At 36.2% G+C, this 56,560-nt stretch overlaps 2 protein-coding genes across 5 annotated transcripts; one reads left to right on the top strand and one right to left on the bottom strand.

The window, feature by feature from the left end:
- The first annotated feature begins 22,408 nt into the window (after positions 1-22,408).
- LOC119065727 (C-type lectin domain family 2 member A-like) lies at positions 22,409-32,488 on the top strand. 4 transcript variants are annotated; one of them, XM_053661994.1, is made up of 8 exons: positions 22,429-22,455; positions 22,892-22,997; positions 23,362-23,456; positions 26,077-26,220; positions 26,634-26,711; positions 28,729-28,922; positions 30,246-30,349; positions 31,798-32,488. In XM_053661994.1, the coding sequence occupies exons 3-8, from the start codon at positions 23,453-23,455 to the stop codon at positions 31,904-31,906; spliced, it is 633 nt and encodes a 210-aa protein (XP_053517969.1). In that variant the 5' UTR covers positions 22,429-22,455; positions 22,892-22,997; positions 23,362-23,452; the 3' UTR covers positions 31,907-32,488. The 4 variants fall into 4 exon arrangements, with proteins under 4 accessions (XP_037023758.2, XP_053517968.1, XP_053517969.1 ...); XM_037167863.2 differs by lacking the exon at positions 22,892-22,997 and having other exon boundaries at positions 22,409-22,455; XM_053661993.1 differs by lacking the exon at positions 22,892-22,997 and having other exon boundaries at positions 22,420-22,469.
- Positions 32,489-35,673: 3,185 nt separating this feature from the next.
- On the bottom strand, positions 35,674-55,490 carry KLRF2 (killer cell lectin like receptor F2). Its single transcript, XM_037167800.2, has 6 exons — positions 55,418-55,490; positions 51,846-51,944; positions 48,958-49,005; positions 46,243-46,391; positions 45,877-45,992; positions 35,674-35,791 (listed from the first exon to the last, which is right to left on the bottom strand). Exons 1-6 carry the CDS (start codon positions 55,485-55,487, stop codon positions 35,674-35,676), a joined length of 600 nt encoding a protein of 199 aa, XP_037023695.2. The 5' UTR covers positions 55,488-55,490.
- Between the last annotated feature and the right edge of the window lie 1,070 nt (positions 55,491-56,560).

Genomic DNA, 56,560 nt, shown 5'->3' with positions numbered 1-56,560 from the left:
CAGGGTTTGCCATAGCCGGGAAGCTGCACTACACAGAGAGCACTCCTAGAGAAAGGAAGAGTTTAAGTTCAACCTTACCACCTTGTTACAAAGGCACGGGCTAGCCAAAAGGAGATAGGGAATACCTAGTTTCTTAGCATCAAGAAATATACTAAGGGACCTCGAGTCCCTGGAACCATGCTAGGGAGTGTGCATACCGAGGTTGGTATGCCAAAGGTCCTAGAAATAGCTGTGCAAGGCAGGAAAGCTGAGATCAACATTGCTGTCTTTCTGCAGCCTGGCTCAGTCATTTTGAGACAGCTCTCAGCTAAGCTACCAAAAGGAGGAAGGAAATGAGTCTCCATCCAGGGTTACGCAGGCAGGTGTTGGGTAAGTATCATGCAAAATCTCAAGGGGCAGAGGTTCATTGATTTCTTGATCAAGTATGCAAGGTGGAGGTTGGGGTTGTGGGATGATTGTGTTTGAGTACAGTAATTTCTTTCTAATTTGCATTAGTAACTCTGACCTTAAAATTCTTGTTGGTATTACCACACATAAATACCATAAAATAGATAGGCAGTTTTATTTTACTAAATAGAATGTATACAGATTTTTAAAGTATTTAATAAAAATTGACTTTTGTTATATATTAGAATAGACAGTAAAAATAAAATTAAAAATGTCTCTTTCACAAGAGCTACTAAAGAAGAAAAAATGCAGATTCAAAATAATTAAGAATACATACAACCAAAATGAAGAAAACTTTAAAACTATTGAACAAAAGAAAAAATTAAAAATAGGAAAACATGCTTCTGTATTGCAAGCATCAATATGATAAGAAAAAGTCGCTTCCCCTAAATGTATCTAAACATCCAATGTCAACTAAATTAAAATGCTAGTACATTTTCCCCTGGAGCACAACCCAGACACATGATCTGCCTGGGAATAGAACCAGTGACCATTTGGTGTGCAGGCTGGCACTCAATCCACTGAGCCACACCAGCCAGGGCCCAATTATTTTTTAAAACCCAATTTCCTCCTGTTTTTCAAATACCACACACACACATGCACACGCATATGCACAAGCAAACACACACCCAGGCTCCCTCTAGCTAGGTAGGGTCTCATCATCAATCCAGTCCAATCTTAATTCTTCTCTTTCATTGAACAAAACAAGTCTAACCAAATTCAACAAAGACTATATTTTTACTATATCCATTGAATATTTCTTGTCTTTTAACTTACAGGTAAGTAGTTTTTCTGGAATATTTACTTCCAAACAAGTACCACAGATACAGAAGCAACAATATTTGCTTAGCTGTTCTCTCTTAGAAATATTTGATGCCAACGGCTACCCCTGTCTTCTTAAACATATTTATCTCTTGGATTCCATCTTGCTGTCGCTTAATCCTCAATGAAATTATTTTAACTTCAGTTATGATTTATCTCAGTTCTAGAACTTTTATTTGACTCTTGAATTATTTCCATGTTGTTGAAATTCTTTATACTTTTCTCTCATTATTTGACACATGAATCACTTTTATTTTAAAACTCCTATCTGATATTATCTGTGCCTGAAACATTTGGCTTATCAACCAGTGTTTTGCCTTTTGTTCTCTTCCATTTTTAAGGCTTTCTCATACTTTTTTATTAAATGACAGATATTTTATACAAAACTTATCTTTCTACAAAGAAGCTATTTTTTTCTTGCAGGCAGGTAAAATATATACAATAAATCATGAGCAATTGGAGTCCCTCAATTTCTGTCTCCTTAGTTGTTTTAAATTTTTGTCCAGCTTTTATAATAATATTTTTGTAGGAGGCTTCATGTGATATATGTCACAGGTCAATGGCTAAAATGAGGTCTCCCTATTGCTCATTTTATAAAACCTACTGAGCATATAGGAGCTAGTGGTCAAACAATGCATTCACATCAGTTTTTCTAGAACAACATTTGGTAGGGGACAATATCATAGATGCAGAAGCAATCGCAGCTGTCTAGCTGTCTCTCACCTATCCCACTCTGGGGCAATGCCCAGCCATCTGGCGGGTCTGAACGTCACATGCCAGGGAGGAATTCTAATGTTGCACATGGGTGTTTTAGATGCCTGGCTGGGGGAATCAGCTGCTTCTCTGCTGGAAGGATTACATTAAGGATTACATTCTAAGCATTTTGGTGATGGCAGTATAGCATGGAAAAATCTTGCCTCTCCCTTATTCTGCTGCCTCACCATTTTCACCACAAAAACCACTAGCTTTACTTCTTACATCTATAACTCTAATAAGTGTCTGAACCTGTCAGCTGAGACCTCAGTGAAGCACACTATCCACGCTGACTGTCTTAGGCCCTCAGCTGTAGCCAGTTACTTTGGAAACTCACAGGAGCTAACCCTGCTGCAAATCTGTTTTCATGAATTAGTTCTTTCCTTTCTTTTTAGACTTGACTCCAAAATGTGGCTGACATTTATTCCTCTCCAGCTGGACCCCTGCTTCAGTGTGTAAGGGCTGCATGTCTGCATCTCTGGAGCACACAGCACCAAGAGGGGAAGACTCAAGTTCACTCAGTGTATAGAAAATTGGAAAGAGCATCATTCCTGTTTTCGTGATGACTAATTGTTAGGTCTTTCAAAACTTAAAACTTCTCTTACACTCAGAAATCTGAGGTCACAGAGCAGTTAACTAAACTGAAAACTAAGGAAAGAAAGGCACATTCAAGGAGAGACAAGGCATGAAAATTTGTTTACCTGGGATGATAAATAACAACTGGTATAAACTGTTATAAAAAATTCAGCCAGAGTTTTTAACCAGTTGCTAAAGGCAGAGTGTGGATTTGCATGAGAGCACAGAACTCTGAGCTGCAGATCCAACAGCAAATCTCACCTACTTGAAGGGACTTTACAGACCTCACCGGATATGAAAGTTTGAGAGCAAGTTAGGAGACTTTAGAAAGTTTCCCTTCTGTTGCAGGCCTGGGGGAGGGGAAGAGCAGTCTTTGCACAAACGACACAGTGCCCAGCCTGGAAATTTCTCCCCCGTGGAACAAAAGCCTGAAACCACTGGGAGCGAAGCAGCAAACTCACCCTCTCAGGCCACAGGTGAAGGACATGTCAGCTAAAAATGAAATAGGAACTTCACAGTCCTGGGGGAAAGGCAGAAAAACACCTTGATAGCATTTACACTGGTTTCTAGAAGACCTCTGCTAAGTTCCGCTCTAGCTATTCTCAGTGGTTACATGCTTGATGTTGCACTCTGTCCAATTCCAGTCCTTTTGGTGTTTTTCACCTTCCAAATAAACTGCTCTCTCTGGATTCCTCAGGGCCTGCTTCCAAGCATATCATGCTGTCCTTTGCTCCTTCCCTTTTCCAGGATCTTTGCACCCTTGCAGGGCCAACGATCTATGTGTCCTTTGCTGGTTGTTCCTGTCCTTGGAACAACCTGTCCCTGGTCTACATCACTAACTTGGGGTTCACACAGAGGTGTAAACAGAAAATTGAAAAAAAAATCACACCAAGCCATGGAACACCTAACAACTTAAAAGATAAAAGAATTTCTTATGACCTAAGCAGAGTTGTCACATAAAACAAAAAATATCCAGTTAAGTTTAAATTTCAGAAAAAATGGTTAAATTTTAGTGTATTTCTCATGCAAAGTTTGTGTTTATTATATTTGCAGTGTTTTCAGTTGACCTGAAATTCAAATTCAACTGGAAATTCCGTATTTTAATTTGCTAAATTTCACCACCCTATGTGTACATGAGTGAACTGGCTAAGAAAAATGAAGACAAATTCGTATAGGCAGCAAAAATTCCTTTAGTGGAAAGAAAGGTTTGTTCTGACTAGTGCCTCAAAAGCATACTTTCCATATACATGTCAGCAAATCTATCCATTACCCAATTTCATGCTTTTCATCGAATTTATCAAGTATTAAGGTCCAGTTAATGTTTTGCAAATGACTGAACGAAATCAGAAATTCACTGTGGTTGTTATTTATTTATTTATTTATTTATTTATTTATTTATGTCAGGCTCTGGCCTTTACAAGTCACAGAAAGCTTACTAATTAAAACAGGGACATAGCTACTAAGATTTCTGCAGTCAGTTAACTAGTAAAGGAAACTGCATAGCACAACCTTCTAAACCCAGGCTGCCACAATAAATGGAAAGAAATAGTGAGAAACTGAGGCCTATGTACTTACACAACAGAATATTTGCTCCAGTACTGACCAGCTCTACCTTTGCTTATTTCTAAATGCCACTGGCGATACAGTGGAGAACAGCACCCCACATACTCCATGCAGCAGTCGTGGGGGTGAGATGAATGAAGAGAATGTTGCCAGGCAACCAACTCAACCCCAGCCCATCAGATCGCTGCATCCTTGACAGTGCAGGCTGTGGTGGTTTTCTTCCATTTTCTGGGTTATTGCACCTCAAGGCAGTTGGATTCCAAATTTCACAAAATGTAGCTACCAATAATACAATATCAATAATAATTCTTTTCATTTTCTACTTTGTGTCTAAAACATTCAAAACTGTTTCTGCAATAGCTCATCTCAAGATCCAATCCTGGAACACCTGAGCAAAATGTGGGGAAAAAGACTAGGTCTGCATAGTGATTTGAAGGTTTAAAAGGAGCAATACATTCTGAGAGATCAGAGGAAACATTTCCTTATGAAACAGTTAATGAAATAAGTAGGGGGAAACTTCAACACAACCGTGAGATTCCAGAACATATTGTAATGATTTTAAAAGTAATTTGTATGATTGGGATATTTCTTAAGGTTCTGACTCCCTTCCCACCCACCTAATAGGAACAGACATCACCAAACTTATGGTCAAGGAAGGACCATTAACCCACAACACTCAGCCACATTAGAAGGGAAGAATGGGTTAGACAGGCATCAAAGGATAGGGGGATAGAAATGAATGATCAAATGTTTTGAAAGAACTGTAGCTCTGCATGTGCACACGAAAATTAACCTGATTTTTTTGTTGCATTAAACTCACTCTGAGACATTTTCACACATCTGGATAGTTTGGAGCCACTACCATCATTTTTGTGGTCCCTTAGAGTAACAAGAACAGTATCAGTTCAGAAATTTTATGTCTAGCATAATATCAAAACTGCAAGCTCTTCTATGCAAACTGACATTTCCATTTAAAACCTCTTCCTCCTCTGACCAGAATTATTTCAGACCTGGAGGCATTCAGAGGACAGGATGTTCTGCTCACCTCCTCTTTTCTCCTTACGTCAGAGCCCCTACTTAATAGCTGCTGTTTCTGACCCCACTCGAGGAAGAGAAATCTGTACGAAGAAAATCGCAGATGTGTTACTGTTGATGGCTTCCTTACTGAGTCATTGTGTGGGTTTTTCAGAAATCACCTGGTCTGACTGCCACTTAGCTCCTGTCGGCAGCACTTCTCTTGGGCTGATTCCTCCTCAGCTTTGAGGATTGTATCAACACTTACTGTATTACAGTTTCACTGCCTAGAGTCCTCTAGGTCACATTTCCTTTTTTTAAATTGTGGTAAAGTATACATAACAAACTTTACCATCTTAATCATTTTTAGAGGAGCAATTCAGTGGTGTTATATACTTTCACATTGTACATCCAATCTCCAGAACTCTTTTCATGTTTTAAAATTTTGGCTTCAAAATTCTATACATATTAAATAGTTCCCCCACCCCCAAACCTTCCTAACCACCATTCGACTTTCTGCCTTTATTATACCACTAGTCCTGGTACCTCATGAAAGTGAGATCTTACAGCATTTGTCCTTTTGTGACTCGCTTATTTCACTTAGCATAATGTCCCCAAGGTTCATCTATGTTGTAACCTATGTCAGAATTTTCTTCCTTCTTAAGTCTGAATGATATTCTACTGTATGTATCTACCACATTTTGTTTATCCATTCATCAATCAATGGATACTTGGGTTGCTTCCATTGCTTCACTACTGTGAACAGAGTTGTTATGAACATAGGTTTACGAATATTTCTTCAAAACTTGCTTTTAATTCTTTGAGGGTATATCCTTACAAGTAGATTTGGTAGTTCATACAATAATTCCACGTTTAATTGTTTGAGGAAACACAATACTATTTTCCGTGTAGCTGTACCATTTTACATTCCCACCAACAGTGCACGAGGTTTGCATTTTATCCACATCCTTATAACACTTCTTATTTTCTGTATTTTGAAAGAAGCCATCCTAATGCTTATGCTAGTGAAGTTTAACCTCATTGTGGCTTTGATTTGTGTTTCCCTAAAGATTACTGATACTGAGTACATTTTCATATAGTTTTTGGTTACTTATATGTCTTCTTTGGAGAGATGTCTGTTCAAGTCCTTTCACATTTTTTTAAATTGGGTTGTTTAATTTTTTCTTTTTTTTGCTGTGGACATGTAGGAGTTCTTTATATATTCTGAATTCTAATCCCATATCAGATACATAATTTTCAAATATTCTCTCCCGTTCTGTACAGTGCCTTTGGAGCTCTTCTCCCTTGTTTGGAGATGAGTGTCAAATGGTTTCCCTCCCTCACTGTGTGTCATTGAAGTGATACACAGCATAATGAAACTCTTACAAATACATTTCTCTTTTGTACTTTTGCAATTAAATATCTTTGTACTCATAGGAGAATCAAGATTTCATGTAAGTCAACTTGACTTTACACTATCTTAGCGACTCCTGTATAGGTGATAGAGCACCTGTCTGCAAAGGTGCTTAGTACTTATGAATCATTAACCTTTGATACCTCAGCTGAAACTGAACAGGATGGACTTCTCTGTATGACTTTGTTATAGTGTATATAAGGAGAATTGGTACTACCTCTTTCTTTTTGTCTTGCAAATAGTAAATAACCACTGACACGCACACATATTTTTTAAAGCTTTTGGCAGTAATAGCACATCAAACACTATTGGTTACATATCCCAATACATTCTTCTTTTCCATATTTAAATGGAGTCCTGTCTTGGGTTGGGGTGTGTGTGTTGTACATTCTTCCTTCTATGAATTAATATAATGATTGATTTGATTCAATAATGGATATCTATTTAATTTGAATTACAAACAGACTCTACACTTCTATTCCTCTGCTACTACTTTGCATTCTTGCATTCAAAGTTGCTGCTTTTCATATTGTGTATCCACTTACACAAAAACAGGTACTGTGTGATCTCATTTATACATGTAATATATAGAAGCAGAAAGCAGAATGGAGCTTTGTAGGCCTAAGGAGAGGAGGAAATGGGGAGGTATCAAAGGGTACAAAGTTTCAGTTATTCAAGATAAGTTCTGGAGATCTAATGGACGATAATGTGTTGACAAAACCATACTGTATACTTAAAATTTGCTAAAGGGTAAATCTTAAGTGTTATTACCACAAAAATACAAAATTAGATAAAATAGAATGGTAACTATGTAAGGTGGTGGATATATTATTAATTGGTATAGTGAGTAGTCCCCATATATCAACACATCAGGTTGTATTCTTTAAGTGTATACAATTTTTATTTGTCAGTTGTATCTCAATAAATCTAGAAGAAAATCTATGGCAGGCAAGTCTTTTTTATACAGAATTATCTGCTTGACTGACTTCAAATGTCCCCTAGTCTACTCTAATCCACACATTAATTCTTATTATAGCAAACGAAAGAAAATACTCCAGCAATAGTCTGGCATCCTACTTGAACATTTATCTGTATTTAAGTCCTGCTTTTTCCTTTCTTTCTATTGTAGATGATCCTACTAGTGAGGTTGTATGGGTGTTTCTGAAAACACACCCACTCAGATCTCTGAATAATCAGCATAGTGCATGCATTATAATAATGTCTTAATTTGTCCCAATTACCAGACTGAGTAGAAAAAAATAAACATAGGAACAATGCACACACCTATTATGGAGGCTCTACCTTCATCACTTCATTTACCGTAATTACCACTCAAAGTCCTCATTTTCTAAAACCATCACATCGGAAGGAAGGCTTTCAACCATGAATTTTGGGGTAGACAAACACTTAGTAGATAATATGTGTGTACAATAAGACATATATATTGAATGTATGTTTATACGTGTATAAATTTCTTAGGTACATTACCAAGGGAATGTGTATATGTTGGGGGTGATTGTGAGTTATTTTGTATGATTCTGGTAATGAACAAATTTTATTTACCATGATTAAATTAAATAACAGTACTCTTCAACTACATTTTTACATGTACATTTACATTTCAGCTTACAGTATGCTTATGTATATTTACAATATTTTTATAGTAAATTTATTATAATTACATAACTTTAAATTTTCACTTAGTTTTTATTTATAATTTTTTTACATTTAGACTACAAATCAGTGTATATATATATATACATATATGTGTGTGTATAATATATATGAGGCATGTCCAGAAAGTATACAGCCACACGGTATGAATAATAGAGACATTTAAATTGAAGAAGATATAAGATACGAGAAACATTGTACATAAGACAATGATACCTCAGTCCCCTCCAAAGTGGGTACCTTAGGGCCTCACACAGTTCTCCCAGTCACCATCAGCTGCCCCGTTGTATTTTTGTGAATCTCATCAACAGTCTGAAATCTCTTCTGTTTCAAAGATAATTTTAGTTTGGGGAAGACCCAGAAGTCACAGGGCACCAGATTTGGGCTGTAGATGGGCTGAGTCACCTGGGTATTTTGATTATTCACCAAAATACTTTGCACAAGATGTGGTGCGTGAGTGGGCACATTGTCATGATGAAGCTGCCAAGCACCATTTGCCCAGAGCTGTGGCCTTCTACATCATCCAAACAGTTTCTGCAGAGGAACGTTCAAGTTTAATGCAAAACTCGATACATGTTCATTGCTCTACTGGCTCAGTCATTTGGAATGCGATGGCCACACAGTACACATGTTCACTCAGTGATATCTGCCACCCCCACTGACTAGTACTAGCCAGTACTAGCCAGTACTAGTCAGTACTAGTGACTCACTACTAGTGAGTAGTCATTGATCATGCAATACATGCACATTCTAATTCACTCTCCTTGGCTGCCAGGTTACATCACTATTGCGCAAACCATTCTTGTTATATTAACAATGGTTGGACTTTTTCCAGACAGACTATATATATGTATATATATATATTCAAATATACATGGTGATAAATCATCCACAATGTCGTTTCTTTCTAAGTCTGTCAATGAATGATTAATGTGCACCCGTTGTCAGTTAACACATAGACAGTCAAGTGCAGCATGTTACCACTTTGTCTTGCAGTGATAGATTCATGTAATTCTTTACGAAAATAGATAACAAAAAGGAGGAATTCCTCAAAAATAATTAAAATGCAGCACAGAAACAGAAAGTGATCATGCAAAAAGTGAAAATCAAATAGAAGGTAAACAGACTTATAAAAGAAATAGCTCATCCAGAGGATATTAACACTTCTACTTTTGGATAGACTATATATGCAGCCAGAGGAATTTAGTGAAATTCTGACAAAAAATAAGGAAAGTGTCTGCAATGAAAAAAGCATGGGATATCCCAGAAAAGTTACAACCCACAATAAATATCTACATCAAATGAATTCTCGAATATATTTCATAACATTTCAAAAGCAAAAAATCCAGTGTTGGAGGCCATTTCAAACTCAGAAGTACGAAAGTTCAAGAGAGCAGAGGGAAGATGTAGCCCAGTACTGTAAGTTATATATCAAGAAGTCAACTTAGTCAAAGTACCCTTGATAAGATTTTTATTTTACAAAATAAAAACAAATATTTGAATTATCAATATTTCTAATGTTTTAAATTACAGTGTTCTAAAAAAATATTAGTTGCGCTGGTTTTCTATTCCCTATACGTTTTTGAGGGAGACTAAGAGAGTTTTCAATGTTTCAACAAAAATTTTTAAAGGCTAAGGAACAATCATAGTTTTTCCTTTTGATTATTAAAATAACATGGCATGGTTTTAATTGTCGTCATTTTTATCATCCTGCTTTACTTTGCGAGGTGAGAGCTCCCTGTATATGAAATGAACCCTCTTCATTCAAGTACTGTGGAAACATGCAAGAACAATGAGTTTGATTCCCCCAAATGCCAGTAAGCAAGTCCACAGGTAAAATTAGAACTCAAAAGTCAACAACAGAAAAACTTATTTTAAAAAGTGGGGGGATAGGCAGGGCCATTGGGTGGTGCTGGAGAGTCTATATGGGCACAGCACACAAGCCAATGTCCATATGTTGTCAAATTGTCTCCGCGTGAGATTTTAAGGAGACTACATACAGACATCAACAAGGAGAGTGTGGGCCTCTCCGTTGTCTGCTTTGAGTAGTTTGCAGGTGGGAGGCTAGCCAATCAGAGGTTGAATTCTCAGAGATTGGCTCCAGCCAATCTCAGACCACAGAGCCATAAACCACTGGGACAAGGGGACAACTGTTGCTTGCTCGGTAGCCGTTACTGCCCCAGACTGTTAAAAATGTCGGAGGAAATGACAGTTGACATGTGCTGTGGGCGGGGGCTCCTGGCCCAAGTCCAGTCTCTGGCCTGAGTGGAGGGTGCTAGATTCATGCGCCATTTCCACTTCAGTCTTGCGAACACTGCCTCCTGAAAAACTGCTGTCTCTGTTTCCTGCAGTGCGTACGGAGTGCAATTAGCGATTTGCGATTCAGCCCTAGGATTATCTCAGTGGCTGTGACCATAGATGAACTTCTCTGTGAGCGCAAAGGAGATGGAGAAAACAGGGACTAAAAACCCAGATGGGACAGAGGCTGTGGAGCAGGAGGCCAAGAGGCCAGGTAAAGGAGGAACAGAGCTTGACCATGAAGACAGGAACTAAGCCTCCTATTACCATCCTAGCATCCTTTCTTGATCCCAGTTTGCACCTCGACATTATTTTAAAATATAGATCATTCATAATATAGCCCTTAAATACACCTCCACCCCTCCCCCCGTTTGGATAAGGCAGTCTTTTATTTAAAAATCCCAGGGCGACATTGGTGTCTGTTCTGAAACCAGAGCAGAAGACTGAGTAAGTTAGTTCTCAGGAGTGGCCCCCAAAAGCGAAGCCAATGGAATCTGAGGCTGTTGCTACTGAAAATGTAGCCCTTCATACCCTTTCTTACTTTCCTAATATATTAATTACTGGGTTGTGAACAGAACATGGAAAAGACAGAGGAAAATATGAACATTACTTGGGTTTGGGGTTTGTGTGCTTTTCCATAGAAGGTAAACAACGACGTGTCTTTTCCCTAGGTATAGTGTCAAAGAAAATGCTAGTCATATCAAGTATGGTATGCGGAGGCATTGCCTTTCTTCTCTGGGCAATGTTAGGATTTCCTAGAAAATGTAAGTAAACAATTTCTGCTACAAGTATTAATGATATTATTACTGATTCGGTCTTATATACCAGCTAGACTTTCCATCCCTTGCACTGAACATTGGAACAGAAAATATTCTCTCATCCAGAGCGTCAATGTCTCTTCAAATTTTGTCACTTGCTTTATCTTCTAGAATGATTATTCTTTCAATAAATATCTATTGAACTTGAGGCAAAGCATTATACCTGGTGCTGATGATGCCAAAACAAAAAAAAAATGGGGTTTCTGGCCTCAAGGTTATTCATCTATATCTAAGAAGCAAACATATCAGCAAACAGGAGTAACATAATCAAATAAGTACAAATAGAAATATGTCCAAATTGAAGCAAAAGAGGAGATTATAAGTTTACTTTTGGTAGTCAGATAATGCTTTACAAAGAGAAAAGTACTTTTGTTGAATCTTAATGTCAAGTAGGCATTTTTCAGAGATGAGAGAAAGGACTTTAGATGAGAGGAAGAACATGAGTGTCAGAGGATCGCACCAGGTGTAGTTACAATAATTATGATAGGGTTAAAAAGACGTGGAGTGGAGACTTACAATTGCATCATATTTCCCTGGTGCATTAACACTCTCACCCTCATAGATAATTATTTTACACTTTCTCTTTTCTTTCCAAACCTTTAATGCCTCTCTCCTCATCTTCACTCTCAAATCCATACCATTGCTTCCAACTTTACTTCAGAAATTGTAGCAATTAGTAGAAAACTTTTAAATACTTTCATTATCACATCTACTTACTTACCTTCATCTCTGTCTGTTTAGAGTCCTCATACTATTGATGAAGTGTTCATGTTCTACACTAAATCCTATAGCCTTTCACCTGGACAGGAATGTTACTTTAGTAATTCTCTTTTCTTTGTCCTACAGAATCAGTGTGTGTGTGTGTGTGTGTGTGTGTGTGTGTGTGTGTGTGTGTGTGTGTGTTTAATGAAAACATCCTATCAGCCATACACTATGGTAGTATATGTCTTACCTAAAAATAATTAGAGCTCCTTTAGTTCCAATATATTTATTTTCTACTCTACAGCAACTACCTTGAAATTTTTTCTTTACTTTTTTTCCTCATTTTTATCTTTCCATTTTTTATGTCTACTCTGATCAAGCTGTCACTTCTTTTTTTTTCACCCAATTTGTCTTTCAAGTTCATTAGTAACTTCCATGTTGCTAAATGCAGTGATCCTCTCTCAATCTTCATTTTACTTGACCTATTTGTATCAACCAATCCTCTTTTCCTGGAAATAATTTGTTCATTCGGATTCCAAAACACCAGTCTCTCATGGCTTGCTTCCTACTTGTCCCTCTTCCCGGGTTTCCTTTGCTTGCTCTTTCTTTTCTCCCTGATCTTTTAATGTTGGTGTCCTCCAAGGGCCAATCCCTGAAAAAGTTCCCTCTTTTTCTACCCTTGCATTCTTGGCCCTCTGAACCAATGTCATATAAACACTGATGTCCTCCACATACACATAGACGCTGATGACCTCCAAATACACATCTCCAAACACAGATCTCCAATCCGGGTCTCACCCATGAATTCCAAATTTCTACTCAATTGTCAAATATCTCAAACTTAATCGTCCATGCTGAAATCCTAATATACCTCTTTCCAATAACCTCCTTTATCAGTGGCTCACCTCATCTCAGGATATAGCAGCTTTATGTTTCCAATTTTTAGGCTCAAAACCTCATAGTCATGTTTTGATTTTTTTCATCCCCATCAAACCCAAATATAATCAGCAAATTCTGCCTAGTCTTTCCAAATATAACCAGAATCTGAGTACTTCTCACCACCTCTACTACCGCTCTGTTCCTAGCCAACATCCTCTCCTTACTAAATGTTTCTCCCTTTTCCACCCTTGACCTTTTTGAGCAACATTTTCCAGCAAAAATATAACGTTAGCCATAAATGTCATTTATATTTTAGAAACCACATTTAAAAGTAAAAAGAAACTGATGAAAATTGTTTTTATTGTATTTTTAATTAACCTAGTATAGTCAATATAGTATTTTGCCATAAACAAATATAAAATTATTATTGAGATTTTTACATTCATTTTTGGCACTAAGTTTTGACATTTAGCATATACTTTATACTTATAGGACATCTAGATTTGAACTAGCTATATTTCAAGTGCTCAACAGCTACAGGTGGCTAGTGGTTACCATACTGGACAATAGAGTTCTAGAATATATTCCTTAAAAAAATGTTTAAACAAATTACATCAGTTAAAAATGCTGCCATTTTTTTATTTACTTGGAATATTGTCAAAAGCCTGCAAATAGCCTACATGTAGGCTGTTTTGGATCCGGTCACCCAGTTATCTTTGTGATGCCATCTTCTACTACTACTTCTACTACTTCTACTACTTCTTCAGCCATATAGGCATCCTCACTATTTTGCTAATAAGCCAGACACATTCGCCTTGGTCCTTATCTCTTCTCTTTGCTTTCAAAGAGCTTCCCCAGGCATGCTAATACCTCACTAGCTCACTAACTTGAAGACCTTAATGTATTTCACCTTCTCATTGCACCCTACCCTGACTATAGCCTTAAAATTGCAACAGTCTTCACAAACAATCCCAATCCTCTTTACTCTCATATATATTATGACCAACTAATAATTTCTTAGACACATAAGTCCCTGTAGAGCAAAGATTTTTTGTTATGTACACTGTTATATTCCTAGAGTTACAAAAGTATCTGGCACATAATAAAAGCTCATCTAGTAGTTGACAAATGAATGAATGAAAGAACTTGGCTTTCTGGTAACTCAAGTTCTAAACCAAATACTTGATTTTTGTGTTAGCTATTTATTTACACTTGATATTTTTTAATCATTTTGAACTTGGTACTTTTAATTAATTTTGTTGGCCTGATTGTTTCACATGGTTTTTATACCAGTCCCAAACTGCTGATACACTGTCCATCTGAAGGTCGTCCCATTCATAGGATTAACTATGAACCAGTAATTTATTTCATCTGTGGGTAGGAGGTATTGTTTTGGTAAACCGTGTTTTTCTCAAGGTTGTACCTTAGCAAGTAAGTAACTTCATTTATGTAGTTGCAGGAGCAGGAGAGTAAAAAGTAGAGAGTAAAAGCTAGTAAAATTTCAACATTTTTGTTCCATTTTTTTGTGTTTAAAGACAAAAAAAAACCCTTCAATTTCTGGGGAAATGCAGTTCTAGAAACACAGTCTAGTCTCAGTTTAGTCAGAGGAAGGGAGTCAGCCCCTGAAGTTATGGATGTAGAATATCGGTTTCTTTACAGTGAGACATGTCCCAGATGCCATACTAAGTTACAAGGAAAGAAGTAAATAAATAGAGAAAATGACAGTAGTAAGAAGAAACTGGGAAGGAAAGTGGCTAGAAAAGTTTGTGTTTTTGGAAACTTGTTCATTTGTTTATTAATGCTATATTAAATTATGCAAAGATATGAAGCTTTTAATTAGAATTGCTAATGCTTTATTCATAATCTTTAATTATTTTGAGTGATATTTAAAGTTAAACCATTTGAATTGAAAATGGAAAAATACTTTTTTTTCTATCTGAAACATATGATAATCTTTTTTCCCTGAAGGTTAACCTCTGTGTTTTCTCTTACACTTCATTCATTTTTTTCTCTATCACTGTGTTAATTTTAGTTAAAAATGCAAGGAACTTGAAAGAAAACACATGCTCTTGGGATAAGATTGTATGTCCAAAAGGCTGGTACCGAATCTATAATAGATGCTTCTATGAATCTGAACACGAAACAACTTGGAGAAATAGCCAAGCAAACTGTATGGCCTATCATGGATCTCTGCTCATATTCCACTCCCAGAGTGAAGTGGTTAGATTTTTTTCTTTGCAATATAAGTTTAATTTAATTTATTGAGCTTCTGTATATCAGGTATACTTCAAGGGCATGATGCATCATTCAGCAAAACAAAGGTCTTTGCTTGTATGGAGCTTGCATCCCAAGGGAAGGACAAGGAATAAAAAAAATAATCACAATAGATCAGTAAATTATATAGTAGATTAGAAGTTAGTAAATTTTATGCAAAAATATGTATTTATAGTTTAAGTGGTATGGTGAATGTTCTGCATGGGTAGACTGCAAGAAATAGTCTTTTCTAATTGGGATGATGACACCTGAGCAAGAATGTGAAGCCTTATGAGATAGTTAGTCAAGGGAGTCAAGGGGATAAATTTCTCAAGAAGATTTCCTCTTCTAAGGAAATCTGTCTGTCTTTAGCTCTGTCTGAGCTAAAACACAGACACTTAGATAAGTATCTGCCTTCAAGGAACAGAAAAGAGGCAGCCAGTCAGTGTGCCTAAAATACGGGAGTGAGTGAGGGATATGGATCATTAAGATTTTGTAGACAATTATAAAGACTGGATTTTACTCCTAGTAAAGTAGGGAGATATTGCAGAATTTTGAACAAAAGTATGATCTGATCTGACTTAAGTTTTAAACAGTCATTTTCTTTGCTCTGGTGGACTTAATGGCAAATATAAAAGCACAGTGTTGTTACAAGACTGTTGCAATACCATAACAAGAGAATAATGTGCTCAAAGACCATTATAGCATTGGAAATAGTGAGAGTGAGAAAATGAGGAGACATCCATTACAGCACTCTGTATTTTGTAAAAGGACTTTCTGAGATACTATCTGGGGACCTCTTCATATTGGATTGGATTGAAAAAGCACAATGTAAGTGATCGCTGGATGTGGGTGAATGGAGATGCATTAAGTGAAAGGTAAGCCTTAAAACATTTATTTATTATTAAACGTGTTAAGCATGGTAAAGATTCTGACTCTATAATCAGCTACTTCCACAGTTCCCTCCAGACCTTGTCCCAAAAAGGCCCTCAACAAATAGATGCCAGAGAGAACCTTCAAACAAATATATGGTCTTTAGAGAGGGTTTAGCATCAGATACCAATAGTTACTTCCATATGGTAAATTGGACTTATACCATGTGTGAGCCACGGGCATTCCTTTCATCCTAGACCACATGAAAGTCTGAGTAGTTTGATCCTTGCCCCTTTTTCATTTGTACTTTGGCATTTGTTTTTGTTGCTTTGCCAATTGCTCTCATTGATAGGGGAGTCTTAGGAAATATATTCAAGCCTACACTTACTCCACCCATTGGCAGCCTGAAATGGAAGAGACTAAGTAAGAAATAGAAAATGATTGTTCCTCTTGATTTTTATTTAAAATTTGAGAACTTCTCTATGTTTCTTAGCTTGAGGAACTGATTGTATTTGTAGACTGAATTTTTGTTCTTGAGACTTAAAACATTCCTCGACTTCAGGGAGGAGAAAGAAACAAGAAGGATATTGTAAATTCCCTGCAGGGGGGCCACTAGCTACCCTTTACGGAACACCTACTACAGAGAGGCACTGTCCTAGTTCTGTGGCAATCTGTGCTAAGTATTATATGAAGCATAGATGACAAAAAGAGCAGCAAGCTGTTTGATGATACCTACTAGGTTAAAAATACAGCATACATTTAGATAAATTTCTGTCACCATTGTGTTTATGATGTTGGGAGTGAAAATACATGATGATTTGAGGGTAAAAATATGGTTGGTAATTAAATTTTCAAATTTGAAAATGTAAGAAAAAGTACAACAACTTTCTGACTACAAAATCTAACACTTATGGTATTTTCTTGAAAGAAAATGTTGGCAGCTTAACATATTATATATTACATGTAGTTCACTTAAAATTGAGAGAGAAGTCAAAGAGCTTTCAGTGGTTTAAAGTTGGTGTGTTAGTTTACTTGGGCTACTGGAATACCACAGACTACGTATTTTAGGCAACAGTTCTGGAGACTAGAAGTCCCAGACCAAGGTGTCAGTTGGATAGATTTATTCTAACGCCTCTCTCCTTGGCTTGTAAATGGCCATGTTTTCTCTTTGTGTCTTCACATGGTCTTCCTTTTAGATATGCCTATTCGTGCTGTATTTTTTTACAAGGACACCAGTCATATTGAATTGACATCATTTAACTTAATCACCTTTGCAAACACTCAATCTTCTAATAGAGTTACATTCTGAGCTACTGGGGCTTAACTTAGGTCTATAACATAAATTTGGGGGGTCATAAATCAGTCAATAAGAGCTAGTGAGCTCTCAGTTGGCACTAAAGAATGCATAGGCACAGAAATACACATACAATTTTAAAACAGGAAGCATAAAATTTTGAAGTGAAAAAACTGTATCAAGTGGTACAAATTTCCCCAAAAAAGAAGCACTGAAAACATTTTAATTACCATACAACCAGAAATTCATGATTCACCATTCTATTTTTCTTTTTCTCATTTTGAATATTTAATTTCTAATGTTTATATGTGACTTGAAATATGAGCGTAGGAATTCTTTCTAGATATTTCATTTATAAGTATTTATGTGCATCATGGGCACTCAAGCACAAAATACGTATTTTACTAAGGTGATGGTTGCAAAGAGTGGATGGGTGGACACCTGTTTCAGCCTTAACATAGACTGATATCGTTAGTGTGTGATGGGTGGTCAATGAAATGTCAGTTATACTCTCCCTCTATATAACCTTTGAACAGCAAAATTAATTTATTACTTTTATTTGAAAGTATAAAGAGAAGAATATAGTCAACAAGATGATTTACAAAGTTTAAAACAGCACAGAGTTCCAACACTGTCTCAGGTGTGGAGGCAGTCAAGTTCCCCAGTGCTCATTCCTTCCCAGCGCCGCAGTCCGAGTTAGAGTTCGAAGACTGATGAGAGAAGCAACTCATTCCACTCCCTCTATTCTCTCCACTTTGCTCATTTAGAAACATGGTCACCAGAGTTTACACTATGTATTTTAGGCTGCGCCTAGTTATTTTTCATGAGGTTCAGTAAAAAAATCTCTTTGTTTTGTTCCAGGTTCACCATTGAAGGAAGTGGAGAGTGTGCCTTCATTTTTAAGAAAGGCATAAGTAGTGCCGATTGTGGTGATGCAAAAGAGTACATATGCAGCATAAAAGGCCCTTGTCCTTAATAAAGAGTTTCCCCATAGAAGAAATAAAGTGATTCAAGAAAATTTACCTTTTTATGTATTATAAATTCATATACATTGTCCCTCCTTTCAAACATATGTTTTGAGTTCACCAATAAAATTTTGAATGATTTTTATCTTCATTTAAATAACTGACAAACCAAGAAACTAACCTGAGGTTCGAATCTTTCTAGAATGAGGACAAGGACTTCTGTTTTGTCAATGAGTATCTCTCAGGCACCCAGAACAATGTCCAGCACACGTTAGACACTCTATATATGGTAAAGAACCAAGAGATGAATGTGTGCATATGTTTTTACGACTTACACTAGACCACATCAGTTGGTGCACCAAGCCTATGGGTTAATGGTGCTCTTGATCATGACTGATAATAAATTAGCATGCCTCAGTGGAACAGATTGGAGGGTAAAAAGATGGAGGGAAAGATACCTCTACTTATCCAAAATTCAGTTAAGTCTGCCTAAAGGAGATAAAAAAAAAAAGATGAAGCATGAAGTGAGCATTAATGGTCTACTCAGCCTCGAGTAGGTATGTAACTCATTTAGGATTTGAAAAGGAGGCCTTGGGAGAAATAGTCAGAGATTAATTAGGGCTTTTTTTTTTACTTTGCATTATGATCAAACTGGCCAATTTGGCTTTGTTAAAATAAAATATTTTTATCATTCTACATGAGCTGTGAGAAAAATTAGAAGTTAAGCCACAGGCTGAAAGACAATATTTGTAAAAACATATATAGGATGAGGTATTTGTATCTAAAATACATAATAACCTCATACAACTAAATAAGAGATTCATAACCCAGTTAAAAAACAGGCAAAGTATTAAAGATTTTGTCAAAGGAGATATCTAAATGGCAAATAAGAACATAAAAGACACATAACACAATTAGTCATTAGAGAAATGTAAACTAAAACTGTATGAGAGATCAGCATACTTCTATTGAAATAGCTAAAGAAGAGTCTAACAAAGTGCTGTAGAGTTGTGGCACATCTGAACCTCTGCCACATTGCTGATGGGAACTGGAAATCATATGCCCATTTGGGAATCCAGTTTGACAATATGAATAGACACTTGCCTCATGATGCAGAAATCCCATTTCTGAGAATTTATCCAAGAGAAATAAAACATATGGCCATGGAAAGACTTGTTATCAAATGTGCAAAGCAGATTCATAATAGTCAAACACAGAAAATAGAAGTATCATCAGATTGGTAGATAATATGAGATATAAATAAAAAATGAAAATACTACTCAGTAAGAAAATAGAGTGCACTTGTACTTATATGCACAACTTGGATGAATTTCAAAACCATTGTTAAAAGTGAAATAAGCCAGACACAAACACTATGTATTATCCCATTAATATGAAATTTTAGGAAAGGTAAAACTATATTGGCATAAAGCAAGTGAATTCTTGCTAACAGGCAGGTAAAATATTTTACACATACAGAAGAACTTGTAACTCTTAGATATGTGTTATATGAGAAATCTTTAAGGTACATTGTTAAATATGTGGTACAAAATGATGTGCATATGCTAACATTTTAATAATGAAAATGTATACACCTCTATGTGAGCATATATATAATTTCATTTTTATTTATTTATTTTATTTATTGTCCTGATATATATATATGATTATATATTTTTTCTTTAAAATTTACAGGGCCTGAACCCAAAATACAAATTGAGGTCACATCTTCTGTGTTTAAATATTCATGTTAATAATTAAAACTATCATAATTTTATACTCTGTTCCACACAGATAAATATAACTCCATAACTATGACATTAAAAATATGTAAAAAGAGTTTAGGAATATTGAAGGGAAATGTCTTAACGTCTTTTTTTTTTAACTAAGCAGGAACTCAAGATATGCTTTCTGTATAAAACAAGAATTAGACTTTCAGTGTACCGTTTAAAATTATAGAGGTGACCATTTGGAAAATATATATATGCATATATATGAATTGTACAGAATTTGATAAGAAGACGAAGGATTGGTGCTTCCACTCATCTTCAGTTATCAATAAGGAATTTTAACAGTCAATATATGAAGACTAACATAAGTGTATTGTTACTTTATTAATTACTAGAAAAACTAAGAAGAATATCATGACTTCAGTCTTCATTCTATTTTTGCTTGTTTATTTTATTTTAAACACATTTTATTTCACAGACAATTTTTTTAAACAAAATTTTCCAAGAAATAAAGCAAAACAAATTTCCAGTTTTTTATATACACTACCAGTTAATGAAATATGGTTTTTCTGTTGACGTATTTTGTGATAAAAGGTTGGTAGACTTCTGTTCCAGTATAAGCCCAACCCACATAGCATTGCATCAGATTACCACTAACCAATAATAAAGCACAGAGCAAAATACCTACAAAGTCAGCCAAGAAAAACCACAGGTAGGCTAAACATATTTAAATTCAACAGATAGGAGTATAAGCAAAATTGTATGTATGGATTACTGAAGAAAAATAGTGTTTTATAAAGAAGTTTTGATATATATATTAAATCAATGCTTATTGAGAAACTGAAATGTAGAAAATATCCTAAACATCTTTGTTTCTGGACATGCTATGACTATTCTTCCCTGAAGTTAGAGTGGGGAGTCTGATTTGATGTTATTTCAGAAACTGAAGTGCCAAATAATCCATATTTTTGAAGTGTAACCAAGTAATTCACAGCATTCTGACAAGCCACCAGGTCCTAGGAACACACAATGTTAGTATTCAATTGCCTCTGTCAGGCTTGGGGGGAAAACAAACAACAACAAAAACAGTAATTGCAATGCAAAATGCAAGGTGCTTTAATATATGCATATGAAAGATTATCAGGGAGCCTGTTGGAAAGAAAAGTTTCTAAAGTTTACTGAAGACCTACAAAGCCCTTTCTATTTCCAATGTACATTTTATGTCATCTAAGAGCCTTCCAAATAGAATGGGAAAGTTATGCATTTTTACAAGAGCAACAAACAATATTCAATAAAAAGAATTCATGACTTTCCAGAAGTCAAAAAAAAAAAAAAACCTAGCAGATTGAGCAGATTGTAGACCCAAAATTAGTATCAGGTCATCTGATTCCAAAAGTGTCTCTTTCCAACAGTCCACAAGGCATGTACCAACCACACTGGAAGTATCCAGGTCTCTACCGTTATTGAGCAAAACTTAGGGGATGTTCATGATTCCTTGTACATAATTTTACAAAAATAAATGGATGGATGGCTCTGTACATGTGTGTGAGAACAAAGCACACAGTCTGCACAGAGTTTTGGCTGTCAGATTTGGGCATATTTATCTATATTCAAATGCAGAGAGAAATGCTGACTCTCATCAGGAAGGTGAGTCAGTGATCTAATTAATTTCTGAATTGAAAATATAAAATGTTTAAAACATAATACAGCTTCATACACAAAATTATCTGTGAGGGATGTGTAGTTCTATTTTAGTTCACATATATGCTGTAATTCATAAGTGTATTTTAAAGTGTCACTTTATAGTGTCCCTGATTATGTGGATAGATAGACAGACAGGCAAGCAGATGGAGCTACATTTGACATAAACACCAGGCATCATCATTCTAAGCATTTTCCATGTAGTATCTTATTTGATCATTAACATTCCTACAAGGGAAGGACAGTTTTGCTCTCAATATTACAGGAAAAAAAACTGAGCTGCAGAGAGTTCAGGCAACTTTCTGAAAGCCACACAATAAATTCATCTGGACCTGTACAAAGTGAATATATGTGTGTATAATTATTATTTAGGATTTGTGCATACACTTTCTATAGAAATGAGAAATGAGAGGATTCCAAGAAATAGTAGCATGAATTCTACACTCCACGTGTTAGCACTCGATATGCAATGTAACATGTTTTTTCTTGTCTGAGGATAAAAATATTTTGCTAATTTCTTGACACTCCTTTTATGGATGAGTCAGTTTTTCTTTTCTTTCCCTAAACAAGTCTGTCTAGTATTACCTCTTACCAAAACAAGTATGAATTTGTTCATACTCTCTATGGTTTATCACATTTGCCACAGTCGTCCCAGAACTACATGGCAGCAGGCATGACAGTAAGTTTCACTGGGTGAGTGAGAATAAGGGAGAAGAAATTTTAAAAACCACAGGGCATATTAAGAATGCTGACTTATTTACTTACAGAGGAAAACTACTAAAGTAAGTGAGGCAGGGGAAGCATTTCTGTAAAGTAGTAAAAGATTTAGGAGAAATGTAGAGTATTGTATCTGCAAAGCCAGGGCATGAGCTGTGCATATGAATACATTTGCTGTAAATTTTATGGTATGTGTATTCTATCCCAATATGAGTGTTTTTTCATGTACTTTTATAGAAAAGAAAGAAGCTGGTGGCCACGGTTTTGTACCGTCCTGTAATGAAGAATGTTTTCCCCGTCTCGGCCTGCCCAGCCCAAGGATGGGTAGAAATAGCTAACACCTGGCAGACACGAATAAAGATACATCTAAATAATCGAGCACATGCCCTCTCTTGCAGAATTTTTGGAGCAAGATGGAGAGTACAAGCATTAGCTGTTGCCGGAGGCTGTGGTGATTCTGTGGTGTCACAGGAAAAGTAGTTTAGAGACACTGGCAAAGAGGAGGTCAGCGATAGTGGCAAGATTCGAGTGAAAAGTGGCAAGAGATACTACACTCTCGCAGAGGCAGAGAGCAGGCCAGCTACGGGTCCTTGCTAAGACTGCATATATTTCCTTGGGTTTGGGGGAAGGAGAAGGCTTTCTTTCCAACTATCCAATCTCCTTCTTGGCCTGTCCTGGGTCTGTGCTGGTGCCCTCCCTCTCTCCGATCTGTTTCCCCGACTTTCCCAGGTTAGTGTCCACTTCCTTTTCATGGTCTGGTTTTGGCTCCTACTGCTCTTGCCTCGTAGTTCTGAGTCATCTTTCTGGGCTTCTACCGTGCATGCGCTCAGCGGGAAGTATTTTAGGTAACTTTTTCTCTCTCTCCCAGATAATCCAGAGCAGCAATTTGCGTTGCCCCCTGGGTGGCTGTAAGGTTGTCTTTCCTGGCAAGTTGGCGAAGTAGGATGTAGTCCGGAGCGATGGGTGAGTCTGAAACTGCTGCTTCTCAACGTTATCAGGCCTTGTCTGCTCCCTTCTCCGTGTGAATAACTGACTGCCTGCTCTGACATTACCGCTTCATTATCTGTGATATTTATTTTCCTTATTTCGTTGTTCTTATTAGATACATGGCATCGTATATCTTTGAAAAATCTATTTTCTTTCATCTTAGTTTGTAAATGCTCTGGTGTATTAGTTTACTGGAACTGCCACAAGAAAGCATGATAAACCGGGGAGCTTAAACATTGATTATTTGTTGTGTCACAGTTCTGGAAGCCAGTTGTCTGAAACCGAGGTGTTGGTAAGACTGGCTCCTTGTGAGGGCTGTTAGGAAAGGAAGGGTCGGGTCCAGCCGCTCTCCTTGGCTTGCAGGTGGTTGTCATCCTGTCCATGTGACATTTCGGCCTGCATGCGAGTCTGTCATCAAAGTTTTCCCTTTTTAACCATCATTTAAACATTTTTAAAGTGATAGTTAATATACAATATACAATATTATGTTACTTTCAGGTATACAACATACGGATTCAACATTTATATGCCTTATGAAGTGATCACCGCAACAAGTCTAGTAGCCATCTGTCACCATACATAGTTATTATGATGTTATCGATGCTATTCTCTGTGCTATACTTTATTATTTTATAACTGGAGGTTTGTACTTCTTAATCTCCCTCCTTTTTGACACCCAACCCCCACCCTTTGAGAAACCATTAGAAATATGTAAAAATCAGGGTGATCACTTCCTGAGATACATAAATGCCTAATTACCATGTTGTTGAAAGGAACACAATTCTGCTCTGCCGATGATGCTTTTGGGGATATTGATTTTAAGCTGTTTATTAAGAAACAAAAGACTCAGAAAGAGCCTTTGACCCTCTTTACTTTCTTGCTGAAGAGATTCAGGCACAGAAAACTACTTCAGCAAGGAGAATTTAGAGTGTCGTTTTAGTTTAATCTTAATTAATTGTAATAAACAAGAGGGTTTCAGGCAAATTACCTAGTTACCCACCGTGTCTCATTGTTTCTGCGTTTCCCAGGAAGCACTTTCCTGCGTGTGCTTTCTGCTCTCTCTCGACTGTCTGTAAACGTCTATTCTCGTTTCTCATACCTAACACCCTGTTCCTTTCTCCTTCCTCCAAAATGTCTTACATACCCAGTGTTGCCCCACCATCTAGTGCTACGTCATTAATAGACTTAAAAAGTAAACCACATGATTATTCAATAAATACATATAAAGAATTTGGTGACATTCAGTGTCTAAGATAAACCCTCTTAGGAAACTAAGAATAAAATAATACTTCCTTAAATGGGTAATGTCTTATGTTAAATGTGTACAGCATTTCATGTTGTTTAGTAGTGAAATTTTATGCAGATTTTTTAAAGATTAAGAGCAAACAATAGACCACTGCTCACTGGTACTATTTAACATAGCATAGCATTAATGGTTGTGAGGAGTTGATGCAAGAAAAGTAAAGGGAATAAAAGTTGCTTCTGTTGTTACCTTCCTTTATATAATCAAATTGTCTGACAATATTGCAGATATATTTCTTCTATAAGAATCCTTTTCCCTTTTAGTGTGATCATAAAATGGAAGGAAACCAGAATATATCACCCCGATGTATGCTTTTTGACATAGCAATTATTTTGAGCTGAAGGTTATTAGCAAACAGTAAATGCAGGAGAAACTCGCCCTACCCCTCCCCTGCCCCTTTTCTGCCTCGAGACAAAATATAAATCCTCCCTTTATTGGAGACATACTTTTATCAGCCCAGAGACAGTTTACTTTACTCTGTTTAGTTCCCTCCTGGAAATTTACATTCCTGGAGTTGCCACCTTTGGAAGCCTGAAACTGCTTTTTCTTTGTCCTGTCATTTCTCCACAGATTTATGTGTTTATTTTTGTTGAAAATGCTATATAAGCCAGAGTTCTAAGCCACCACTTTGAAGTCCTCTTCCTTTAGGTTTCTCTCTTGTAATGTGTCCCACCACACCAGTTAATGGCCTGTTTTACTCTTGTCAATCTGTTTTTTGTTCATACCAGCTTGAAATCTAAGAAGATGGGTAAAAGTAAAGACTTGCCTCCCCTACGAAGCCTAGTAAATTTTCTCAGCTTTCACTCACTAGGTCTGCTCTGCTCTTTTTTATTTTTTCTTCAAATCTTCTGACATTTAAATATGTTTGTGTGTGTACACATTATACACACACATTCTTCCTAGATTGCTTCTACATCTGTTAATAATGTATCAGAAAAAATTATCTTAACCAGTAGTAAAATTATTACTGTTTTTTCCTAATCTCCTAACAGTTGCATGAGTACCAAATTCCATCGCCTTTCTAATTCATTCTCCTCACCACAAAATACTGCTTTTATTGACATCCTCTTGCTTGAACGCATTAAATTTCTTCCCCTTATTGCCTACAGTATGAAGAAAACAATTTACCCTACACTTACACTCTTCTGTCATATGATCTTATGACTTTCCCTTTTCCCCTATCTCTCGTTTTTATAAATTGATGTATCTGTTATAACCATTTCTCTGATTATAATCCTTTTTTAAACAAAACTTTTTATCCCCACCGGAGAACATTTTTTTTATTGTTTGTAGAGAGAGAGGAAGGGAGAGAGATAAACATCAATGTGAGAGAGAAACATCAATCGGTTGCTTCCCCTATGCTCCTGGAACAGAGATTGGATGCGCTTGGACCAGAGATTGGACATGCCTGGACCCAGGACCAGACCCAGAACCCAGGTATGTGCCCTGACCGGGAGTGGAACCTACAATGCTTAGGTTACAGGATGATACTCCAACCAACTGAGCCACACTAGCCAGAGCCAATCATAGACCTTTTGATGACCCTTATACTTTCTTGAGTATAATCCCCACTCCTACTGTTTCCACCTTTTGAAATAACTTTGCCTTTCCTCCAGCCTTCCACTAAGTCTAAGTGATCCCCCATCCCATACCACCCTTCTGAACAGCTATACCAATCATTGCCACTTACCTTCTTTGCACTTTGTAAGGCCATTGTATCTTTTATTACTTTAAGAGATAGATGCTTTTAATGAGAGTTTCTTGAGTGATTATTATGGAAAAATAAATGAATAATAAATATCCAGTCTGAGTTCCTCTGGCAATTTTATTATAAATGTTTTATTTTGCAGCTCGCAAGCCAAAAAGCAAATGGATGACTTTTACACTCATCATTTGTATTATTATTCCAGTGGCCTTTATAATAATAGGTGAGTAAATTAATTCATAAACTTTCTGTGGTTATTTATGGTTAGCAGGCCCAAACATTTATATCTCAAGGTCTATCTGGAGTCACTCAGTTCTGGAGCAGTAAATAGGTTTGTAGAGATTTTTCCTCGGGTTCCTATCAGTTCAACAGGTTTTATAGTCATCTTCTCAACTTTATAGAAGTTCTTGATCTTGGAGTAAAATAATCATACATTCTCGGGTGATAATAAGATAATATAAATAACTACTTTTTTAATTGAGAGTACTTTGTGTGAGTTAAAGAGCCTAATGTCAAAAACATTACATTTAATACTTATATTTAATTCTTACAAGACTATGGAATAGGTATAATTATGAAATCCATTTACAGACAGAGAAATAGAGGTCAGAGTGAAAAAGTTACCTCTCACAAATAAATTTCAGAACCAGCATTGTGACTCTTTTGTAATTCCTGGTATTTTAACCATCATGCAACACTCTCTCTATAATTACAGTATGTCTTTACTCTCATTTTTTGGAGCTAGAGTAAGTAATATTACTAATAGTGGTTATATGAAATGTTCATTTATTTCTATCCTATTTTGATGAAAGAAAAAAAATAATAACGTAAGTGATATTTTACAAGATTTTCTCTGTTGGAGTAGATTTGTAAAAAAGAAGATGTTTATTTTCTTCTGGGTGTTCTGGATTCATTTTGTGGAAAGAATTCAAAGCTCAAATTTAATTCCTGAGCTAGGGCCTAATAGTTTTCAGTATATGGACTTGATTGTCCATATATGTGCTTTGCTTAACTTAGCACTTAAGTTAGCACTTAAAGTAACACTTTATATTCTTGATTCTTGTTTCCTTTGTCATTTGCAAGAGTACTAGATATACTTTTTGCTCACAGTTTCCTCTGTCACTGTAGAATCCTAGGAGCTCAGTGTTATCAATATTTAAACATTTATAGAGAAGGGTCTGTATAAGAAGTCTTTATATACACTGATTAATTTAATTTTTTAAAGTGTTGAAACAATATATTTTATTACCTATGGGTAGTAGCCTGGATCCACTATGAGTATTATAAAAACAAACAAACAAACATTGCAGAGTGAGGCAAGAAGGCTTTGGAGTTAGCCCTACATTTGAACATTTACTTGGCTCTTTTTTGAAGATTGTATTTATTTATTTTTGGAGAGGGGGCAGGGAGGTAAAAAGAGAAGGAGAGAAACATCAATGTGAGAGAGAAACATCAATTGATTGCCTCTCACATGCCCTTATCCGGGGACCTGGCCCACAAACCAGGCATGTGCCCTGACCAGGAATTGAACCAGTGACCTTTTGGTTCACAGGATGATACTCAACACGCTGAGCCACACCACTCAGAGCTACTTTGATCTTTCTTTGTCACATTAACTTATTCAAACATTTGGAGGGCAGACACCTTATCTTATTCTCATTACTCGACACCTAACTAAAAACCTAATTAAAGAGTAAATTCTCAAAACGGTGTACATATATTCATTATTATCCCAGTTTCTTTGGCACCGAATATTGTTGAAGTAGGACAAATGTTTCACTAACTCATATTTCAATGACTTGTTATAACTTGTGGTGAGTTTCACTTCTATAACTTTTATAACCTCCTTTGTCTATGACCTCTCATTTCTTCGAGGTAAAATGAAGCCATCATTTGTTACCTAAGTCCTTGAGGTTTAAATTATATTCAGGTCTCTAGGTCCATTCCTTGATTGCTAACTTTTATGAATTCTTTTTGGTAGGATGCCAATAGAGACCATGAGTGGCTAGTGGTTCCATTTCTAAAATAGAAGCCAGGAAAAGAGGCTAAAGTATAGACTACTTGGCCACTAAATGTCTTCCTTGCAGACAGAGGAATTGAATTCATTCACCATTGCATGAATAAAGTTAATTTTATAGGACTCAAACCATGGGAGTAGAAAGTCAAACTGATTCACCAGAATAAGTAGGAACACATTTTAACTTTTTAAAAATGTGATCATTTCTTTCTTTTTTTTCTAGTAATCATGGTATTGCCTTCAAGAAACTCCAAAACTATAATAAATCCCCAAAATATAAAATGTCCGGTAAAATGGATTGAAGTAAGATATAAGTGCTTCTATTTTTCTGATGATACCAGAAACTGGACAGCCAGTAAAACATTTTGCAAGTCACAAAGATCAGAACTTGCTCAGATTGACACACATCAAGACCTGGTAAGAAAAAGGAAAGTTTTCAATCATTTCAGAGCTTAATCTTGTACAAAAAGAGAATAAAAATGGCAAAAGTTAGTATTCAATTATGTAAGTCAGACAATGTTTTAAGCACTGAAACTATAAAAACTCGTGTAATCTTCAACCAATGCCTATGAAGCAAGTATTCAAATATCCCTCTTTTAAAGGCGAGGAAAGTGAAGCACAGAGATGTTATGTAACCTAGTCATTGTCACACAGCCACAGCTTGTTGAACAAGCATTTGAACGCAAGGAAGTTAGCTTGTGATGGTATGTCCTTAATCACAATGCATATTGTTCATATGGCTGAAAGTCTTTGTTCAATGTTCTTAAATTATTAAATAGATTTTTTAAATACTTTCATAGTTGTATTCACTTAAGGATAGTCTGGGAAAATTGAAACATACAAAAGATATGGCTCTTGGAATTTAGAAATGAGAATGCAAACAAAATTCATGAAGAAGATCTATATTTGAAGAAAATGAGAAAATGAATGGAATAAGTGAGAGACAGCAAAGAAAGAGGACTTGGACTCCAAGCGTCAAGATAACTGAGAAAGTTTGTTTGTTTGTAAAGAAAAGCTGGCCGACAGGCCTGTGGTCCAATAGTAAGGATTCCACAGAGAAGAGACTATACTCATCACTCAGTATCTTGTGTTGCAATAAATGATATTCAGAAATTAGCTTCATTTCTGATTCTATGAGAAAACACAACAGTGATGGCATTTTTATTCTAATATCTAGTCAAAGTAGTTTATCACTGACTTTTGCTGTTTTAACACTTACACTTTCAATCAAGTCCTCCAGCCAACAAACCCCACTTCCACGATTTTAAGAGCAAAGCCATGCACAAAACCAAATATGAGCATTAGTTCTCTGTCACCTTTAAAAATCATGCTGTACTAGTTCCTATAAAAACTGCTTAGCTCCTGATTTTGCCACCCAGAGGGATATATTATAATCATTTATTGTCTTTGTCATTAACTCTGTGACTAAAACATACTTATAGTTTATATGTTACAACTAGAAGGATAAGATGTCCAATGTTCTCATCAATTTCCCAGTGGAGACATTGGGGCTACCTTTAAAGATGATTCAAATCAGGGCAGCTCAGAGAGTGTAAGAAGTAAGAGAGCAAAGAAAAAGTCCTCCAGGTAAAACTAAGCTGAGCATTTGTGCTGTTTGTTGCCGTAGAAGCATCGGGGCATGCAAATTAATATATAAATCCTAAAGTCTGACTGGGATGAGAAGCCTGTTTAGCAATGTGCTCTGAACTATTAAATAGAACATGCTGTGATTTTTTAAAGGAATTTTTGAAAAAGCACACAGGAACATTTATGCACTGGATTGGGTTGAGCAGAAAACAAGGAGAGCCTTGGAAATGGACAAATGGCAAAACATTCAGTTCCTGGTGAGTTTCAAATGTGGTAAGGAAGATTTAATCTGGTTGTGAAAAAAAATTAAACCATTTTGTACCATGACATGTGCCCTTACACACTGAAACATACTTTAGAACAACCCATCTTCCTCCTATCTTGCTAAATAACACAGTGAAAATTTCCATTTTATTTTTATTTGCTTCCTGTTTTATTTTTTCACTGTCAAATTTTTGCTAATCAGCACTCATATTACTAATTCAAATTCAACTATTTTGCCAATTTCAAGCCAAAGCACAAACATTTCTTATACCTTTTCTAACTACCTAAATTTATACAAGATCTCTCTGACTTAAATAGAGAACATATAGTTGTTTTTAACTTCCCAAATGTCCATCAAAATCAGTATTATTCACTTAGTTACGAGTCTCTTGAGTGAATGTGGTTTCCTCACTTACTTACCATTTACTTACAAGAACCACACCACTTTCCTTCTGCACACATACAGTCCTGCCTTAATAGTTCATTAAGTGCTAGATAAACATTAAATAAATATTGAAATATGTACCACAGAAAAAATTATGTCTGTTGGAAAAGAGGGAAGTTTCAGTTATCCACACAGCAAATTAATAAAAACAATATTATAGGTAGTCTTTTTAGTTTTTACCTGACTAGGCCGCAAAAGCACCAAATAAATGTAAATCTTATTACTTTCAAAAAGGAACACTGGCCAAAAATAGACCAGGGAACTGCTTTTATTTATTATTTGTTTATTTATTTATTCATGCTCTCAACTACAGTTTATTTTTAATGGTATTCTATATTAGTTTTAGATGTACAGCCTAGTGGATAGACAACCGTGTTTTTACTAAGTGGGCCCGCCGTGTTTCCAGTACCCACGGGGCCCCATACATAGTTATTACAATAGTACTTACTATGTTCCCTACGCTAGAATTTACAGCTCTGTGACTATTGTGTAGCTAGCAGTTCCTATTTTAACCCTTTAACCTTTTTTACCCACACCTCGGGCCCTTGCCCCTTGTCAACCATCAGTCTATGCTCTGTATCTATGAGTTTAAGAAAACTGTTTTTTAAAAGAATTCCAGAGATCTATGGATTTAACAACTCTAGACAGATAGATACATAGATACGTAGGTACATAGATAGGTAAATAGATAAAAGTGGATGTAGGTAAATGTATATAGATGTGAAGATATAATTATATCACTGATTATCAGTGCCCCCCAAATCAATCTTTCTTCCTGTTGTTCTGAATGAGGTTACACATTACACTAATAATAAATAGCTACATTCAGTCTCACAGTCCTTTAAGGTACCAGATATTTTTGTGTGGCATATGGCGATGGGTGAGTATAAAGCTCACTGTTTTGTATGAAAGATTTTAAATCACTCTATTTTTTATTTTATTTTTTATTACAGTTGAAAATGGTTTCCAAACTCATTTTGCTTATTCCTTTTTCAGGTTTGAAATTACTGGGAATGGATATTATGCTTTTCTGAATGCTGATGGAGTGAATAGTTCCAGGGGATTTGAGGACATGAAGTGGATTTGCAGCAAACCTCAATTTTAATAGAGGAAAACATTGGGAAATTGTTAATGAACCCAGCCAGCGGAAGTCCCACCATTTGCCACCATACAGGCAAAACTTTGGAAACAAAGTTTGATAGAAAGGAAAAAAAAGTTTTATTTAATTACCATACAATTTGAAATAAAGGCAGGTTTCTGCCCCAAAACCCATTCCTTTGTTAAAAAATATCCAAGGAAAAATAACACTGCCACCCGCTGCCAGGCCAGACCGGTCCTAGTCTACACCTAGAGTTACCTTTCCCTTTGACAGTGCCATCCTTGGGAAAATACAGGTGGCTGAAACATGCTTCTGGTCGTGGTCTGCTCCAGGTGTCCCTGGGAGCCTGTGCGAGCTGCTCCTTCTTTGGCCGTTGGTCCAGCCCTTGCTCCTGTCTCTTTTGTGTCATCTCACCAGAGCAGCTGTGCTCCTAGCCAGGCAGCTTCCAGACCCCACTGGGCCAGCTGCTGACCAATGCAGCAAATGTGCAGTTGCACTGTCTTGCAGGCCCTGTGCCAGCCACCTAGCCACATGGCTTCCAGAGCCGGCTAGGGCACAAAGCACCAACTGGCTAAGCACCTTCCCACATGTCTGTGCGGTAGGTCCAAGGCCCCACCCAGGCTGTAGCAGGTGGAGCAACAATGGCAGCTCCGCTGCTCACTGGGTCTGTGCTGGAGGAGCGCCTGTGGGCAGCACGCCAGAGGCTGCCGGGACAGCGGGGCTTACTGCCCAGCTGCACAGTACTCAGAGCCCACTGACCTGGGCCTCTTCCCTTCTCTAGTGCCCACTGCACTCCCGGCAGGCTCTGTAGTGCTGGTGAAGGGGTGCTGAGAATGTCCCTGGACCACATAATCTCCTTCTCCTGCCAGCCTGGACACCTGAGCCTCTGCTGGATGACTGGGCCATCAGGGGAGGGGACTGCCAATTGGGTGGTGTTTCCACACACTCTGCTTTTAAAGACTGCCCTCAGAATCCCCCGGGTAGTGGAAGTAGTCATATATGCTTTGCTCTGGTTGCCAGGGCAACATACACTCACATACACTGGTGCTGTCCTCGGCACTTCCCAGCCCCTCCCCCATTTCTGGCAGATGCCCTTCCCCTTACAAAATGACTATGGCGATTTGGAAGATAAAGTGAAAGACTAATGTTGTTTCTTACTGCTTGGTCTGTGAAAGTGAGGCAAGATGAAAAGAATTTGGGAAAACGAACAAGCAGAATGAGGAAGTTGGTGGGACACCAGAGGCACGTAAGCCCTCAGGTTCTCTTATCAGAGCCCCCTACTCCAGGTATGATGAAAAGGCAACAGTTAGGGCAGGAAAAACTCCTTTGGTGGTCACCGAAGTCAACCACAACAAGGACGAGCTATGAACAGATGCAAGAGGAAGGAAACATTGACCAGCAAGAAGGTAAAGCGGAGAGAAATGGTGATGTAGGAGACCTGACTTGGGGTGGTGAACACACAGTACAGTACATAGATGATGGACTGCAGAATTGCACACCTGAAACCTATAAAATTTCATTAACTAACATTACCCAATTTAAGAAAATAAAAATAAAAAATGGCATCATTATAACAAAAACTCGTACCACAAGTAGGAGAGGAATGGGGTGGGTGAATGCCATGGCCCTTCCAGAGCAAACCATTTTAGGAACAAGACCCTCCTCCCAACTAGAAGAGAGAATCAGAATTTGTTGCCGCCAAGTTCAGAAACAACTCACTCTTGTAAACACAAAATCCCAAGAACTGACCCCATCTGGTGCATTTACCCCCCACTCTGGGGGTTCCCAGTCCCAGGCTCAACCTTTGACCCTGTCCCAGAAACGTAAGTTCTACCTAAATAAAAATTGCTTTTCTTCCAACTCAAGCTAGTTTTTTAATTCTTTCTGCCTGAGTCAAGTGCCTTGAGGTCCCAGATGTTGCCAAGGCAGGGCCACATCAGCTCAGAACCAATTTAGTGACAAGAGGAACTGAAAATTGTTGAATAGATGAATGAATGATTATACGCAAAGTCTCATCAATTCAAGACACATAATTGCCCATTATAAGCACAAGTCAGGAAACTTCTGTTAAACAGGACCAAACGAAGTAACAATAAATAATTAGATGCTCTGTGCCTGCAATGATTTTTATAAAAACTAATTTAAAATGGATCTATATTGATAGGTCAGCCAAAATTTAGGGCTTAAAAAATTAGAGAAATATAAGTGGTCTATATGTGTAAATATGTTTGTGACTTTACCCTAAAAACAAGGGAAAACCCACCAGGAAAGATCCTAACTCTACAAATAATAATCGCTAATACATAATTAGAATTATACATTAAAATTACAAAGCTTAGACTGTAGAATATAAACTAGAATAACATCAAAAGTGGCCAAACAATAGTTTTTGTAAACATTTCATTTTACACATAAGGACAAGGAAGGATGGGCTTATGACACATGCCTGAGTGTGTCATAAAATTCAAATTTTGCACAGCATTTGAAAAATTAAAACTGTATTTGTTACATTAGCTTGAGTTTACTTTCCTTCCTAACTAATTGTAATCATGAATACAAGAAGGAATCTGAGTGTAAGCGAAGAGAGAGACATTAATCAGGATGGAGAATCTGGAGGGAAAGGGTGTACCTTCTCTACAGGGCCACACACACACACACAAGTACTTCTTTTATATCTTTAATGAAGACTTAATCCCTTAACTGCAGGTGAAATGTGTGGTAAATGATAAAAAGAGAATTTTATGAGCCCCATCCATCATTGCTTTTCTTGGCATTTTGTGTGACTGCAAATGACTTAGTAATCCTGGCAAATGTCAGCATGTAATCAAGTACAGACATTCTGCATCTGTGCATCATGTTGTAACTGAGAAAACTTGAAAATGATCATTTTTAGACACCATTGTATATTACAAGTCAATGTATTAGATTTTGATTCATAATATAGGTTTTATTTTTATTGGCTTGGGATTACAAGTTAATTCATGTTAATTGCTTAGAAATGTAGAATAACTCATCCCTCTTTTAAAACTTTGCTTCACAGTTACTAGGGTATAAATTCCTGATGATTTAGAAGGAACTACATTAAACTTCTTAAAATTAAATAACTACCCCACTTACATAGTAGAAGCAAACTGCTGCATTTATTTTAAAATACGAGTGTGTTTTAAATAAATGAAAGGAAAAATAAGAAGCTTTACTTTTATAAAATTTCAGTTAGAAAACTAAGGAAGCAGTAAAGTTCTCAATATAATATTTAAAACAAATTTTATTAAAGGAGAATAAATTGTGAAAGCCCATGAAAAACAAGATTAGATGTTACCTGAAATAGACATCTTATGCTTACAGCATCTAAACACATTAACATTTGAAATTTGATTTGTTTTTGATTGAAAATAATCAACTTGGGGTAAAGGGCCATGGTAAAGAAGAGATGGCATATCTGTGTGTGTGTGCCTGGTTTATTACCTCTCTCAATGCTCAGAAAGAGTTAGAACTCAAGGAATAGAGCACACATGGGGAATAGATAGGATTAGGAGAAGATTAAATTTATTTTTTAGACATTGAAACAATATGAAATTATGTGTTCTTGTTTTTAAAAATTATATTTTTCATTTGAGTCTTCTTTCTGTATAAAATATTTAAAATTTTTATATTCAAATTAAAAAACATAAATTTGCATTTCTCTAAAAAATGAACAACCATTTATATCATCCATCCATACATACGGATTTCTTCCACTTTCTTATTTAAATGCACAGATTTTCTTTTATTGTTCAGACAATGTCTCTCTGGCAAATGCCATAAAATTTGGAGTCACAGTCTTCAGAATTCACTTGGTTTCTTGTTGTGACAGCACAGCTCATGCTATCAGTTGGTCCAATAATTGAAAAGCTAGGAGATAAAGGGCAGACTTTAGAGAATTTATCTTTTTTAAAGATTTTATTTATTCATTTTTAGAGGGAAAGGGAAGGAGAGAGGGAGAGAAACATCAATGTATGTTGCCGCTTGTGCATCCCCTGCTGGAAACTGGCCTGCAGCCCAGGCATGTGCCCTGACTGAGAATCGAACCACGACCTTTGGTTTGCAGGCCCATGCTCAATCCACTAAGCTACACCAGCCAGGTCTAGAGAATTTATCTTAAATTCTCTAAACACCAAAGTGTGGTGGATAAAAATTTGGCAGAGATATCTCAGGAGCGAGGAGTCCCACCCCACTCCAACCCTGACAGCCCAGGGTTCCAGTGCCACGAAGATAAGTCCCCACAACTTCTGGCTGCAAAACACAGTGGGGATTAGGTGTAAGAAACTTCCGGAGTTCCAAGCAGTCCTTCTTAAAGAACCCACACAGGGACTTCTCAGACTCACTCCCTCTGAGCTCCAGCACCAGGCTGGCAGCTTGAAAGTCACCAGTGGTATACAGGGAAAAACTGAAGTGTAGGTCATCAAGGCGAGCAGAGGGCATTGTCCCTTTTCTAAACCCTCCCCACCCAGAGCCCAGAGCCAGCAAGCTGGTGCCATATCTGAGATTCCATCAAAATATCTAACACTGTTTGACCCACCTTGGAGATCTCCAGAAATTCCACTCCGCCCAACTTAAGGACCCACCTTAAATGCCTGATGTTGGCTCATGCTTCACAACACCTAAATCCTCTCAAACAAGCAACAGCCAGCCTCAGTGAGCCCGTAGCACATGTACCTCTCACTAAGTGGCCCAAGGCCCTGAACTAGCAGCAGCCAGCCTACCTTCAAAACTTGGCTTTGCCTGGGAATCTTCAAGCCCAGCACAAGTAGCATCCATCTCAGATTGCTTTATAGCTCAGGCTGGGTGGTCCTGGGCAAAACTCAGGTGGGGGCGGACCTTGCCTGCACCACTTGGGAAACCCCAGGACCAACATACCCAGTGGACAGCTACAGACCACGTTGGTGCACTTCCAACCTGCCCCCACACAGCTCATCCTCCTCCTAGGGTGGAGGTTGGTGGTAAATGCTCACAGCCAATTACTGCAGCTGTCCGGCCTGGTTTAATCCCTCCCATTGACCTGCCAACAATAATCAAGGCTTAACTACAAGAGGAGGGTGTACTCAGCTCAGTACAAAGGGCACACCTCTAGTATCCACCTTGATTGCTAGGGAAGGCTGTGCCACTGGACCCAATAGGACACCTACTATATTAGGCCACACTACCAAGATAGGGAGTCTAGCAGCTCTACCTAATACATAGAAACAAACACACAGAGGCTGCCAATGTGATGAGACAAAGAAACATGGCTCTACTAAAAGAACAGAACAAAACTCCAGAAACAGAACCAAGCAAAACTGAGATTAAGTAATCTACTGGATGCAGAGTTCAACACACTAGTATAAAGACATCAAGGAGGAAAAATTGGGACAACTGTAATAACATGATAAATAAAATTAAATTAAAAAGAGATGTGTTGTCCTAACAATATCTTGGTTTCCAAATGAAAAAATCAAAAAGGGGGAGCCTATGCATTTCTTCCAAAGTTTTTCAAAGACTACCATCAAAATAGGTCCAAAAACTGAATAGTATTTCATGCTTTAGTTTTATATTCATGAAAGAGGATGGATAATGGAAGTATAAATATCCAGATTGAAATAAACTGTCAGTCCACAGCTTTTGCTCTAACTTGAGAGGTTTCCGGTGCTTTTTGCTCAGTCTCGGCTACTCTGGTGGTGTAAGGAGAAAAGAAAATGGAAGCACAGAGGGATACAGGTAAAGTGTACATGACACTTAAGAATTTTAAAGCACTCTTCCACTCATTGCCTTCTGTTGTTCACACAAGAACATTGTGAGAGAAGCTTTATTCTTGTATCAACAAATTTGAGAGAATTTTTAAGGGCAAAATTTTAAATTTAAAACTTCTTTTTAAAAAATAAGTTAGCATTTATTTATTGAGTGTTTCTTCAATAAGTACAATTTATAGTGATTTATTTAATCATTTTTTATTAAATATTTTTATTGTTCTATTAGAAGTGTCCCAGTTTTCCCCCATTTCTCTCTCCTGCTCTGCCCAACCCTTGATCCCACATTCAATCCCCACGCTGTTGTCCATGTCCATGGGTCATTTATACCTGTTCTTTAAGCCCTTCCTGTTCTTTCTTCCTTTATCCTCCTCTCTCCTCCCTTCTGGTCCCTGACACTTTGTTCCTTGTTTCCATGCCTCCAGCTCTATTTTTCCTAATTTGTTTCTTTTGTTCATTAGGTTCCTGTTATAGGTGAGATCATATGGTACTTGTCTTTCACTGCCTGACTTATTTCACTTAGCATAATGCTCTCCAGTTCCATCCATGCTGTCACAAATGGTAGGAGTTCCTTCTTTCTGCTGCCTACCTAGTATTCCATTATGTAAATGTACCAGTTTTTTGATCCACTCATTTACTGATGGGCACTTAGTCTGTTCCCAGCAGTTGTTATTGTAAATAATGTTGCTATGCACATAGGGGTGCATAGGTTCTTTTAAATTGATGTTTCAGGGTTCTTGGAGTTTAATCCCAGCAGTGGAATGGCTGGGTCGAAAGGCAGTTACAGCCCTGGCTGGTGCAGCTCTGTGGATTGAGCGTGGGCCTGCGAACCATGCAATTGTGGTTTGATTCCCAGTCAGAGCACATGCCTGCGTTGCAGGCCAGTTCCCAGTGGGGGACACATGAGAGGCAACCACACATTGATGTTTCTCTCCCTCTCTTTCTCCTTCCCTTCCCCTCTCTCTGAACATAAATAAATAAAATATTTAAAAAAAACAAAAACAAAAACAAGAAAAAACAAAAGGCAATTACATATTTGATTTTTTTAGGAAATCCCATACTTTTTTCCACAGAGGCTGCACCAGTCTGCATTCTCACCAGCAATGCACTAGTGTTTTCTTTTCCACACATCCTCACCAGCACTTGTTGCTTGTTGATTTATTCTGTTGTTTGTTATTTGTTGTTTGGCTATTCTAATCAGTGTGAAGTGGCATCTCATTATGGTTTTAATTTGCATCTCTCTCACGGTTAGTGATGCTGAGCATCTTTCAATATGTCTCTGGCAATCTGTATGTTGTCCTTGGAAAAGTGCTTGTTCAGGTCCTTTGCCCATTTTTTTAAATTGGATTGTCTTCATGATACTGAGTCATACACATTCTTTATATATTTAGGAATCAAATTGTTGTCCTAGGTATTATTGGAAAATATGTTTTCCCATATGGTTGGCTTCCTTTTCATTTTGAAGATGTTCTCTTTAGATGTGTAGAGGCTGTTAATTTGATGTAATCCCATTTGTTTATTCTTTTCTTCATTTCCCTGGCCCTGGAGAACATACAGGTAAAAATACTGCTACACGAGATATCTGAAATTTTACTGCCTATGTTTTCCTCTAGTTTTGTTGTGTCATGGCTTATGTTTAAGCCTTATATCCATTTTAAATTTGTTCTGGTATATGGTATAAGTTGGTGGTCAAGTTTCTTTCTTTCTTTCTTTCTTTCTTTCTTTCTTTCTTTCTTTCTTTCTTTCTTTCTTTCTTTCTTCTTTCTTTCTCTCTCTCTTTCTTTTTTTCTTCTTTCTTTCTTTTTCTTTCACATGTACCATTCCAGATCTTGCAGCATCATTTTTTGAGGAGGCTAATTTTACTTCATTTTACGTTTCTTCTCCCTACTCAAACATTAATCAAACATAAAACATGAGTTAATTTCTTGGCTTTCTATTCTGTTACATTGATCTATGTGTCTATTTTTATGTTGGCACCAGACTGTTTTGATTACTGTGGCCTTGTAGTATAATTTCATATCACATATTGTGATCCCTCCTAGTATGTTCTTCTTTCTCAATATTGCTGCAGCTATTTGCGGTCATTTTTGGTTCCATATAATATTTGAAATATTTGTTCATAATCTGTTAAATGTGTCACTGGTATTTTAATAGGCATTGCTTTAAATCTATAAATGCTTTGGGTTGTATGGACATTTAAAATATATTGATTATTTCAATCCATGAGCATGGTATGTGCTTCCATTTGTTTGGTTCGCCTTTCTTTCTCCAGTGTTCTGTAGTTTCTGAGTACAGGTCTTGACCTCCTTGGTTAAGTTTATTCCTTGTTACTTAATTTTTCTTGTTGCTATAGTAAATGGGATTTTTTCTTAGTTTCTGTTTTTGATATTTTATTTTTGGTGTACAAAAATGCATTCATTTCTGTATATTGACTTTATATCCTGCTGTTTGGACAAATTCACTTATTAAGTTGAGTAGTTTTTGGGGGAAGCCTATATAGTTTGCTATATACACTATTATGTCATCTGCAAGTAATGACAGTTTTACTTCCTCCTTTCCAATTCGAATGCGCTTTCATTTCTTCTCTGGTCATTGTGGATAAAACTTCCAATACTATTTTGAATAAAGGGTGAAAAGTGGACCTGCTTGTCTTGTACCTGATCTTGGGGAAAAAGCTTTTAATATTTTCCCATTAAGTTTGATGTTGGCTTAGGTTTCTTATATATGACCTTTATTATTTGAGGTATGCTTCCTCTATTCCTACTTTGCTGAGCATTTTTATCATGAAATGGGAGTTGTACTTTATCAAATGCTTTTTCTGTGTCTATGGATATAATCATGTGACTTTTGTCATTCATTTTGTTTATGTGGTATATTACATATACTGATTTGCAAAATTTGACCATCTTTTCACCCATGGGATGAATCTCAATTGACCAAGGAGTATAATGTTTTCAAAGTATTGGTGGATCTGGGTTGGGAGTATTTTGTTGAGGATTTAGGCTTCTATGTTCATTAGCTATATTAGCCTGTAGTTTTCTTTCTTGGTCGTGTCTTTATATGGTTTTGGAATTAGGTTAATAATGGCTTTTTTAAAGCGTTTGGGAGTCCTCCCTCTTCTTGAATTTTTTGGAATTGTTTGAGAAGGGTAGGATTTAGCTCTTCTCTAACTGGTAGAATTTACCTATGAAGCTATTTGGTCCAGGGCTCTTTGTATACCAGGAGTTTTTTTATTACTGCTTCAGTTTCACAATTTTATCAGTCTATTCAGGCTTTTGCTTCTTTTTAATTCAGTTTGGGAAGATTATATTTTCTAGATATTTGTCCATTTCTCTCAGGTTGTCAAATTTCTTGGCTTATAGTTGTTCATCCTCAGCACATAGTTGTTACAATCTTTTGTATTTCTATGATATTTGTTGTTATTTCTCCTCTTTATTTTCTTATTTTATTTATTCTAGCTCTCTCTCTCTCTCTCTCTCTCTCTTCAGTAAGTCTGGTTAAAGGCTTGTCAATTTTACTTATTTTTCTCAAAGAACCAGGTCCAAGACTTACTAATCTTTAGAATTGCTATTTTAGTCTCTGTGTCATTTAAGTCTGCTCTGATCTTGATTATTTCCTTCTTTCTACTTACTCTGGGCTTTTTGTTGTTGTTGTTCCTCCAGTTCTTGTGGATATAGACTTAGGTTGTCTATTGGAAATTTTTCTATCTTTCTGAGGTAAGTCTGTATGGCTATGAGCTTTCCTCGCTACACTCTCTTTGCTATGTCCAATAAGTTTTGGGCTGTTGTGTGTTAATTTTCATTTGTTTAATGAAACTTTTTGTTTCCTCCCTTGATGTCATTGTTAACCCATTCGTTATTTAACAGCATGTTATTCAGTCTCCATTAATTTGAATGTTTTGAGTTTTTTTCTTGAAGTAGGTCTCTAGTTTCAAGCCTGAGTGATCCAAGAAGATGCTTGATATGATTTAATATTTTCTGAGCTATCTGAGGCTTTTTTTCTGACCTATATGTGGTCTATCTTTGAATATGTTCCATGTGCATTTGCAAAAAAAGTATATTTTGCTTCTTTGTAGTGAAAGGTTCTGTATCAATTAACTCCAGTTGATCTAGAGTGTTGTTCAATGACACAATATCCTTGTTAATTCTTTGCTTGGATGATCTATCCACTGTTAACAATGATCTGTTAAGATCTCCTACTATGAGTGTGTGGCTGTCAACATCTTTCTTGAAGTCCTCTGAAATTTTCCTTATATATTTCAGTGTTCATATGTTAAGCATATATATATATTTATAAGGGTTATCACTTCTTGATGAATTGTTCCCTTAAGTATTATATAGTGTCCTCCTTTACCCCTTTTCATGGTCTTTGTTTTGAAATATATTTTGTCTGATATAAGTATTGTTACCCAAGCTTTTTTTTAGGTCTATTTGCTTGGAATATTTTTTCCATCCCTTAACTTTCAGCCTATATAGATCTTTTGTTCTGAGGTGGATCTCTAGTAGACATCATATATGTGGGCCATGTTCTTATCCATTCAGTCACCCTATATCTTTTGATTGGAGCATTTAATTCATTTACATTTGAGGTTATTATTGATTGGCACTTATTCATTGACATTTTCCCTTTGTGCTTGCATTCCTTTCTCATTCCCTCTCTTTCCTTATCTTCTTAAAGCAGTGACTTTAGCATCTCTTGCAATGCTGCTTTGGTGGAGATGTGTTATTTTAGCTTTTTTAAAAATGGGATGCTTCTTATTTCACCTTCTATATAAATGATAGACTAGCTAGATAGAGTAGTCTCAGTTGCAGGCCTTTTCTTTTCCTTACTTGGAATATTTCTTGCCATTCTGTTTAGCTTATAGTGTTTCTATCAGCTGATAGCCTTATCGGGGCTCCCTTGTATGTTATTAGCTGCTTCTCCCTTGCTGCATTTAATATTCTCTCTTTGTCTTTAAATTTTGCCTTTTTTGTTATAATGTGTCTTACAGTGGGGCCTCTTTGAGGACCCTTTGTGCTTCCTGAACTTGTGTGACTTTTTCTCTCATCAGGTTAGGGAAGTTTTTTGTCATCACTTTTTCAAACAGGTTTTCTATATCTTGCTCATATTCTTCTCCTTCTGGTATCACTATTATATGGATATTGTTACATCATATGTTGTCCTACAGCTCCCTTAAACTCTCTTCATTTTTTTAGTTCTTTCTTGTTTTTTTTTCTCTGTCTGGGAATTTTTTCCTACTATGTCCTCCAGCTTGCTGATTTGATACACTGCTTCCTCTAGCTTACTTCTAATTCCTTCCACTGTGTTCTTCAATTCAAAATTGTATTCTTCATTTCCTCTTAGATTTTGTTGATAGTTTCTATGTTCTTTTTCATGCTGATGTATTTCAAAGTAAATTCCTTATAGCTTCCCTATAGTTCCTTGTAGTTGTCATGGAGCTCACTGAACTTCTTTATCACCTTTCTTTTGAACTCAATGTCTGATAGTTTACTTGCCACTATTTCATTTAGCTTCTTTCTGGGGATCCCTCCTTTCCTTTTGATTGGGGGTTGTTTCTTTCTTTCCCTTTATAGGGCTCTTCTTTTTGTTTCTGCTTCTTAGATTGATCTGCTTTGACTCCCTGTCCTTGTGGTATGAACTTCTATGCTGGGAGACCTATGGGATTCAGTGGTGCAGTCTCCTTGATCGCCTGAACTTGATATCCTTGGGATGCCCTTTATTCTGTTTATGTTAGCTCTCTGGTTGTAATCGGGTTTTGATTGTTGTTGGGTCATTCTTTGGTGGGTCCTTCTCTCTAGTTGGCTGACTGAGAGTCACTCCACCCACCATGTCTTATATCTGGTCATGCAGGTGCTTTCAGAACAAAACCACACAGCCCAGGAAACAAACCCCTACTTGCAAAAATAACCACTACCCATAGACAAACCATCAGCAGCAAATGAGTCAGTATCAATAAGGGTGTAAATATATTAAGACTACTATAAGAAAGGAGAAGCAAATAGGAGATGAATAACTGAAAGAATAATGATTTTGAGAGAGTAGAGGGAGGAGCAATAATAAGAGTAGGGAATTGGGGCAAGGCAAAGAGAGAAAGAAATATTATATCATAAATAAAAAAGGGAATGAAGAAGGCAAAATGGAGCAGGAGGAGGGAAATGTATAAAATATATAATGAGACAGGGAGTAAGAAAAAATAAATAAAAAATAGGAACCAAATAGGAGAAAAAGATCCAGCACAGCATTATCAACAATAGATGAGTTAAGATTAATGAAATTGAAGTGAGAGTAAGAGGGAAAACAAAAGAAAGAAAAGCTTAGGAGCTGTCTGGAAGAAAGGTAAGTGATTTTGAGACGTTAGAGGGAGAAGGAATGTTCAGAGTGAGGAATGAAAACCAGGCTAAGACAGGGAAAACTTAAAATTTGAGATGAAAATATAAAAGTAGGAAAATGGCAAAATAGGAGAAAGGAATGGTAAAATTTGAGATTTGAAATACCAAAATAGTGAAGATTTAGAGATAAAATTGAAGAAATGCAACAACTGCCCTATCCACAACGAAAATAAAGATTGATAAAAGTAGAGAGAAAATAAAGGTATTTTAAGAGTGAAAAAATAACAAGATGACGAATGACAAGAAAAATGGTTTTGAGAGTCTGGAGGGGGCAGAAATAGTAAGAGTGCAGAATGGAAACAGTTCATAGCAAGACAGAAAACAAATTTAAAATGAAAATAAGAGGAAAGGAGAGGGTAAAATGGTGTTAGAGAATGGAGGAGCAAAATATAAGAATTGAAATAAGCTATAGTATAAAATCTAGACTTCATATGAACAAACTTGAAGGACAAGGAATGAATGTTAAAAACCTATGCATGAGTGAAAATATCACACATCATGAAGAAGACCATGGCAGAATTCATCTCAGTTGCATCTAGTATTTACCATTGTTTTTGTTTTGTTTTGTTTTTTCTGTATCCACCTCTGGTGATATCAGTTTGTGTCCCAGTCTGGCCTTAGGAAACCTGTTCAAGACTACCAGGGATCCACAGTCTATAGCTGACTCCTTCAGTTGTTAATCTAGTCACTCTGCACTCAGCAGTCAGGCTTATGAACCACATGGAAGGGCAGAGTAATTTCTGAATGTCGTGCTATTGCCTCCACTCAGGCTGATGCCCACTTGGAAGGGAACACTGCCAGAGCAAGATGGCTCCTGCAGTCTGGGGGATGACTCAGCACTGGGATCCTGGCAGCTGCTCTCTCACTTCTCTCCCCAAAGCTACTGTTCTCGGTCTCTTCTCAGGCATCTCTAGTCCACTCTGCTCCTCCTTTACCAGAACCCCAGGGTAAGTGGCTGCAATTGAAAATTTGTGCATTGCCCTTTTAAAAACCTTCTGTGACTCTAGCTATCTGTCTGTCCCTAGCAGAGAGAAACCTTGCCACTTTTCACAGCTGGAAAAGTTAGTATTCCAGCTATCTGGGTTAGTTTGGGGCTCTGGTGCTCTAGCCTGGGGAGCCCAGCTTGGGATTCAGACCTCATACTTCTCAGGGGAAACCCCCCAGCTGCTGAAATATTCCTCTGGTACCTCAGCTGCCAATCATGGGAACCCAGGTGGCCCTTTTGTGTCTCCTCCACAGTCCACACCAGTCCCACTGGGTTTGTGTCTTCTGTCTGTCCGTGGTTGTAAGGCTTCTCTTCCACTACTGTTCAGCTGTTTTTTCTGGATAATTTCTCTACAATTTAGTTGTAATTCCAGATTGGTCCTGGGAGGAAGTTAATGTTAACTCTTCCACCATTTGGATCTCCTAAATTCATACTTTCTGTCATCAATGCATGAGACATTTTTATATATTCCAGATGCTTTTATTTGTAAGTTTATTTTATTTTTGCATTTACTATATAAAAATATTTGCTTCAAATTATTGTAATGAGATTCAAATCAGCTTACTTTTTAAATAATCAGTTTTTGACAATTAATAATTTCCAAATGCCATAATGACTAATTTCTAACCACATTTCTCAACATTACTGAAAGTTTAAAAAAATAAGAAGAAATAAAAATGATAGAAAGAAAAAAAGAGAGAGATATAATTTGAAAACAAGTGAGGCAAGAATTAAGAAAGCTTAAAAGCAAACTTGGTAATCAAGAAAGCTTAATTAAATTACTTTTCTATAAATAAAACAGCATCATTATACCATTCCTACTCTCAAATAATGACTTACTCTTTTTGTTTCACAAAAGGGTGTTCATTTATCCATATCCATTGCTTTCCTGGGGGCACAATGTATAGTCCAATCCAACTAGGCTGTCCAGGTTTTAAACTCTTCTGTATGAACTCCTGCAGAAGGAACAGTTCATTCATTTATTCAAAAACATGTCAATACCTTCTACAGAGTAAGTCACTGTGCCAGGCATTAATGAAGAAGTAAATGATTATTTCTTTCCTAAATACTGTTGTATCAAAAACAATAGTAATTATATTAGGGCTAATGAATGTTCAAATTGATGACTACAAACTACCCACACATATTAGAACTGCACCTAGCAACTCCTCCTGGAGCACTTAGACCTTGTGTTTGATTCCTCACCAGCTCTCTCAAAGTGTGAATCACTGGCAAATGTGCCTGGAGCTTCATGCAATCACGTTGACTCTCATTCCAAGTTCTAGAAGAAGTTAAAAATTTGTAACACTTCCTTTGGTTCAACAGCCAGTCATTTTGGCACATATAATTATCTCCTAAAAGAAAATGCAAGAAAAAGTTAATTAAACTCTACAAAATTATTATACTTTGTACCAGGCCAAGAGTTGTCGGGCCTGAATAGTTACATTTTTTGCAAAAACATAATTTAAAGACTCAGGATAACTGAATTCTAATTTCAGCTGTACCAGTGCATAACTAAAAGGTATAAAATAATCTCAAATATACCTCATAATTTAAATTTAAGGGGAGCTATTAACTCACTATTATTAGTGAGAAGGAGTCATTTGGACCAAGTGATTCCATTAAGTGAATATTGATAGAAGGTGAATGAAGTGCATTCACCTGAAGTACAGGTGAATAGAGCTGCAAAATATACTAAAAGTAGTCCAAATGATCCATGTAAGATGTTAAAACACCTAACCATGATTTAAAATGTGGACACCAATTGTCCAAAGAGCTATTAGTGTTAACTTAGCTTCTAGTCTTAGCTTCTATAGAAAGAAATATTATGGGGATAAGGGGCGGAGAGAAAGAAATTTATTTAGCTACTTTGTATCAATTCTTGTCTCAAATTTTTACATAATAATAACAAATATGTTTAAAAATACATCTATTATATATTTTTACATGATAACACCTATAATGATTATTGTGAGTTTTAAAGCACCTAGCATATATTTAGGTTTTAAAATCACTTTATAAAATAGTTGAACATGTTAAATGACAAGACAGAAATATAAACAGTATGAGATATTATACAGAACCTTGGCCCATTTTTTCCAACAAATAAATGGCAAAGAGAAGATAAGTAAAGAGGACCTGAAGATAAGAGATTCAAGAGACAGCAAGGCGTTTTAAACATACAATTGTGGTCTTCCTTCTGATTGTGATTCTAACAAATCAGAGAAAAATAAAAAGACATTTTAATGGTGACTAGATAATATATATACTAATAAGTTATTGTTAATTTTGTTAGGCATTGTGTTAGACATGATTCCTGCCCCTGATGTACATGGTTCATGTAATTCCCTCATGTAATGAATGTGAGTCAGGCCTGTGAACATTATGAGATATCACTTTCATGGTTAAGTTTTATTGTATTCATAGTGAAGGGATTTTGAAGACAAAAAAAAGTCCCCAGTCAGTCGATTTCAAGTTCATGAAAAGAGAGATTATCACAGGAGGGCATAAGACCTTATAAAGGAAATAGAAGACCTTAAAAAGGAGACTGGGCCTTCCTTGAAGAGAAAGAGAAGTCCTATTGGCTCTGAAGAATTATACTTCCATGTCTTGAGAGTCTATGAAAGAGTACAGATGGCAAGAAAATGCAGGAGCTTAGAGTAGCCCTGGCTGAAAGCCATCAATAAAGCAATGACCTCAGTCCTACAACCACAAGTAACTGAATTGTACCACAACATAAGTTTGGAACCTCAGCTCCAGAAATGTGTGTGGCCTGGCAAACACCTAAATTACATATCATGAGACCCTGAACAGGAGACCTAGTTAATCCATGCTCATGCTCCCAACCCATGGAGGTTGAGTATTAAATAAGTTTTGGTTTAAACTGGTAAATATGTGGTAATATGTTGCATATCAAGAGAAAACTAACACAGGAGTTATAATAATGTTGTGATTGAGTTAAGCACAAGGAGCCTTTAACTGTAAGAATCATGCACTGAAATATTTAAATATTAAATGGCATGATATCTGGTAATTGCTTTAATACAATCAAGTTTGGGAGTGTGTTATTGGAAGAGACATAGATGAAATAATACTGACTATGTACTAACACTTTTTGAAGCTGTGTGAAAGGTACCTAGTTTTACTTCTAGTTTTCATAAAAAAAATCTAAGAATATAACAAAATAAAACTTTCTAAAATAAATGTTATTATCACCCCCAATTTACAGAGGAGAAATTGAGTCACATATTGAATAATTTTCTCAAAGTCATACAACAGATAAATATCAGATCTAAAATTCCAACCTAGTTGTTTGTCTCCACTGGCTATCTGGTCAACTAAAGCATTATTATATTGCTTTATAATATAATATGCCTTCATATTTATTACTTGGTGTATTAGTCAGGGAAATAGAACAAACACACAGAGAGAGAAAGAGAGACTTATTCCAAGGAACTGGCTCTCATGAAGAGCAGGTTGGCAGACTGGAGACCCAGGGAAGAGCTGATGTTGCAGCTGGAGTCTGGAGCATGGAGGCCGAATTCCCTCTTCCTGTGTGGAACCTCAGTATTTTCTCTCTTAAGCTTTTCAGTGGATTGAATGAAGCCCACTCACATTATCGAAGATAATCTGCTTTCCTTGAATCTACTGGTTTAATTGGTAATCTCATCTAAAAAGTACTTTTGTCACTTTCAGCAACATCTAGGTTAGTGTTTGACTAAATAAATACCTGGATACCATAACGTTTGGGCCAAGTTAACAAATAAAATGAACCATCATAACTAGTTTAAACTACACTAAATATTTACTATGATGTGATTATCATATAACCATTTTAAAGTATTAAAAACCTGATATTTAATCTGTGTAACTAGTTGGTGGAGTTTTTTTTATTCAACACTTATCAGACAAAAACATTACCTGCTAGACTGTTGATATTTATGTTCTTTGAGAAATCCATTTTTTTATCTGTATTCAGTGCAAAGAAAAAATATAATGAGTAACATGAAGAGAAACTTAGGTATATGAGAATAAAAAAAACTGAATATATTTCTCTTCTACCAGGCTTCTACTCCTTTCCTTCCCCAGAATGAACCACTTTTTCTAATATTTTTATTCTTTTGAGAGCTAATCACAATTCTAAATATTGTATACATTCTTAAACCTCTTAAACCTATTGCTCCTTTATATATTATTTTTGATGTTATTTTTTTTGTTCTAGACACACCCTTTGTATCATACCACGTGTCTTCAGCTTCTTGGTTGCAGTATTCATAGATGGTTTTCAAGCAGACTGAATTAATTACTTTCCTGGAACACAGAAGAGCTGATAACCTACAATGTACATTTCAATATATTCTTGGGCTAGCTTTACTCTAATATCAACACCCCTCTTCCTTAATTTGTTCCAAAGGAGTGCATAAAAAAATTATATTAAACTTAAGTTAAATCATGTTCAGAACTACTGCAGTCATGTCATTTTATATATGTTTAAAAATCAGATGCCAATTTGTTTCTTTTTGCTTTGGGAAAAAAACTAATTCTTTACGTAAACATTTAGGATTGCATTTTTACTGATTGTGTCCTGAAATATAATGAGGATTTACCTATCTGTTTGTCTATCAATCTATCTTATCTATTTATCATCTGTTTATTATATTTATTTTTGCATTTTATTCTACATTTGGTGGACTTTTTGTTATAAGTTGAAAACCTCTGTTTTTTGTTTGTTTGCTTGTTTTTTCTCCTAAAAATTTTTAAATATTTATTTTATTATTTCCCATGTGCTTTTTCCCCTCTTCTCTTCTGGAAATTTGTCAGCAATGCCATCCTTCCTGAGATAATATGTTGGAATTTTATCTCAGATAATCTCAAATTATTTATACTTACTAATATTTTCTGACATTTTCTCTATACTCTGAGATATTTGGATAGATTTTATGAATTTTTACATAGAATGGGCATAGGAAATATCCAAACTATGCAATAAACCAACATTGCATGTACCCTGGACCTCTCCAGAACCAAAACAAGGGAGCCGATATCTACCACGACTCCATAAAAGAGGAGCCCCAGCTTGTTTAGTTATATAGCTGATTGTCTTAAAAGGATTTTGTTGGGCTTTTTTCTTTTGTTCTTTTTTTTTGCCATGATATGGTACCAACTACCACTCCATGGGTGGAGCAAGAGGTAGTCAAGAGAGCAATGAAAAAGAACATTCTTTAGAAAGTCTTTTAGTTAACTGCATTGCTTTCCACCTTTCTTTCCACCCTAATCCCCTCTGAAAAGGGGGCCCTCCCTGGGTTTGGCCGTGAGGAAAACCTTTCATCCCCATTGTTGCCTTTTGGGGATGTTCTTTGACGTGTGGTTGTGTGCACTGATTAATTCAATAGCCTTATCCCATCTGCTTTTCATTTCTATAATTTTTTTTCTTTTCCATCTCTGTGCTTTTGACTTATTTTATGTTGTTATCTTTTACTGTTCTGATATAGAATCTTAGGAAAGAGCAGATGTAAACATTTATGATCAACAATTTGTTTTGAACTGAAAGCCATGAAATGTATTTTCAAACTGGTCAAAGTACAAGCACAAATTATTACAAACACAAATATTAAAATTGTCGCTAATTTATTAGAATTGAAAACCACTAAGAAAAATATTGTCCCTACTGATATTTCATCAATTTTTCAAGTTTTACACATCTCTTGTAAAAAGCATCTTTCTCTGAAAGGATGAAGATGGCATCAACGATGTCATTTTACTGTTTGCATTTTGCTGAGTCACAGTAGAGTGTGGTGGCCTGTAAATATCATACTTGGTGCCCAAATGAAACCATTTGCTCCTGCATTTAGAATTTTTTTTAAAGTTTTAATATTACAGTATAGTCCATATTCTAGAATTACTGGTTAAATGATGCTTACTTAGATAAACTCATGAAAATGAATAGTCACCTAATATTGAATGTTAAAGAAGTGGGCAATTTCATATTATCAGTAATTGATTTCAATACAAGGGTTGAATATATTAAAGGATGTGATTGGTTGACAACTTCTCAGTCAAAATGCTGTTAAAAGTAGAGAAGAATTACCTAAAGAAGAACATTTATTTGGTATTAGAAAAATCTGACATTTTCTGTTGCATCAGGAAAAACATAAAAACAAATATAATTGCCCAAAATAAAATAGACACTTTACTTCTTAGTTTCCCACAGAGAACTTGCTTTAGGGCCCATCTACATTTAGAGATCCCATTTAGAGTTTATGTTCCATGTCGACATTGTATATTACAATCCCCATTTTAGCCCTACATTTTCAAGAATCACAGTTTCAAGAGAAACACAAAAAACTATAGAACCATGCAGTGGTCTGGTTATTTCAGAAGAATGAACACAGGTTACACACATTAAATACAACTTCAGGAGGAAAAAACAGGTGCAGGAGTCCATCTAAAATGGTTTTCAAACAGGTCATTTTTTTAAACTAGCACATTCATACATTTAAATTATTATTTTTCAAAGTGATGCCAATAAGTACATAATAGCCTATAAAAATACATCACTGATTTTTTGTACTATAATAAGTCAATCTTTAACTAGAAGTTTTTTAAAACATGCAGAATAAATGTATGTTTTATATTTGAGTGTTTCTTAATTTTTCTTAAATTGAAAATAATTGTGTAACATGACATGTGAGTGGAAAGTTTAGTTTACCAACTTTGGACTACAGTGTGGACCTGATTTTAAATTAAGAGGGTTTAAAGATCAATTTATTTTTGGAAAAGGCAAAAATAAATCAAAGTTTCATACTCACTTGAAAAGTTCAGGCCAATCACTGTCATCACAAAAGTGAGGATCCCAATGCATCCAACTACTAGCAAAATGCAGTAATAAAATGGATATAAGGCGAAATCTGAAAGGTTGAGATTTTTTTCATGAATTTTAGAACTCTTGTGATTATTCACTTTTGAAACATTTTCCTGCCTTGCTTTGTTATTTAGTGATGTTTTCGATTACTTAAAATTAGTTATTAAATTAAATATATATTAGGCCTTGGGTGGTATGGCTCAGTGGACGGAGAGCTGGCCTGTGAACTAAAGGCTCATGGGTTCAATTCCCAGTCAGGGCACATACCTGGGTTGCAGAGCAGGTCCCCAGTAGGGGGTGCACAAAAGGTAACCACACACTTGTGTTTATCTCCCTGTTTTTCTCTCTTTCTTTCCCCTCTCTAAAAATAAATTAATTTAATTAAATTAAATATATACTATATAAATATATAATTTATAATGCATAGTATTATATGTGTTACATACTAATACATAAATATAATGTAAATATATAAAATTTATATTATATAACGTTATATAATTTAATATATAAGATTTATGTTTTATATATTACACACATAATAATACATAGTAATTCATAATATATAAATGTATATATAATATATTCTATATATCACATACATATAAAATAGAAATTATATATAACACATGATAATACTGTAGAATGATATTATAAATAAAATTGTTTTTCTTAATTTCACTTTTGGATTGTTCATTGTCAAGTGTACTTGTGTTATGTGTATTAATTATTTTAATGACCCATTGTAAACAAATAAAAAAAGGAAAGGAACATTTATTGAAGTTCTGTTATGTACCAGTCATGGTACTGGGAATATTCACATACTATCTCACCTTTAGATATGATATATTGTGTACCCCTGGCTTTGACTTTTTGGACAAGAATCAGTGCCAGCTTATGCAGCGCAGATTTCTGGTTAATGCTGTCGATACCAAATTTTTGCCATAGTACTACTTTGGATCACAGTTGGCAGGAATGACCTCTTTAAAGAGGAATAAATGGGAGAAGCACCAGAGACATAGGAATATATTTAATGTAATCATAGGGAATGCTATTTAAATCTATAAACATTCAAGCCAATTTGTTTTGCTAGTGCCCAAAGAGAAAGTCAAGTAATTTGATGCTCAGATCATTATTCCCCAGTTTGTACTGATTTATAAATAAACAAGCACTTAATTTCATCACTGTGGTTGTACATCTCACAAATAGTTCTAAGTCAGCAATTTCCAACTGAAGTGCTACAAGAATTTTTAAAACATGCAATACCTGACTACTTAGTCAGGGGCACTGATCCCTTCTCCCTTAGACTGTCAAATTAAAAAAATGACAGCAGCCAACACAACAATAACCATTCACTGTGAATGAATCAAAATTACACCTATTTTTTGTTCAGTTGAGGAAAAACTATATTTTTGGTGTTCTGCAGAATTTTAGTAATTATTTTATGTGTGCTATGAGATGAAAAAGGTTGAAAAGTACTGTTCTCAGTCATAATGAAAGAGTGCTTCTCAAATCTGGATGTTTTAGTTCAATCGATTTCACTGATTTTTATGGACTTGGTGCATGTCTTTATAACACATAGTTATAGGATGTGTTGTATATTGTAAGTTTTGAAATTTACCCAATTGTCTTTATGACAAAATAAATCCAAAGTATGTTTCTATTTTTTTCGTGCCTGTGAGTATTTCTTCACTCAAACAAAAGTGAAAAGACCTCTATTTAGCTAAAAATCCTCAAAATGTATTTCTGCAGGTTATGAGGGAATACCTATTCCAAGCATATTTATCTGAAGTTAACTGATCCTATACACACCAAGAATAGAAAGTTTTAACTCATTGCCAAATCATACTATAGCTATAAATTAACAATTAATATTCTTTTACCTAAGCTACAATGGGTGAGACCTTGCTCTGGCCCATTCCAGAACTGCTGGACTCCAAGCCATTGGCGTCCATGGTGCAAACTATGAAATTCCTCTGCGAAACTTATCATCATCACTGCTGCCAGAACGCTACTTGTATTATTGTTTTATGATGGAAAAATTTTCTGTCTGGATTTAGTAACAAGATTAATTATATCTACCTTTTTTATAATTATATTTTATTACATTGAGTAAATACATCATTGTGATACGTGCTAGTGAGAAAAATACCAGGTACCATGAGAGTAACAGTCCCTATTTTGCTCCCTAAATAATGCTCAAGTTGCTAATCTCGCCTCATGATTTTCTGTGTTTTACACACATCAAATCTCCAAATTCATCTCTGAAATCTCAGCTCTCTTTTCAACTTCTGCTCTCATTTCTGTAAACAGGCAAAAGCATGTTTACAGAAATGTCATTTTTGCTTAATTGCAGGCCTAATTCATATTCTGCTCCCTATTTTTCTTTCACTAATAATTTAAAGGACTGTTAACCTCTACTTTATGTATCTACCTTCAAATTTTATATATCTTTACTCACCTATTACACAGTGGTTTATGAACTTTTAAAAAAGTTAATAATTTAGTTTAACCACTACATCTATGGGGTTTAAAGTCCAATTCTATTCAAGTGCGATGGTCTTACTTTCCACTACATAAGTTACCAGTGAAAAAGGAAGTGTTAGTTTCCTATTACTGAGACTATGAAAAAGACCTTGGGTCTGCAGATGATGCCAACAGTATCGTGTTTATGGAAAAATGTTTGAATTTGATGGGTGGAAACTGGGATAATACATGAAGAAGTACGGCAAGCACACATGTGGCAGGACTGTGGTTTTTCCCAGCAATTCCAAAATGTATGGCCCATGTCATCCCAGTTTTGATCCTGACTATCAACAGAACTATCGAAAATTGTATTGTAAACATACTGGGTTTAGAAAACGTACGTTGTGCATCAAACTTGCCTATAAAATCTGTAACAGCTTGGAAACAAAACAACCTTGATCAGATACAACAGTCCTAAACAGCACAGATTGATGTTCTCTCTTATTTCCCCCTTTCTCGTCCCCAATGGACTATTCTGCCATTCCATGGCTCCTTTCCGAAGATTATTGAAATACAATCTGTACATACAAAAATGCTTCTGTAAGCTGTACAACACTGTGGGACCGTTGCTACTCCCTCCATCAGCACTACATCTCTACTTCTGAGTATCACAGGCATTTTCAACAGATATAACAGCCACTCAGTTGCTTTTAAGAATCTTGTGTTTTGTAGGAGGAATAATTTTTGTAAGAATGCTAACTTTGATCCTTTACTTGAAAATTACCTTTATATTCTTATTACACCACATCTAGGTGGTTATACACTATCTTATTAGCATTTCCCTGGCCCCATGGCTGCAAAAGTGCTGCTTTTTTTGGTTGATTGTTGATGCTTACATGAGTCTACATAAACTTAGCTTACGACCATTTTTTAAAATCCCCAAATAAAGTTAAATTTAACACTTCAAAATTATTCAAAGATCATTGTTTTTTTTCCTGAGAGCATAATGCAATTTTCAACTGGAGCCTGGCTGAGGGATAACAATATTCCTACCTTTAGATCTCTGCTGGGATTTGACATGAGTCTTGCCCATCAGCACCATGTAGCCATCTTCAGCCTCCATCTCCTGAAATGCTTGCCTGGGACACTACCCGGAAAATAGCACGAGAAAGTGGAGAAGAGTTTCAGCCCTGGATATTTCTCCTAGTACAATGTATCGAAGGCTAAAAGGAAGTCCGAAAATAGTCTAAAACCACACAGGATGTATTGGTGAATGAAAATGGGTGGACATGTTCATTTCTGGCTAAAATTCTCTATGCTGCAAGATGAAAGTGGTTCTTTTGTTTCATCCTTTTCAACAAATATGTATTAGGTACTTACCGCGTACCAGGCACTCGGGTGCGGTGTACAAGGGACATAAAAGTGAAGAGGACAAACATATTTCCTATCTTTTATATTCTAGTGAGACAAAAGAAAAATACATAAATACCAAACAGACAAGTAAAACCAGTGGTCGGCTAGATAAGAATAAAGATTTTAAAGGATATTATCTTTATCACACTTCAGTGTTATGCATGCACACACCCAGAGGAAAATGTCACTTTTCAGCAAGTCAGTCATGGGCCAGCAGCATGGAGCATATAATGAAGGCACAAGGAAAGGTAACATCAGACCTGTGTTAAGCCAATTGTCATATCAGTAATTTAAATACTTGTCCCTGAGAGAGGTATGGCTATGGTGCTGTGAGGTGGCTCAGGAAATTAGTGCAGAGACGATGGTAAGTTGAATACAGGAGAGATGATCCAGCACATTGAGTCCTTGTGCCTGTGCACGATGGTGCTGAAGAAGAACTGTGGGCAGGAAGTCAAATTCATTATTTGATTAAGAGCCTAGTACTGCCTTCTTCAATCTGATACTGCCAATGTAACCCTGTCACCTAGCCATTCTGCTGTCCCACCCAGAATCCGTATCTCATCTGGGACCCAGATTTGCCCATGGCGTTTGGCAGATTGAGCACTCTTTAGTTCCAGAGTGGCCTTAGGTAGTAGAAGACGACTTCATTGATCCCATGCATGGGATTCATTTTAGCTGCATGAATTGGCTCTGTATTGGTTCATTAATCAAACATCAACATCAGAGTGTCTGGAGAAAGAGGCTTCCTGATGCACGCAGCACATATCATTTTATTCACCTGGT

Source organism: Artibeus jamaicensis, unplaced genomic scaffold (genome assembly GCF_021234435.1).
Source record: "Artibeus jamaicensis isolate MK-2021 breed Jamaican fruit bat unplaced genomic scaffold, CSHL_Jam_final contig_233, whole genome shotgun sequence".
Classification (NCBI taxonomy): Eukaryota; Metazoa; Chordata; class Mammalia; order Chiroptera; family Phyllostomidae; genus Artibeus; species Artibeus jamaicensis.
The sequence above is the reverse complement of the archived record's forward strand: the minus strand, read 5'-3'. Positions and strand labels throughout refer to the sequence as shown.

What these genes read in the sequence shown, in the direction of transcription:
- LOC119065727 (XM_037167863.2), top strand. An exon ending in GGACCAGACCCAGAACCCAG is followed by an intron (nt 26,221 to 26,633) that starts GTATGTGCCCTG and finishes TTTATTTTGCAG; the next exon opens with CTCGCAAGCCAAAAAGCAAA. An exon ending in GGCAAAACATTCAGTTCCTG is followed by an intron (nt 30,350 to 31,797) that starts GTGAGTTTCAAA and finishes TTCCTTTTTCAG; the next exon opens with GTTTGAAATTACTGGGAATG.
- KLRF2 (XM_037167800.2), bottom strand. Translation starts at nt 55,487, where the DNA reads ATGGAGGCTGAAGATGGCTACATGGTGCTGATGGGCAAGACTCATGTC. An exon ending in GATTGGCCTGAACTTTTCAA is followed by an intron (nt 49,006 to 51,845) that starts GTGAGTATGAAA and finishes CACTGAATACAG; the next exon opens with ATAAAAAAATGGATTTCTCA. An exon ending in AAATATCAACAGTCTAGCAG is followed by an intron (nt 46,392 to 48,957) that starts GTAATGTTTTTG and finishes ATTTTCTTTTAG; the next exon opens with GAGATAATTATATGTGCCAA.